Source organism: Electrona antarctica (genome assembly GCF_951216825.1).
Source record: "Electrona antarctica genome assembly, chromosome: 8".
Classification (NCBI taxonomy): domain Eukaryota; kingdom Metazoa; phylum Chordata; class Actinopteri; order Myctophiformes; family Myctophidae; genus Electrona; species Electrona antarctica.
The window spans coordinates 7,034,379-7,106,467 of NC_136789.1; the positions used below are offsets into that span (position 1 = coordinate 7,034,379).

General features: G+C 41.8%; 4 protein-coding genes across 9 annotated transcripts; 1 reads left to right on the forward strand and 3 right to left on the reverse strand.

The window, feature by feature from the left end:
* Positions 1 to 867: 867 nt before the first annotated feature.
* Positions 868 to 10,623, reverse strand: acer3 (alkaline ceramidase 3; the record flags this gene model as incomplete). The annotated part of the gene is made up of 11 exons (XM_079507755.1): positions 868 to 1,864; positions 2,007 to 2,052; positions 2,246 to 2,350; positions 3,162 to 3,263; positions 3,748 to 3,806; positions 4,770 to 4,805; positions 4,920 to 5,001; positions 5,960 to 6,012; positions 6,308 to 6,360; positions 6,609 to 6,719; positions 10,521 to 10,623. 11 exons carry the CDS (start codon positions 10,621 to 10,623, stop codon positions 1,811 to 1,813), a joined length of 804 nt encoding a protein of 267 aa, XP_079363881.1. The 3' UTR covers positions 868 to 1,810.
* A 4,630-nt stretch (positions 10,624 to 15,253) lies between these two features.
* serpinh1a (serpin peptidase inhibitor, clade H (heat shock protein 47), member 1a) lies at positions 15,254 to 21,140 on the reverse strand. 2 transcript variants are annotated; one of them, XM_079507822.1, is made up of 6 exons: positions 20,976 to 21,140; positions 20,748 to 20,832; positions 18,755 to 19,377; positions 18,143 to 18,241; positions 16,990 to 17,222; positions 15,254 to 16,776 (listed from the first exon to the last, which is right to left on the reverse strand). In XM_079507822.1, the coding sequence occupies exons 3-6, from the start codon at positions 19,350 to 19,352 to the stop codon at positions 16,474 to 16,476; spliced, it is 1,233 nt and encodes a 410-aa protein (XP_079363948.1). In that variant the 5' UTR covers positions 19,353 to 19,377; positions 20,748 to 20,832; positions 20,976 to 21,140; the 3' UTR covers positions 15,254 to 16,473. The 2 variants fall into 2 exon arrangements, with proteins under 2 accessions (XP_079363948.1, XP_079363947.1); XM_079507821.1 differs by lacking the exon at positions 20,976 to 21,140 and having other exon boundaries at positions 20,748 to 20,920.
* Positions 21,141 to 24,494: 3,354 nt separating this feature from the next.
* gdpd5a (glycerophosphodiester phosphodiesterase domain containing 5a) lies at positions 24,495 to 55,041 on the forward strand. 5 transcript variants are annotated; one of them, XM_079507219.1, is made up of 16 exons: positions 24,495 to 24,574; positions 38,028 to 38,205; positions 45,080 to 45,183; positions 46,520 to 46,613; positions 46,857 to 46,916; positions 47,012 to 47,110; positions 47,345 to 47,438; positions 48,091 to 48,236; positions 48,947 to 49,029; positions 49,503 to 49,653; positions 49,883 to 50,113; positions 50,681 to 50,826; positions 51,095 to 51,242; positions 51,644 to 51,726; positions 53,190 to 53,302; positions 53,402 to 55,041. In XM_079507219.1, exons 2-16 carry the CDS (start codon positions 38,086 to 38,088, stop codon positions 53,491 to 53,493), a joined length of 1,764 nt encoding a protein of 587 aa, XP_079363345.1. In that variant the 5' UTR covers positions 24,495 to 24,574; positions 38,028 to 38,085; the 3' UTR covers positions 53,494 to 55,041. The 5 variants fall into 5 exon arrangements, with proteins under 5 accessions (XP_079363345.1, XP_079363347.1, XP_079363346.1 ...); XM_079507221.1 differs by lacking the exon at positions 24,495 to 24,574 and adding an exon at positions 24,610 to 25,052 and having other exon boundaries at positions 51,095 to 51,218; XM_079507220.1 differs by lacking the exon at positions 24,495 to 24,574 and adding an exon at positions 24,610 to 25,052 and having other exon boundaries at positions 49,883 to 50,104.
* A 4,981-nt stretch (positions 55,042 to 60,022) lies between these two features.
* On the reverse strand, positions 60,023 to 70,074 carry LOC306927903 (SAM domain-containing protein SAMSN-1-like). Its single transcript, XM_079507788.1, has 13 exons — positions 70,033 to 70,074; positions 69,652 to 69,692; positions 69,417 to 69,488; positions 69,090 to 69,187; positions 65,596 to 65,692; positions 64,728 to 65,113; positions 63,680 to 63,751; positions 63,337 to 63,465; positions 62,113 to 62,230; positions 61,650 to 61,804; positions 61,320 to 61,529; positions 61,029 to 61,167; positions 60,023 to 60,561 (listed from the first exon to the last, which is right to left on the reverse strand). The coding sequence occupies exons 3-13, from the start codon at positions 69,433 to 69,435 to the stop codon at positions 60,368 to 60,370; spliced, it is 1,617 nt and encodes a 538-aa protein (XP_079363914.1). The 5' UTR covers positions 69,436 to 69,488; positions 69,652 to 69,692; positions 70,033 to 70,074; the 3' UTR covers positions 60,023 to 60,367.
* Positions 70,075 to 72,089: the final 2,015 nt, after the last annotated feature.

Sequence of the window (72,089 nt, forward strand, 5' to 3'; positions counted from 1 at the left end):
ATATAGCTCCTTTATCCAAGGCGCTTTACATAGATTGTGCATTACATTCACCCATTCACACACACATTCATACACCGATTGCGGCAGAAGCCATGCAAGGTACCAACCAGCACATCGGGAGCAATTTGGGGTTCAGTGTCTTGCCCAAGGACACTTTTTTTTTTTTTTTTAAGATATTTTTTTTGCGGCTTACGCCTTTTATTGGTTTTTGAAGGGACAGACAGTAGGCTGACAGGAAACGGGAGAGAGATGGGGGAAGACATGCAGTAAAGGCCGTGTCGGGCTCGGGAGTCGAACCCGCGGCACACTGCGACTGGATTACCAGTCGGGTGCCCAGACGGTTACGCCACCGCCTGGGCCGCCCAAGGAGGAGCCGGGATTCGAACCGCCGATCCATGGATCATTGGACGACCGCTCTACCTCCTGAGCCACAGTCGCCCACAGTCATAACTTAACCGTTTCAAAAATACTGAAAATAGTCGATCTGCAATCACAATGAGGCATTGTGTCTATTTTTAAATGTATGTTAAAAAAAGAAGAAATCTTAAATTTGGGCATTTTCTTTTACATTTTTACAAATGTTTTGAAATATTAAATATTAATAAATAACATTCGTAGGAAAAAGGGGGATATTTACTAATAATCTATCAAAATGGGTCCTGTTTGAGAAATGCTGATTTAGAGGGCTGTATTGTAATGGTATTTTACTCAGTCTTAAATGGAAACTGCTCAGTCAATGACAGGAAGGAGCTTAATAAGGAAGGTATACAGTAGTAAAGGCAAAAATAAATAGAAAATGGACAGGTTTTTGCCAAGCGTCTGTGATCTTTATACCACCTGGGTCTGAAAATATTCAAGGACCCCTCTCATACAACCAATGCACTTCACAAAATTAAATTAAAAAATAATTACATTATTTAAAAAAAAGGAAAATCAACATCGCATTTGCATCTGGTGGTCAAATACAATTACAGCCTCAACATGCTTTGATATAACCAGTTTCAGCCAATTCATGTTAATTAAGAGTGTGATCTTGCTAATGAGGGTAACTGTTGGTAACAGTGAGTGAACTACAGTAAGTAGGTAACACAGTATTACTTTGTAGCTGGCTGTGTCCCAGCATTTACTGTACACCAACACATTTAAGTCCTTGAGAAGGATATGGAAACAACTGTGATTCATGCACTGTTCCTTCAGCTGCACTTACAACTTTATACGTTATACAGTATAGTCCTCAACGTTGCCTTGCATCATGGAGCATAGTTAGGGCATGATCTAATCCAAGAATAATAGCATAGCATTGTGATGCCACTGTGCCAGATCGGCTACTTTCACATTTGTTTTTGTCATAACAGACCAAAAGTCCAAAATATGGATGCCAGATTGAAAGTGGTTGACCAATAAAAAGAAGCAGATCGAGTTGTGACTAAATCTCATAACTCCATTACATCCACTGGAACAGGGTTTTCTTGTTCTTGTCATGTCATGAAAATGAACTGTTTTGGACATAAAAGGTTTCTGCCCGAAGGTGACGATGTTTGCATTGTAAATGAATGACCAAATAAAAACATCAATAGCATTACACAGAAAAACAACATCATTATTAATTATGAAAAACAATATAAACTATAAAATCTTCCATTTACTTCCCACTGCTATACTGTCCTTGGCACATCCTCACAGTGCAGAACCGAAGGGTCCTTGGTGTGACACCTTTAGGGTATATGTGGCCTCTGGTTGTGGGTTGAGATCCCTGCAGAGGACTAATGTGCTCCATGGCAGTCATCGTCTCTGAATGGTCCCAATCCCTTCAGCTTGTTTTCTGAGACTCAATGTGCAAAGTCGGCCACACTCCACAGAAAAACTGAACAGATTTTACACATGGCATTAAGTCATGTATTCGATATTTTACCATGATATGTTATAATGCATTTGACCATACTACACAGTTGTATTATAAATGCCACATATAAAACACTACTGCAACTATCCAAAAAATAACATACCTTTAATTTTGGTCTGTGTTTGAGGTAGGTTGATCTGATCTGGATGCTACAAGTTGGTGAACAAAGAAATATGTTTATGTGTGCAAAAGGATCATTACTTTGAAATGTTATATCATTTATCCAGAGAAATGTGCAATAATTGTGTATATTATGTATAACTCTGCAATGCATATCTCTTGAATTGACCTCATCATCCTCCTTTGTTAAAACACAAGCCATGGCCCATGACACTCACTTACCTAAGCAGTATGTGGAGGTAAGACCCAAGGCCTGTGAAGATATGCCACCAGGCATGAAACTGTGTCATTGTTCCAACACCAGGTGGCAGTGCGTGCCTGCTGGCTCTAAGAGACAAGGAATTGTCCAGAGTCAAGTTCTATTACTGTACATCTATCAGATTAGTCTGTCTCCAAGGTAATACTAGTACAGCCAAAGCAACACATTTTTTTTCCCTCTTTGTTTGTTTTATTATTAAGAAATGAGTGTATAGAAGGAAATGCAATGCAGGTGTCCAGCAGGAATCAAAACTGGGATGTTGCAATGATGTTGTTGATGCACTACTAATCGTTCAGCTACGTGCCCCAAGTTAGAATGGAAGAGGGGGGGTTGTGATGTGTTTTAGCTCATGGTTGTTGTTGTTGTTGTAGTAGTGATTTGAGAGTATTGTGTATAGTTCAGGGATATTTATATCACTTGTAGGAGTTAGGGGTATTTAAGTATTTATGGTGTTCATGTATTGTGGGTTGTGAATGTATTGTGTTTAGTTATGTATTAAAGTATTTATTGCATGTTTCAGAAACACCCCCATTTGAATGGTGCAGTCCAGGTCACCTGGGTATAAAAGGCTGCTGCCAGTTAAAATCAGGGGAGTGTAGCGAGTTGAGAGATGCGTATGAAGAGCACCACGTGTTCAATAAATACACCTTCTGGTTGCAACCTACTACTTGGCTCTGTATTGTTTCCAGCCTCAAGTCGGGCATTCTCACAGTTCACAAGCTGTAGCATCAAACACATTTTGCATCAGTACTGCTGCTCACTGTATTATCATAAAAATCTACTTTATTCCAGGGCACCTCCCTTTGGAAACACGGCATTTAGAGGCACAATGGCTTCCGTAGGTGTGTAACCTCAGCTGCACCTTTTTTATGTACTTACCTTAATGAGTCACAGAAGATGTTGTCAATATTCCACAGAAGGAATCCTAACAAGAAGACACATAAGGAGGTGTAACACATTGGCCTGAGCCAGGGGTACACCCTAAGAGTGAAACAAACACACATAGACACACAAAAAAAAAAAAAAAAACACTTTTAATATCTCTTTACCTACAGTATACAGAACTGTATGGAATCAACGGCAGATTTGTACTGTTTCCACTGGCGAAAACATTGTACATTGGTACAATCTTTTTCTACTCAGTCGTCTCATAGGAGGGTTGTAGGACACTTCAGTAATCTGCCTACCAGTTACATCATCGATTTTTATTAACGTGAGAACAATTACTTCCATGCTAACTTAGAAAGCTTGCTATTTCTATTATCTTTGATTTCCCATCGATCGAACTGTCAACAGCCCTCCTCCGAGACAGAGACCGAGTAGACAAAAATGGTACAATATTATGAGCATTGGTGAGGAATATTTATATGAAGATAGGTTAAAAATGGGTGAAGTCATCCTGTAAGGAGCAGTAATTAATTTAATATAACGATGATATAATTAATTTCCTGCTCTAACAACTTACCATGTTACTATGAAGATAGATCGCATCACTAGGCATGCTACCAGTGCGCCATACATGACCTGTAAACAAATTAGGAATGGAATTAAGTGCATTTGATTTTGAAATGGCTTGCACAGTGCACACTTCCACAGGAAATTCATACAAAACCTAATTCCTAACTCAGCTAGTAATTTTGCACAAAGTACAGTCTAGTAAAATACTGTAAAAACACAGAGATTTGAATAGAAGTGGTCCTGGGTGGGGCATGCAAATGAGTACATTATTTCATATAGCAAGAATTTCCCCAAAATTCTTTCCTCTGGTATGGCCACTGTGGTCAGAGTGTGACACAGAATGGATGACAGTTGTGTCTACCTGTATTCCACTATGCAGCATTATGATCAGTAAGCAAAGCCTAAAAGACTAAACAATGGCTGCTTTGTCAGTTGGTCCAGACATGCTGTGAGATTATTTACTATTTACATAATATAAAACACCATAAGAGGTAATATCACGCTTTCATATTAAAAGTCCTATGAAAATGTCCTTCTGGCATAAGCACCGGTATCCCAACTTTATTGTGATAGGTCCCACAATTTAACTACTTAAGACGTATAATTGTATAATAAACGTATAACTGTGTGGTGAAAATAACCAATCTATATCACAATTGTGAGCTTGTACAGTAGATAGGCTATTTTTGCCGTGCCACACCGTGGTACAATAAACTATAAATTAAGGACATAGGCCTAGGACATGTTTGAGCAGTTTCACCCATTATAAGTTAATGTGGTTTATATTACATGTGCATCTGGGTGAAACATAGATGGAAAATGAATATCTTATGAATGCCACTTAAATTATAAGTTATTGTGTGTACTTCTTATGGAATGCTATGTTAAACGTCTACACATAAAATGGAGTTGCTTGTCGTAGTTGTATCACCTAGCACAGTGTTTACACAAGACAGAACTAACGGAGGACATGCTGAACCCTAATAAGCAAACAAAGGCCAATGTCATTCATGCCATTAACTCCCATACCTGGTGAAAGACAGGCTCCTTCCATTGTAAATACACCTACAGAAAAGGTTGATTCTGGTCAAGATGTGGAGAAATACTTTTCCATACACTATAGCATGACAGCTCTTATTATATTGGTATTTGGCAACAAATACACATAGGCCTACTCACCACAGTGACAGAAATACTGAAGATTAACAATAATGCAATAGGAAATAAACTGATGGTGTTCTCCTGCTTGAAGCATTCATATCTGAAACATAAATCAGTTGAATGTTACCTTGTTTTGAAAGGGAAATGGTCCTACACTGAAGCTCAGCCATAGTTACACTAGTAGTACCAATGTAAAAATACATTGATTGATTGATTGATTGAAAATGTTATTAACAGTTTGCAGAATTACAGTACATTTCAAGCACAAACTCAATACAAAGGCTGTTAACTGTGAGTGGACGACCCAATTAAGCATTACACTTGTTTACAACAGGGTCCACCATGTTCAATTCATCAAAACATTTAGAGACGTACAAATAGACACTTCTATATAGACAAAGAACAGTACAGGAATTCATCATAATGGAGGTAAAAAGGGAAAAGAAACATATACAGTGAGGGGAAAAGGGGGGGGGTGGGGGGGGATTCAGATTTTACGGGGGCCAGTTTCGAATTGCAGCCATCCGTAGGTGCCCTTTGAGAGCGGTTTTGAAGGAGTCAAGGGATTCGCATGTCTTAATGACTGTTGGTAGGGCGTTCCACATTTTGGTGGCATAGGAGCGAAAATAATTTAGTCCCTTGTTTGTGCCGAATCTGGGTTGAACATGGTTCGTTGCACTCCCTCTGGTGTTGTGGGTGTGGACTTCGTTAACATTAAGGAAGTATCTACACAGGTACATGGGTATCTTGGTGGAGTATCGAATCTTGTGGACCAGACCCATCGCAAGATGCTGTACTCTGTCGCCGACCCTAAGCCATGCCAGTCTGTCAAAGTGGGCAGGGGTGAGGTGGGTTCGGGGGGTGAGGCCAAGTAGGAGCCTGACCAGTTTGTTTTGGGAGGTCTGGAGCCTAGTTTTAAGGGCCTTTGAGGTGCTGTGGTACCAGGAGGTGCATGCATAGTCATGCACTCATTGTGCTTGAATGGTGTTTTGAGTAGTCTACCCATAGCAAAGTACTAATAAAAACTGATTATAAATCCAAAAGGCTGGACCACTTACAGACAATAGACGAAGACACATGTGCTGTAAATCATTGGCAACTCATCCAGTAACTAGAGGTGAGAACAGACAGAAGCATTAATTACATTCATACAATATAATGCACCTTAGGAAACCTGATTGATTCAACATACAGTAGGCAAATTTTCTTTACAATAGTCCTCACTACAGTTTCCATAACAAATCATTCCCAATGCAATGCTAAGACAATTTAGTCACAGTCACATGCAGCAGCAACAACAACAAAATAACTGCTGAACTGACTCAACAGTCACCCGTGTTCATTATTGTGTATATACAACTTCTTGCTGACAATTGATTTTATTTATAGAAACTTAGTTAGCTCACCTGCATCTCATAGAGCAGGGTCATATGAAAACACCAGGAACCAATGCCAACAGCTACACGGGAGACAAAACAGATAAGAGTCAAAGAGAAAGTAAAGACAAACTCCCCTCTCAAATTTCCACTAACAAGGATAAGATCATAATGCATTATGATGATAACATCTGGTAAGGAAACACTGGATTAACAAGGTTACTGTGGGGGGGGGGATTCATACAGGAGAATCATATTAAATGACATTCCCTGATGGTTCATTCGGTTTCAGCGTACTTTGTGGCTCCATGAGCAAAGACAACAAACTGACCTGCAAGTCCCAGAAAAGAGCAGATGTAGCGGAACTCAAGGCCATCTTGGAATGTCCGGATGGCACCATAGATTGGAGGAAGGATCATAATCAGGTTACTGACGGTGTTCCCTGTTTGAGAAAATGTGATATGCTGCATCAAGAAACAGAGGGATACACAATCTGCACCATGGCTAAACTCTTGTTTCATATGTCCGAGGAGTGGATCGGCCCCTTAAGGGCATCTGTGATCAGGTGACATAATAGAAGGGGTTTTGTGTGTGTGTGTGTGTTATGTGGGTATTATAACAGGAAGGCTATTTGTGTCCTATTGCAGAAATGTAATGACTGCACCAGGTTTGTTGGCTATGATCAAGCTGTATTGTGAAAGAAGTGAGCTTGTAACCTCAATGTCAGTCTAGTCCTGTCAGGATTATGACATTTTACATGACGATTAATTGTCACAGAAATAATAGCGATTAGCGATTAAATTGTGTTTTTCGATAGGTAAAACAAGTACAGCTGTCAAGTTTGCTGTGACCAAAGTTTGTAACCTTCAACTTCTCTCCAGTCACTGGCCAACAGTGCACAACACTGAGCATACAGGTGTGAATGTCCATGTAACCACCTGCCCATTGCCAGTAAATGCCTGTGTTCTTAGACAACGAGCCTGCTTAATGTGGAGTTAAACTAATAAATGCAGATAACTCTCCGCACAATTGACATAAAACTCTATCTTTATCTGCATGTGACTAATAAAAGTCAAGGGTTTTGCTTCAAAAGATGGAGTTATTACAGTAATTGTTTGGACTTTGATTATTTCTGATAGAATTTACTGTATGCCAAGATTACTGGTCTTCTATTTAATGTCTCTGTGACATTAATGTGTTATTATTAGTACATGTCTCTCTTTGACCTCCAGCTCTTTGACCACATGCTGGCCTTCTATTGTTCTCATCTGCTGAGGCACCAACTTTTGAGATAACGCTCAAAGGCCTGCAACACACCAGGGTTAAAAATCATGGTGGCCTCTCCCTTTGTGTCTTCCACACCAGGTTTACTGAACAAAAGCACATGTCTGTCTTTGAACTTACAGTTTACTTTACACAGTCACAGTTTAAATAGCAAACAATCCTCTGCCATCAGTTCATACATGACAGTATCCATTGAACTATGCTTGTGCCTGGTGGTGCAGGAAAGGTTTTTTGTAAGAAAAGGTTAAAAAGAAATAAAAAATCACACCCGTGTGAAGTGGTGCAACTCCGTGTGGGGGTCCCCGGAATGCACGCAGGGTGCCGGCCCGATTCCGGCGAGCCGCCCCGCGTCCGAAACGGTTGAGAAATGACAGAGTTACCGTGTGGGGGTCCCTGTACTGTACTGTACTGTACTGTACTGTACTGTACTGTACTGTACTGTACTGTACTGTACTGTACTGGCACACCCAAAATCACCATATATACAGTTCATATGTGCATGTGTGTTTGTGTGTGTGTTAGGTTGTGCACAGGTGGTGAAAAACAACCATGCTGTTTTCGTGCTCAGACGCACCCAGCCACCCAGGCAGGCAGGCACCCACCCACACACATACTCACTTAAGGAAGTGGTTGCACCACTTAAAAATGATGGACAAGACAATATTCCTTTATCTACTGTAGTCCCTAAATAATATTACATAATTATTAGGGCAGTGGCCAAAGCTTTTGGTGTTTCATCAGAATCAGAATGTCATGTAAAGTACATGTTTTAATCAAAATGTTATTGATTAAGTTAGTTAAGATAGTAGTTAAGTTAGTGTGTTGGTATAGTAGCTTATTACAAGACAAAGGAACTGAATACGGTACAATACCATAGACACTAGTTGTAATGTAGGTCACATGTCTCAAATAGAGGTGAAAGAGTAAACACTCACACTCTCTCTGACCAACTTGGCTTGGGTCCATATTAGATAAACTGTTGCATGCATGATAAAGCAAAACATCTTAGGTGGGGGAAAGTTGTTAAAACAACTAGTCATACACTACAGTCCTAATTTCTATATGCCTACAGGACTCGAACAGTATGTATCCAGACTACAACAATGACTTGGTCATATAGTGGAAGAAAAATGTTTTATCATAAATTAATTACCGTAGTACATTCATCTCGACACACACACTGCATATAAATGGTAAATGGTAAATGGTGCATTTATATAGCGCCTTTATCCAAGGCGCTTTACATAGATTGTGCATTACATTCACCCATTCACACACACATTCATACACCGATGGCGGCGGAAACCATGCAAGGCACCAATCAGCACATTGGGAGCAATTAGGGGTTCAGTGTCTTGCTCAAGGACACTTCGACACTAACTCTGGGGGAGCCCGGGTTCGAACTGGCAACCTTGCGGTTGCCATCCAGCCACTCTACCCCTGAGCCACCGCCGCCCCATATAGGCCTACAATTGTGTGATGGTACATAGTAATAACCATAGCCTAACTTTCAGTCCCTTCAAACGTGTAGGACACTGTTTTTGAGACAGCTATGTGTGTCCCTGGGTCTGTCCGAGCACGAAAGTCCTTGGGTCTGTCCCTGGCTGGCTGGGTCTGTCCGAGCACGAAAATAGCTTTTGGTTGGTTTTCACAACCAAGTGTCACTGTTGCGCAGCTTAACACACACACACACACACACACACACACACAAATTAACTATATGATTTGGGGTGTTACAGTACAGTACACTAGTGAGAGTACAGTACAGTAGAGGGACTCCCACACAGTAACTTCAACGTCATTTCTCAACCATTCCAGACGCGGGGCGGCTCGCCGGAACCGGGTTGTGCCCCTGGGCGCATTCCTGGGGGTCTGGATGTTCCGGGGACCCCCACACGGTAACTCTGTCATTTCTCGACCGTTTCGGACGCGAGTCGGCTCGCCGGCCGCGTTCCTGTGGGTCTGGAACTTCCGGGGACCCCCACACGGAGTTGCACTACTCACGGTGCACCCACTTCACACGGGTGTGCTTTTTAGTTTGACACAGAGCCTTAGACAGAGTTGCGACATTGAGGGGGCAGAAAACAGCCTGGTCGTGGTTCATAATTTCATATACTCACGCGAGCCCATAGACTCCAAATTCCCAATGCATTCCGTAAACTTCCGGTTGTCCCTTTTCTATAGAAGAGCCTGGCCCCATGAGTGAATGGAGTTGTCGTAACTCTGTCTTACTCTATATGGCTCTGGTTTGACATATGCTCAGAACACAACATATAACACATTGGGTTTTTTTTTTTAAATAAATATCTAGTAAAATACTGTTAATGTATCCATCTTAATATAAGGTATCCATTTGTAACTGTCTCCGAGTGCACGAAATTGAACCAATTGCAATGGTACAATTTGATTGTGGTATTTTGTAGTATATAGGCCTATGCTCTTGAAATTAAATGTGAACGAGTTACCGTTACCGTTACAGTGAATGAATCTCGTTCAACGGAGACTTTTAGGACTAGACGGGGACATGACATGATGAGTGCTGTGAGCCTGTGACATTAAGTATTTATAGTATAAGCCACTTATAGTCAGCAGCAGACAACACTGTATCCGCTATGTGTTCAGTTCATTCAATATGTTGCAAATATTAGCCTAAATTGTAGTTGAACACGGTACGCTTGCAAAAATGTGAAGACATCCACTGACAGATACTGTCATGTGCAAACTGTACAGCTGGGTCGTGCAGCTGCTACGTACGCCAAGCAATATGAAATACCATTACAACAAAACAATTATACAGCGTTACAGCCGCAGCTCTCTGTTGACGTTATTCGGCTTCGACCTTCCTTCCGTGCAGACTGCAGAGTGCAGCGCTATCCTCAGCGAAGCCGGTCGCATTTCATACTTTTAGCTCGACTACTCGATCTACGACTTAACCCCGAGTCATTTGCATTTTACTCACAGAATTCTGCGATGTAGAAAGTGACGACATAATTCTCTTCACACCAATCCAGTGTTGAAGTCGGTCGCCCCCAGTATCCCTGCCTGTCTAACGAGGGAGCCATGATGGCAGAACAACGGAGGGGGAGGATGGATCAACTGTATATAACGTATTTAAAGCGCCATCATCACAGCCTCATCACTCCTCCCCTCACCATTATCAGGGAGGGGTGTGTGTTGTGGAATACGAGTGTAGATTAGAATACCAAACGACTCGCCCATTTACCAACTCGCCCACGCGGTCGCCCTGGAATTTCAGAAAGTGAAGATAACTCGCCCCAAGCCATGGCAGAGCCATCTAGAAGAGTTGCGATATAGAGCGTAGCAGTCCCGACTCCCGCCCCCTTTCATATTTATTTAAAGACCTTATAAGCCAACTCGAGTTGTGACAAATCATGACAACAAACACAATATTTTGGACCAAACAAATAATCACAAAGAATACATATTTGTTTATTTTATATGTTTATTGTCATGATGTGTCACAACTCGAGTTGGCTTAATTTGTCCGCAGCTGAAACGTCTTTTAATAAATACTTTTTGAAAAGTCTATGAGGAAAATGAAAAGGGAATTATTTTCCGGGTCTCTCGAGGGGGTGGGACTGCAGCGCTCTATTGAGGGGGCAGGAAACAGCATGGTCACGTGGTTGAAGTGGTTCATGTACTCGCAGCCCATAGACTCATAGAGTATAAAGAAGGATAGAGACTGATCTGGCACGAAGCTCCGCCCCCTCCGCTATTCATGTCAGTGGAAGTTGCTCAGTGGCGTTTTGAAGCACCCGGAAGAGCCTTCTACTTCCGCCTTTTTTTTCGATTTGGGCACCAAAATTTGGTGCCCAAAATGCGGAAGTGCAAACACGCTCAACGTTAAAGCCCAGCTGCACGGGGTTTCCCAATCATACTTCCACGGGTCCGCCTGCAGTCCCTCCTCTTACCACTAGGGCCCAGTGCTTCAACGTTGGAAAGCCTCACTGGCCCCTTGCATAGACTCCAATGCATTCCGTAAACTTCCGGTTGTCCCTATGTGGAGCCTTCAATTAGGGACAAACCAATAGAAGTCTATGAAGAGCCGCCATTGGACTGGCCCCATGAAGTGAACGGAGTTTGCGTAACTCTGTCTATAGAGGGTATGCGCATAGATATAAAGTCTAGATGGCTTAAGGTGGAGTTTCTGACGTCGTTCACCCGGCGGCCATCTTACTTCGGGGCTACAGTACAGTATGTTCAATGGCAGCTCAAACAAAAACACTCGCTCAAATCTTGACGGATTTACAAACGGGTTGGTTTATTACAAACGTTGTCAACATGGCTATGATTCAGGACGCTTATCTGCTTAATTTAGTTTTTTTATATGAACGTTGTATAAAAGCATATAAGTATGCGGACATCTCTGACGTTTATAACAAACCAAACGTGGTTATTTAAAAGTACATGCCCCATAGACACAATGTTATGTGGCCCCGAGGTAAGATGGCCGCCACATAGCAACGTCGCTCTCCATTGGCCAGAGCGTGGGTGAGCCATCTAGCTTTCTTATATATATCTATGGGTATGCGCCTTATGCGCGTGACATCATCATCATGCCACTCAGTAGGAATGCCTACTGAGTGAGAGAAAAGTCCTATCTGATTGCATTAAATAACGTTAAACAATGTTAAACTCACTTTGCCTTGCCTATCCAAAAGCGTGGATATCTCACCCAGAAGCGTGGATATCTCGCCCAGAAGTGTGGATATCTCGCCCCATATTTATTTTACCATAGTTTTCATATTTTACACACCAGTGGCGTATGTACAATAAGGCGAGGACGGACGGCTGCCTGTCCAAATCCATTTCTGCCTGCCCAAAATCCATACACTGAGAAAAAATCACACCCGTGTGAACTCAACTGAGTGGTGCAACTCCCCTCTCCCCATGCCTCTCTCTCTCTGTCTCTCTCTCTCTCTCTCTCTGTAATTAGCAGGCAACAGTGCAACACTATCTCTCTCTCTGTTTCTGGCACAACAGCGCCACTTTTGCCCCTATTGGTACTCTAAACATAGTCACATAGTCACATAGGTTAGGACATAGTCACATAGGTTAGGACGGACATTGCTGTTCCTTGGAGTGGTTGCACCACTCAAAAAGAGAACAAACACCAGAGAACTATTAGTGGGCGCGACCCTCAATCACCCATTGGAATGCAAATGCCTTTCAGCCTTTGTAGCCTACTCGTCTGGCAGGTATATCTAATATCTCTTTGAAAATCTTTAGTGCTTCTGATTGTGCGGGGGGCTGTTCCGACGGATCGATTTTCCGACGGCCGGGTCCGTTGTTACAGGGTGTGTTACAGGGTGTGTGATGTTAAGTCTATACAGTATAGTCTAGACTCTAGACCTATTCAAGGTTGGCACCTTGCCGTTGACCCTAACCCCCACCCATGCATTAACATGTCTGTCTGTCTGTCTGTCTGTCTGTCTGTCTGTCTGTCTGTCTGTCTGTCTGTCTGTCTGTCTGTCTGTCTGTCTGTCTGTCTGTCTGTCTGTCTAAAGTACAATACTTAAGTAAATGTACTTAGTTACTTTCCACCTCTGCTATCTATAGCATTGTGAGTTTGTAGATTATGGGCTATTTTCAGCAAACAACCGAGTATTTCTACTCTACTTTTTTGCTATTCTGCTATGTCAACTTTGAAACCATTTATTTTACACTCGCAAGAGTTAAAGATCTATAAGGGTCCATTTGGTTACCAACTCTCCATCATTTAGCTGGGGACCAGTTGCTAAATGACCCCTCAAGGGTTAATAATCCGGTAAATATCTCCCTCCCTCTCCCTGCTGAAATCTGAAATTATCTTGTATACAGCCCTCTCCCTGCTGAAATCTGAAATGATCTTGTATACAGATTTATTTGATTGTATAGTAGCCTAGTCGACAAGTAAAACAACCCTCTACAAGCAACAGGCTGGTAGAGAGCTAATTTAACTGCACCCTGTCCCTGACCCTGGCTACCCAGATTGGGACCTGTACAGGATACACTGTGATTATTCCCCTGTCCAGGAGGGACGTAACACAAGCACGCCCACACTCGCTGATGGCCTATTCATGCAATATAACAATAATTATGATAATACACTGCTGGTGGACCGAAACTTTGCATGCATACACATGCAGTACGCCAAGGAAGTACCCCCCGGCCCTCCCCCCAAACCAAAAAAAGAAAAGGAAAACATTCCCCAGGATTCCTTGGATCATGACAAAACAGGATCACAGCCCATGCCCATTTCCACTTTACTAAAGTTTCCACCATTTTACTTCAACACATTTTTTGCTACTACTTCTACAGATTGTATTCAAAACTCACACAACTCTGTAGTAGTCATGTGATAAACATCATTCTGATTTTCCATATTCAATTCTGATAGGCTATATGCTATGGCTTCCAAAGGCCCCATTTTCAAAAAAGAATTACAGATCATGAACACAGTGTCATGATTTGATGATTAGGCCAACATTTTGTGTCAAATTTGAATCACACATTCAGGGCTAAACACATTTCTCTTCCACCCATGCCACAAGAAATGTCACTGTTGCAGAAACATGTTTTTCAAATATTTGTGTGTCATGATTGATATAATTATGACCACAACATCCACACCAATGCAACTCGATCCTTGATCCTTCAACATGCAACTACTTATTGCAACCATTATCCGCAATGGCAGTTGCAAGGGGTTGCATTGGTGGAAAGTGTAAGAGAAAACAGCAGAATTCTTAATTTAGCACAATGATTAAGTATTGCATGTGTCCACTAGGTGGCAGTAGTCACTTAAAAAGTCCCTTGATTATAATGTGTGGAAAGAGACAATATTATGATTGTCTTCAGAGCTAGTTTCATCATACTGTTGTCACCTCAGCAATATGATGGTATTTGGAGTAACCTATTGTGCTGGAGGGGCATATGTCATGTATATCACTTTCCATAATATTCCACATTTATACCATTTTGTAATTGCTGAAATCTAGAGCTGTCTGATGGTGAAAATATATAAAACTGACATTTTACTGCCTGCGCAAGTAAAAAATATCTTCATTACTTGTGCAAGCAGAGTGCAAGTACTCCGATCAGCTGGGTATGTATGTATGTATGTATGTATGTATGTATGTATGTCGGTGTCCTTCACCAGCCAATTAGGGACCACCATTCTTGGTGACGTAACTAAGGTACGTTTCAAGTTTGGTATAAGGTCAATAATGCTCTGCTTGCACACAAGTAGGCCATACATAATTGTGTGCAAGGCGCAAGTTGGCATACAGACAGAGTGCATTTCTAGTTTATACTGAAATTGTAAAATGGTAAATGGTGCATTTATATAGCGCCTTTATCCAAGGCGCTTTACATAGATTGTGCATTACATTCACCCATTCACACACACATTCATACACCGATGGCGGCAGAAACCATGCAAGGTACCAACCAGCACATCAGGAGCAATTTGGGGTTCAGTGTCTTGCTCAAGGACACTTCGACACCAACTCTGGGGGAGCCCGGGTTCGAACTGGCGACCTTGCGGTTACCATCCGGAAACTCTACCCCTGAGCCACCACCGCCATCAGTCTTGGTATAGCATATCATCAAAGCAAAAGGAGGTGATTGTGTTAGGCTAAGTCGCTAAGACATTAGCACCAGATATAATGAATGACGGTTCAATTATTTTCATACTTTTATTGTAAAAAGTGGTAACAGTCGTAAACAATTCCTCTAAAAATAATTGTTTGTGGAAAAATATTAGCAACACTGTGTGTAGACTAGAGGAAACAGCTCACAACCTTTTAGTTTCTAGTGCAGCACAGTGATATCACTAACTCAAACAATGCAGACTATATAATTCTGGGAAATATTTTCTTTGTGTGTGAAAATACAGATTACTAAGGTCAGAAAAGTATACAATTTTATGGTGGTATGTGGTGGACAAATACAGTATTTATTTCATGGCTCCACAGAAAGTATGCCATAATATGTGAAGTAAATTATTGTGTCACAGTCTAGAATTCTCTGTAGTTTCAAGTAACGACAAATGTCAAGGTTAAATGAAAAATGAAATGTATTCTGGGAGTTTATACTTAATGTAAGTATTCTTCTACAATGTAGAACAACAACACAATTATTAGTGCAATATGTTACACAGTGAGAGCAAAAACTTCTCCAAGGAAACTTGGTGGTTTTGGAGACTTTGCTCAATCAAACAATGGACAAAATATACAAGAAAATATTTTGAGTTGTGCATTGTGAATTTTCTTTTACAGCAGTAATTTCAGGGAATGTACTCACAGGATATCAAATGTACATTGCTCTCCTTACATTTATCTAGAAATGCACACACACACACACACACACACACACACACACACACACACACACACACACACACACACACACACACACACACACACACACACACACACACACACACACACACACACACACACACACACACACACACACACACACACACACACACACACACACACACACACACACACACACACACACACACACACACACACACACCCCAGGCTTTAAAACTGCGGTACCACAACGGGCTGGGCCCGGCCCGGCCCGGCCCGGCCCAACTCCACGGGCCCATATTTTGTGCCCATGCAGGGCTCTGACACGCACGCACACACGCACACGCGCACACACACACACACACACACACACACACACACACACACGACGGCCACGCTACACCAGGCTTTTCTCGCACGTTTACCCTAAATGCGCGGCCCGCGCGTGCGTTTTTTAAAATAGGACTGGACCTAAATTAAACGCACGCGCGGGGGTAAACGCGCACGTTTTGTGTGCGAAAAGCCTGGTGTAGCGTGACCGTCAGGGAGGGAAGAGCAAACATTTAACTTAGTAATATAAAAGCATGGTTATAATTCGTCTCTCATCTTATCTCCCTTAGGTCGAACCATCCTGCCAAGGAAGAGGATTGTGTTGGTCTTCTGGTCCTTCACTAGAAAAATGAATGGGTGGTCAGCATAGAAGAGCTTGGCGTTTTTCAGCTTATCTGTATTAAAGACACTGGGGTCAATGGGGTTTCCCTCAATGCCCCATTCCATTGCAGAGGCATGAAACACATTAGACAGGTAGAGGTCCTTCTTCCCAGAGATGTTGGAGAAGTCAGCCTTGGTTTTGTCCACTGCCTCCGTCAAACCCAACTCCCCAAAATGTTTCTACACAGAGGGAGACAAGAGAAGGTCCAGTTATGACTATGAGGGTCAGGAGGTTAACTATAAGCTCACAATGCATTGCATGACTATTTTTGGAGGTGAGGGGGATTTTGACATGACCAAAAATAGGGACACATGGGTTAATGTTGTTGACATAGAAATAAACATTCTTAATGTTCTGTAATGTTTTGTAACCTTGGTCCCTTGGTCGCTTACCTGCAGATTGTGGCTCACTTCCATGCTGACTTTGGGCAGGGATACAGCTACAGGGGTCTGTTCCAGCTTGCCCATCCAGGTGTCCAGTTGCTCCTTGGTTAGCATCTTCTCCAGCCTATCTAGAGGCTCCACACTGGTGGACATGATCAACACTGCACTGGACTTCTTATGGGCCAGAGGCATACTCAACACTGACAGCTTATTGGTTGTATCCTCATAGAAGCCATAGAGTCCTGTGATGAACAGAGTGCACGTTGTTAAAAACTAAACATGATATGAATATTGAGACTAGTTGTGTAAGCATTGTGTTAAGGACACAATGCTTACACAACAACCCTTTCAAGGCATTCACTTAGCTCTTCCTTGACCTACCTGTGGATTATATCAGGGACAGTCACAAGGGACTTGACTTTTCTTTCTTTTCTCTCCCTCATGTATATCTGCCTAGTATACTTGCGAATTATACCAGTGTCAGTCTACCTTATGTGGATTATGCCATTGACACGCACCGACTTTTTGCACCTTAATAGAGGATATGCACATGCATAAAGTGAATGGCAAATTGAGTGGCAAAGTGAGTTTAATGCAATCAGGACTTTTCTGTTTGGATGTATGGGCTGTTAAGTCCAGAAAGTAGTTTTTTGCCACTCAGTAGGCGTTCCCGCATAACTTCCGGCATACCCTCTATATCATGTACAACGCACTGACTTTTTTGGTGTGTTTCTCTAGCACCTTAACTAAGTACGGTATATCATGCACAGTATACATCTGCTGCTATGCTCACGCACATTTATATCTTATCTCAAGTACTATGTGTATATCTATAGATATTTTTGTTTCTTGTTTTCTTGTTTGATCAGTACAGTACAGTACAGTACACCATATGGTACAGTACAGACTACAGTACAGTAACGATCACAATACAAGTATAGTTGCACCGCTCAGTTCACACAGGTGTGATATTTCTATGGAAATAACGATACGATGGGAACTGTGCATGAAAACGAATTTCACCCACTTTTCTAACCTTGTAAACCTGTGATGTGATGCTGATTCTGATTCTACAATGTCACAAATATTGACATATCACTTTTGTACCAAATAAAGCCTAAGCCTGGGCCTGGCATAGAGATTGAGTCAGAAAGACCTTTACCTGTACGATGCATCATTTGTACCGACACAGTGTGGCTACGGGATACCAAGAAGCCACGGTTGTCAACCATCTGATGATGGAACTGCTCATCCCAGTGGGCTGCATACATAGAGATTACATAGATTAAAGGTGCAGCAAGTTATTCTCTTTAGTTAAAATACGTGTTTAAATGCATGGCTCTATATACTGATAGTAATCATTCAGTGGAGTAATCATTCACTAACGGAGGTCTCCTCATTCGCTACAGCTTTTTAGTAAACAGAAAAAAAACTTTCAGGTCGAGAGACACATTTTATCCAATCAGGATGAGGATTTGTTTTTACTGGATACAGGATAAACAAGTGAAGTTAGAAGTGAAGACATAAAATGGAACATTTGAAGCAATTCTGATTGCTGAATTTGGCAACCCTTCTGAAAATGTATTTTCTGTTGGTTAAAAAGCTGGAGAGACTAGGTCTAGGAGAACCTGTTTTGATTTTTGAACCCTCACCATAGCAATGATTAGTATCAGAATATAGCTTTAACTTTTTAACAAAAACGTTAAAGTACAACAAGGAGATCATGAAAAGGTCAAGTATAAATGGTTAAAATAAAAGTTCCATATGAACTCACGTTTGAAGAACATTGCATTAATGATCATGGCTCCATCTGTTTTTTCCACATCCTTTGTTATTTCAGGAAGTTTGCCATCTGTGGACTTGGCTGCCCACTGGTTGATGGACTTTACAGCACTTTTCTTGTCTTTGAAGTTAATCTTGAATTGGTCACATTTGTAGTGCTTCTTGCTGCTCTTGATGAAATCATTTTTAAAGGTGATAGAGCTGGGCCCATACAGGCGGTTATTTATCTTCCAGGTGACATTGCGGGTATTGGGATCGCTCACCTCAGCCAGCAGTTCGGCTAAGGCAGAGTGCAGCTGATCATCTTTAACTTTATCAGCGTTCAGCATGGTTTTTACCTGGGAGGCAGTGGAAGCCTTGCCCCCAAGAGCCACCAGACCTAGGGAGGAGGCGACCACCACAGGGGAAATGAGGATGTTCTCCAGGCTCTTGTCCTTAACCATGTTCTGGTAGAGACTAAAAGCCAGATTTGCACTGTTGTCAGCCAGGATGGTGGCATGGTTACTGAGGACTTGGTCGGCTGTGGCAGAGGTCGCAGCAGAGACTCCTGTGGCCATTAGCACCAGTGCCACTAAATTTGTGACCCACATAATTAGCACAGAAATGGATGAAAACCTATGAAGAGATAAAGAGATAATCATCACTTACAAACATTATGAATAATTTCTGATTCTCTAGTACATTATGATGATGTAAGTTCCCAAATCAATTCAAGCACCTCAGCCCCCACGACTTATCCCAGATCAGGATGGCCATGGTTTTTACTCTGCAGTACTTTAGATGATAGACTGATAGAACAGTGTTAGCAATAACAATCAAGGACTCCTGCCACGTAGGCAGCTGCAGGATGCAAAAACATTGGCCAACTGAGCGTATGTGTCATTATTTTGGCAATACTGGAGTTATAACTAAAGAATGAAGAATGAACAAACTCGCTTAGTGCATAATACAACCTAAACCTGGGACCTTGCTATGAACAAATTATAAGTTCCTACTCAGGGCCTTCATAACATTAGCATGTAGCAACAGGCCCACTAAAGTCACGGTCTGAGCAAAAGATGAGATCTGATCTGACCTCAACATGCTTCAAATCAATGTCTTTTGAAGGATAATGTTATCCAGACATATTTTAACCTATGGTATATGCTGACCTGCAATTTCATATGATTTTATATGATATATCATATTATGTTAAGTAGCCTATTTACTGTGTGCAATGAACAATGATGTTCACTCATACTCAATGTACTTTATCATTTCAAACAATTTTAGTAAATTCCATGTCCTTGTAAGGTAAAACTGCTGTCATGTATGAAGTGATGTTCATTCATCTTATTGGACATGGGACTGGCCAACCAGAATTAACACCGTTGAAATAGTTAAGAATAAGTCTTTGTCAACGTTTTGTGTTGCATTTATTCCATGGATAAGCAGGGCAGGAAAACATATTTTATAGTGCATTGTGAATGCATTTTAGTTTGTTCTAGCTTTATTGTCAAGGAGTGTATCCCATCATAATAAAACTAAGGTAGAACTTAAGTAAATGTTGCAAAAGCGAGCTATTGATGGGTGGGTCCTTTATAGATATAATAACTACTGTAAAGGCTACACAATGGCAGTCCTAGCAATGGTTTCAATGTCATTCTACCCATCTATGGGGAATTATAGCCATGCTCTTAATGTCTTCATTCTCATGTCCTGTATAGCCCAAACATTTAGACTCTCGTAGAGGTTTTTTTCGATTCTGACGAATCGATTTTTCGATTCGTCAGAATCGAAAAAAACCTCTACGAGAGTCTAAATGTTTGGGCTATGTCCTGTATTTCCAATCATGTGATGGATTTTCACTGTACTTTAAGTACTTAAGAAACCACACTGCTCAAAAACTAAAATGCAACCTCACTACTGTATACTGTATGCAGAGGCAGATTTTGTGGACCAGAAACTTTCCACCATTAACACAGCTTTGGTCCTTTTGATCTTACCTTTTTAGGCTTGTTCAGTCATTTATCCTATAAGCTGCCCTCGCCCGTTAGCTGAGCTGATAGATGAATAGATCCTTCGTCAAATCTACAGTATAAATACAATAGATTGTTGTAGAAGTAGTAGGAGAGTGTTTGTGTGAGCTGCAGAGATTTCTATGCACAGCAGCAGTGGGCTGACTGGGCCCACCCTAGCCCCTATAGGCCCACCCATGGTATCCAGTTACTTACCAGAGCTATGAAAGCGGAATTCCCCCCTCCAGGTCCTAAAGCCTAGGAGACTTTAGACAATTGGTATTCGGCAATAGAGGCATTATAGGCTCTTTACGGTGCATTCTCAAATGCCACCACATTTTAAGGTAAAGTTCATTATACTGTTTGACTGCCATATTAGTAAGTGTACCCCCACAATCATCCTGTGTATTGGCAGAGATATATTTACATATTTTTTCCTTGGTGTTAAATAATGGTGTTTGTTGTTTTACAGCTTTGTCCCCTCCCCTCCCCTCCCCTCCCCTCCCCCACCCTGCCACGTCTGCAGCTCTGCCTGTCTGAGCTGGTATGTGTCTGTTCTGTTGGTGATCCTATTCAGGGCCCAGCAGCACTGTGACGTTTATAATGTGACTTCACATTATCCATATTGATTTGGTTAAAACTAAAGTACACTAGTAAAACAAACTACTCCTCTTATAGATAGTTGTTTGAAGGGTTGTTGTGCTAGTGGCAACAAAGTTAGTCTGTAAAATGCTTACTAAGCATGCCACAGAGATACACAGCATCCAGAGTTAATGTATGACCTCAGTTACTAAATTAGGTCACATATAAGTCGTTAGAATATAAACGCAATTAAGGAGACAGCAATATGCTCCATTGAAAGACACAAATTAATATTATATGAATATTGTATGAATATGATATTATTTCATAATTCACTCCAAGCCCAATGGCTATGGTATGGTCAGATTGTTTTACATGATTGAATCACGCCTTCTTGAACCATGGCACAAGCCTGTCTTTGAGTAGCCTGAGGGTAAAGATTACTCCTTTTGTTAGGGAGATAAGATTTGATAAGGTTAAATACTGTTTAAAGACAGGTCAGGTGATGAGACAGAGGAGGAGAGCAGAGAGAGGACACAGCTGGCAGGTGAAGGTAGGAAGCCTTGCTAGGCTAAGATGCTACCTGCTTGACGTCATAATCTTCTAATTTTAAGTATTCATCACCTTTTCCACAACAGAAACTCTATGTTTAGGAATTTAGCAGATGCTCTTATACACAGAGTGACAAATAGCAGAGTTAAAAAACGATTACATGCTACAAAGTAACTAGGATAGCAAGTAAACATCAAACCATCTGTCTAAACAACATGCTATCTACTGTAAATAACATGGGGGGGGGGGGGGGGGGGGGGGGGGGGAGGCAGTAGGCCCAGGGGCCCCTGTGAGTAATCCGTCCCTGACATCACCACTATGTATAGTCAGTTCATAGTTTCACACCAATAAGAATTTACTATTTTAATCCAGAAAGTGGTTGTTTAAAATTAATACATAATAAATTAATAAAATGACATGATATCTAGCCAAATCCCTTTGACCTAAATTCATCGTGTATTTGATGCCATAGAAGTCATATAGGCAATAGGTCCTTCCCTGCCACTGTCTTCAGTATAAAACTCCTGTTTATGAAACGGGAAGTTCAAGACATGTTTTCCCATGGTTCCTCCTTGCCTTTTCTGTAAGGTCATGTGTATCCATCCACCCCAGCTTACATCACTGCTCTACATTCTGAATTAGAAACGAACAGGCAGTGGAGCAGCAGGAAGTTAGTAACGGATGCATGTCCTGTCAACACTGTTACCATTATTTCTACAACTCTTTATTGTGCAGCTGTCATCAACAAAACACAACACAACACAACACAACACAACATTATATAAAGACAGTATTTAGTTAAAGATGAAGATTATGGTTATTACAAAGAAGGATAATTAACTACTTTGTAGTTAATTTGATGTCTTTAACTGGTCCTAAGCAAAATAAACGATAGTTTGCTTACTGTTAATTTAGCTTTATGAATAAAACAAATACATTTCATTGATCTATTATTGTGATAGTGTTGTATTAAAAATAAAATAATGGCAATTTCTAAAGTTCTCTGACATAATATTGGCTCATATCATTGTGAGAGTAGTAAAAGTGAGCTAGTTAGAGCAAGCAATGGCACCACCCAGTGGGTGAAATATAGAAATATAGAATTGTAGGTAAGCAATATTGCTGTGACCCTAGAGAGGATGACCATGAGCAATGTTGAATGGAATGGAATCCTTAAGAGAACAGAACCAGAATGCAACATAAAGAATTTATGAGAGGAACTCATTCATTATTTAATCGGCCAATGGTGGCAGAGAGAGGCAAGAGACAGTCAGACAGACAAGCCACAAAGTGCAGGGAAGGAATGAAACACATGACCCTGTCTTGTTTTTCCCTGGCACTTCAGGGGCTAGTCAAATTTCAGCTGGGGCCAATGCCTCTTTGGTCTCCCCCTGGATCCGCCACTGCTGGCTGTAGTCTAAAGAACACCTGTCTGCAATTTGTATTTTGAAAATGTTAAGCTTAACACCAGAAATGACCCCCCCCCCAACTGTTTACTGTACATATACGTTAAACTTTATTGCTGCTAGTGTTGATAATGTCTTGTATTATATTGTATAAACGTGTCTTTAAATGTCTCAACGAATTGAATACACAATGGAAACAAGCCCTTAGGGCTTTTTGTGTTATTAGCACCATTGTATAGCCTACTACAATTACAATTTACAATTTACAATTTAGGCATTTAGCAGACGCTCTTAATCCAGAGCGACTTACATTAAGCAATAACAAAAGCATGGCATACATCACATATATAAAAGTAGTTATCATGAATCATGCGTAGACTAAGAACGTAACAGTGGAGTATCTATGTAAACTATACATACTATACTATATAATATATTATACATGTGTACTATAAAGTGCTATGACTACATAGAGTGCAATTCTAGAGCTGTCTACGTAACAAGCTATAAGTCTGTTTAAAATACTATCTAAGTCTACATAATGTGCTATCTAAGGGGCTAGGCTAGGGCAAGTGCTACGGGCCATGGTGGAGTCTGAAGAGGTGGGTTTTCAGACTACGGCGGAAGATTGGGAGTGAGGCTGCAGTTCTGACTGTACAATCGCACTGTACTATTTGCAAACTGTTAATAAAGTAATCAATCAATCAATCAATCAATCAGCCCCCCCCCCCCCCCCCCCCCCCCACACACACACACACACATACACACACACACAGTGTCAGTAGGTCAAACTGTTTGGTCTGGCTCTCGGTGCAGGCAGCAGCACAACCTCTAGGGGCCGCTAGCGGGCTTTAATATTGTAGTCTTGTTACTTTTTGTTGCAGTCGGTTGCTTTTAGGGCGCTTCAGTGAACATCAACAAACTTCCCTGCCTGGTATTTATCTATGATTTAACAGTTTGCCTATTATGTTTTCAAAGTTAAAAGTCAAAGTTCTCACCAGACCAGAGCATTGAGAAGATGCCCACGCCCCCACGGGCCCCACCCCAGTGTAATCAGTGGTTCTCCTCAAAGTGGGGTGCACATAGCGCGTGGGTCCTCAGCAAAGTTAATAGCATCCATTGATCCAAATCAGTTTAACAACTTTACTTTTATAGGCCTACACTAGGCCCGGGGGCCCTCATGCCCTGCCCTGGCACAAACTATTTTCAGATGGGGGTCCGCGGACCGCGGACAAATTCATATTAATTTGCGGTTCCATGACAGGACATGAAAAGGTTTGACAATGACAACCACTGCTGTAAATCAGCTAGCAAATAAAACATGTAAGGTGCTCACAGGAGTCACAGCGGTGATGTATGCACATCGCCCTCTATCTACGGGAGGCAAAGGTGTCATTTACTCAACAGCTCCACCCACAATGTGTCAGTCTCAAACGGATTAGTTTCTCTTCGTCTATTAAGTATGAAACATGTAGGTGCGTCTAAATTGCACCACAATGTGTTGATATAACTTTAATTCGCCTTTGTATTAACGTTATGACTCGCCGGTCAATAATTTGTACAGTGTAGTGCAGGCTAATGTGTTCCACTGGATTGTACACCGCTCCTGAAACAAACTTTGAAGATTTTTTGGAACTCAGGACTGAAACTGAAGCTGAAAAGGCAATAATATTTCAACGTATATGGGGATATAATCGATTATTTGTGAGCCTTTACGTTTTTAACCTCATCCAGAAGATATATAGTCTTGTTGGTAAGTGATTATATTTTAAGTGTGATGTTTGTGTGCCGCGTAGTTTATCGGATTATCCTCCTCATAATCCCAGAAGCTGTTAGTCGTCACCGTTTTGTTTAGCTGTCGTTTTGAGAGAAGTTGAGTGATCAAAGCAACTATCTCTTGTTAGTAATAATTTAATTTAATAATTTATGGAGGTGTTTTTCCCAAGTGACATTAGCCTTAGTTTGATCCAAAACACAACTGATATTCTTTTCTGAGCACCTCCCATCATCATCATCATCATTCATCATCATCAGATTCATCATCTATTACAGACTATTTGACACTTTAACTTGCTTATTAATTGGGTGCTGTACGGTACTTTAGCCATGATCTTTTTCTCATATTTAATAGTTTAGCTTAGTTAACTGAATGCTTAAAAAAACCAATATATATATATATATATATATATATATATATATATATATATATATATAGTCGTCTGTATTTTACTGCATTTGCAACGGTACATTCAAGTAATCAGGCCTGCCTATATGGGAAAATGTATCTTATGTACTGCCCGTTTCTGGATCTCTGTAAACGTAGGTCTCTAGTATACTTACTTTAGGCTACTGTATCAGAAAAATGGGTGTAGAAAATCACTCACAATAAGAAATAATAACTGTTGGTGACTGACAGGGAAGTGAACTAGGATTAGGTCAGTGGTAGCCCTGAAACATGACTGAACGTCATGAACCATGGCTAGGTCAGTGGTGGCCATTTTCTGGTTCCATCAATCCAGACCCCATTCATTTTTCCAAAATATCTATATAAATTGTTATTTATGTTATTTGATTCTGTGAAATAGAAATTTGAATTAGCCTATATGATAATATACTATATAAATAACCTTTTGTTTTTTCACAGAATCAAATCTTTTGTGGTCATGATTCACCAGGAAATAAAAACGTCTGGGTTTCCGAGGCTACCAGGATCCTGAATGCTTCGATTCTAGACTTAAAATAATTTGATATTGATGAATATTTTTCAAAATCTCCATGGGGAAAATGAATGGCGTCTGGATCGATGGAACCATTCATATATTGTATTAGTTAGGATGTTATCCATGTAGCTTGTCTTCTTACCACCATGTGGCGTGTATTCTTACCACCACCTGTTGGAGAGTGGGTTTGGGAGATAACATCTGAGGCAGTCCCACAGTAGGCCAGACTTAAAACTCTCCAGTGATACCCGATTTGACTGTGTATGTCCTCAGATCCCGGACCCTAACTTTTGGTGATAGATAGGCACATAGCGTTAATGAAAACTCTATTTTTGGATAAATCCTCTGGAAGATCAGGGGTGTTATTTATTCATGCACATATATTTCATGTTTGAATGAATGTTGGAGGGAGTCAGTCTAGACTCCAGAAAGAGGCAAATAAAGGTCTAACTATAGTAGACAGATATAGCAGAGATTTAGACACATACTACATGGGCCAGACCAGAAGTGAGGGACACATAAGGTGGCAAAATCTCTTTGCTACCATTGTTTGTCAAAAGTGTTAAGTGTGAAGAATTGTGAATAATTTGGAAAGAACATCCAATAGAAATCATGGCACAAAATCTTTGCGGCCCTAATTTGGGGGTCCTTGGCATGAAAACGCAGAACCACTGCCATGGAAGTGTGACAGTCAGACAGATGTTTCTACTGGCTTTTGTGTTGCTATAATCTATTTGTTCAGTGATGAGGACAAGGGACCAGTCTTGAGGAAGGTTGCCAGGAAATAGATCCATGCCTCTTTCTTTTGTCCTTAACTGACAGCATTCAGAAGGGGGAAATGCTCATTAATTTACCTCTGCCATCAAAAAGACAAATGAATAGATTCAGGCATTACTCAGCAGAATTGTGCAGAATTTGTGCAAGTCTTACAGATTTCCAATATATTACCATAAGGGAAACTTTGACAGAAAAAGACTTGCTCACCGTATAGAAAATAGAAGTAAAACTCCTTAAACTGAGACTTAAGAAAATATTTTTTCTTTATTTTATCATGCTCATAAAGTGCTCTGTGCTCAAAGTGCAATTAAAAAGCAAACGTTTCGGTCCTATAGGACCTTCGTCAGTGCTATATGCGTCAGTGCTTCAATATATTACCATCCAATTTTATTCCACTCAGCGTGCACTTAATGATGAATTAAATGGAAACCTAAATCCTTGAATTGAATGCATGCTTTGCAATTTGGCCTTCAGATAACTAGATTTTGATGGAAGCCTACATGCATTTTATTTTAAAGTCGTCCGTTAAGGAACTGATCTCCGGCATGAACCTTTGCATGTGTTACACTTTGACTTTTCCAGGTGAAACAACAAGCTGTGGCCAACAGTGGGGGTTGGCAGCTACAGGGATGGCAAAGGCATTAATGGCGGGATAATTGGCAGTGATACTGATCTATAGACAGACAGGGCACAATTAATCTGTTTACTTGTCCTAGCTACCTGCTGTAAATATTTAATATTTAATTTGTTGTGTATTGCAGTTGTATTATATAGAAATTTCACGAAATACCTTTCGTTTATGGGTAGGTTTCCTTCAAAACCTAGCTGCAGAACATTATTTTATGTACTCCCAGGACAGAAAATTCTAGAATTTTCGCTGTCCTGGGCTCTAAGGGTGACGTAGGAAGCCACGCCTATCCCGTATAGATACCTGCGTGGCTACGTCAGCCCTCATTCAACTTTTCTTCTGCTAAGCTGCGAGAACGAACTTTAACATTCCAGTGTGTGCAGGGTAATATATCTCGCAAACTCGGCCGAGAGATTAATTCTTTAGGACCGTGAGATCTCTGGCACACTCTCGAAGCAAACAGAAGGATACTTCTCGAGAAAAAAAAGCCGAACTTCGACACAAGTGAGTTCTAGGCAACTTGTTGCTACGCTAGCTTGTCGAAAAAACAGCTCGCGCCTCTTTTTCTCTCTCGCTAAAGCTAGCGTTTGTTAGCTTAAAGCTATCCATAGTTAGCTTAGCGCTACTAGGCAGATACGCCTGTGGTCTACTATTACACGCCACGAGGAAGATAAACCTGTGGCTGTTAAGCACTCGGACTCCTCTCTCTACAAGCAACCATGTCGCTGACGAGGGAGACCCAGCCCGGGGAAAGACGCCATCGAGGACAGCCGGTGCCCGCCGACTGTCAAGAAGGCCCCAAACAAAAGACGTGCTCCACCTGGGGATGCGGGAACACGATGTCGGGCAAAGACGGGCATGACGAGTGCATGTATTGTCTCGGCCTCACCCACACCCGTGAGTCCATGGAGGAAATCGGTCCCGTTTGCCTCCATTGTGAGAAAATGGACGACGACGTCCTAAACAACAGGCTCGGACGTGTCCAAAGGTATTATGACAACTTTGCCGCCCACGGACTCCGAGAGAGGAGCCCCACTCCTCCCCCGCGACGAGCTCGCATACAAGTCCCGCCAAAGGGGCTTTGGCCCCGCGTCACCGGAGAGGGACAACGAGCTACCCCGAGACAGAGGCTCGACTACTCGGGCAACAGAGCCCCAACCGGAGCCTCTTCTTCAAGAGCAGCACCTGCCGGCGCTAGCCGAGACAGGTACGCTACTTCAGCCTCTGCAACCAGGGCTCACGAGGCCACTGATTACGAGGCTCATGGCGCGAGGCCAAGGGATACCTTCGCACCGCGCCGCTCTTCCCCAGCTCCACGTGCTCGACAACACGTCGTGCAGGCCACCATTGAGTGCCCGCCCAGACATACAGCTAGACGCAGACAGCCTGCCGTTGCACCCAGCTATATGGTGGACCGCCTGGACCCTTCCCCAGACCGCGCAATGTCTCCCGGTGGGGAGCATTGGACTACCAGGGAGGAAGGGGAGCTTCGTGATGACGAGCTCCCTTCCTTCCAGGAGCAACTCCAGGACTACCACGTCCTGGACGAGGCCTACGCGGACGAGCGAGATGGCCATGATGACCTCTCCCCCGGGGACTACGTCAGCACCACTCGTCGCCCCTTCGACGACCTGGATGCCATGGACATACAGGAGCACCAGCAAGCCAGGGCTCCTGTCCCCCCGCCTCCTGTACCCCCCATGGATGACTCCAATATTTACGAGATATACAGGAAGGCTAGTGCACGTTGTAACCACACATGGCCTAAGTCAACTGTCAAGGTACTACCATGGGAAGGCAGGACTGATGAGTCCGCCCCCCCCCCTGCACCTAGAAGACAGAAGCTCCCTATGGCACAGGGCTTCGAGGAGGCCATGATGCACGCCTGGGACGAACCCCTCCTGAAGGTGGATTTTCCCAAGGCCAGCGCCAAGGGGCCCAACGACATACCAGATAAACAAACCCTCGCCATAGACTTCATGCCAGCTATGGACAAGGCTATAGCGGCCTACCTGGCCAACCCTGCAGCTCCTAGAGTGGATCACCACGTAAAGGAACCGCAGCTCCTGTCCAGCAGCGTGAGGGAAGCCTCAAAACTGAACAAGTGGCAGTATGCACACATGTCATTCGTGGCGAAGGCCCTCAATGCAGGAGCACTTCTCCAGGGTTCCATGAAGAGCCTCCTCATTGAGATGGGACAGAAGTCCATTAAAGTCCAGCTAGCGGAACTGCCAGAAGACCTGGCCGAGTTACGCCGCCTGAATCACGAGATGGCCACCCTCCAGAGGGACTCCACTCTCCACAACGCCAAGGCAATGGCATGTTCCATCCTCCAGGAGAGATGGCGTTGGGTCGATCAGACCAGCGCCATCTCCCTGGAGACAAAGAAAGAGTTTGTGGCTGGAAATATCCACCCAGACAGTATGTTTAAGGACGCTCTGGCCAAGATGTCAGAGACCATCCAACAGCTCGAGTCCTCCACCAAGACGATGAAGGCGCTCGAACCGCTGGCCAACCAGGCCGCCCCGGTAGGCCGCCCCAAGGCTAAGAAGGCACCCTGGAAGGCCAAGACCGATGACAAACCCAGGTCCCAGGACCGGAGCGGAGATAGACAGCGACAGCCTGCAGGCCGAGGCAGAGCAGACCGCCGCACCTCTCCGCCGCCCTACAAGGCCAGGAGCGCTCCCAGAGGCCGAGGCCAGGGGAAGCGCAAATGACCTGCCCGGGCCGGGTCATCTTCCCCACCACACTCAGAGTTCAAGGCCAGAGGTGGGGATCACAGATCTCACCTCAGAGCCTGCGCTGAAGCGCTTAAGGGGGCCTGTACACAGTGCTGTGAGCACCGTTGTACAGACCCCGAAAATTGTTATGTGCAATTCACATGTGTATGTTTTTCCACGTTGTTCAATAAAGAAAACAAAAAAACAAAAAACAATAAAACCAACTCTGAAGGGCATAGGCCCAGTGGGAAAGATAACCCACACTGTGACAGCTTTAGCTGTCACAGGCCAAGAGCTCCACGCCAATTTTTTCCAAACTCAATACCGAAAAAATTCACTAGAGGGAGACATTTCACACAAAGTAAGTCTTCCCCTAGGCAGGCCATGCACCACGCTGACAAGCACAGGGAACCCTTTGTCACGTCATCTGTCACAATGGCGGATATCCGGGGCTTCCCCGTGGATAATCCGTACAATTCAGACAGGATACAGGCTACAGTTCGCCTCCAAACCGCCCACTTCCAGGAAAATTATTTTCTCAGAAGCGAGCGGGCAAAAGGCCGCCATTCTGCAAGAGGAAATCAATTCATTAATGCAGAAAGGCGCCATCACAGAGGTGGCCCTCGACCAATCAATGAACGTTTTTTACTCCCGCTATTTCTTGGTAAAGAAAAAGGGGGGCGGACTCCGTCCCATTCTAGACCTGAGGGCATTGAATCGTCACTTAAAAAAGCTGCGATTCAAAATGCTTACTCCACCAGTCCTCCTACGCCTAATTCGCGAAGGGGACTGGTTTACGTCGATAGACCTGCAAGACGCATATTTCCACATTCCGATTTACCCGCCGCACAGAAAATTTCTGCGCTTCGGGTTCAGAGGAAAAGTGTACGAGTACACAGTCCTTCCCTTCGGAATGTCACTGAGTCCCAGAGTCTTCATAAAGTGCACCGCGGCAGCTATCGCTCCGCTCCGACAGCAAGGGATCCGTCTCGCTACATACGTAGACGACTGGATCCTACTTGCAGACTCTCCACGAGAAGCACTGTCGCACACACATCGTGTGCTCAGCCACCTCGACTCGCTTGGGTTTATAATAAACCACGAGAAGAGCATGCTTATGCCAACACAGTCAATAGACTTTATAGGCATAACACTGAACTCAATCTCTTACACGGCCCGCCTGAGCCAAGAGAGAATAGACGCAACACTGCAGTGCGTGGCGTCATTCAAAAGGGGACGCTCGATTCCTTTTCATGCATGCCTCCGGATGGCGGGGTTAATGGCCTCTGCGGTCTATTTAATCCGCCTAGCAAGGCTACATATGAGACCTTTCCAACGATGGATAGGCTCTCTACATGTACCAATGCACCGTCGGCACCAGAAGGTAACAGTAACATCACAATGCATACTAGCCCTTCAATGGTGGTCAGACAGGAAAACCCTCTCAGAGGGCGTCCCCATGGGAAAGCCTCTGATCAGGAAAGTCATCACTACAGACGCCAGCATGACAGGCTGGGGAGCCACGATGGAAGGACTCACAGCCAGAGGTTTATGGTTGGGGCCACTACGTGCCCTTCACATAAATTACTTAGAGCTCATGGCAGTCTTCCTCGCCCTGAAATACTTCGAGCAGCGCATCCTGGGTTGCCATGTCCTAGTCAGGACAGACAACACCACGGCCATGTGCTACATCAACAGACAAGGTGGACTCAGGTCCCCTCGTCTTCATCAACTGGCTCAGAAACTGATCCTGTGGTGCAACACACGCGTCCTCTCAATAGTAGCGTGTCACGTCCCAGGTCTTCTGAACACAGGGGCAGACCTGCTGTCCAGAGGACCTCTCCGCTACTCAGACTGGTCACTACACCCTCATGCAGTGGCCCAGGTCTGGAGCAGGTTTGGGAAATCCAAGGTGGATCTCTTTGCCACAGAGGAGAACACAAAGTGTCCCCTCTTCTTCGCAATCAGGGGACCATCAACGTTGGGGCTAGACGCTCTGTCACACCAATGGCCCAAAACCCTTCTCTACGCCTTTCCCCCGCTATCCCTCATCAGCCCCACTCTGGACAGAGTGAGGACTCAGGGTCTGAAGGTGCTCCTAATAGCCCCGTCGTGGGGGGTCTGGAGGTCGGAAATAACCCCTCTCCTCTACGACCAGCCGTGGAGAATTCCCCTTCGAGCGGATCTCCTCTCTCAAGCGAGGGGGGAGATCTTCCACCCTCACCCCCAGGACCTAGACCTATGGGTCTGGCCCGTCAAAGGGTGATGTTGACTGCCGTGGGTCTACCTCCGAACGTAATCGAAACGATTCAGAAAGGCAGAGCCCAGTCAACAAGGGACCGTTCCGACACAGCCTGGCGCGTCTTCGAGCATTGGTGCTCACGAAGACCAGACCAAACAGTCCCCTACCAGGCCTCAGTGATCGACGTCCTGTCATTCCTGCAGGAGCTCCTAGACAACGGTCTAGGCCTCTCCTCAGTCAAGGTCCATTTGGCGGCAATCTCTGCCTGCCACCCAGGCTTTGATAACCAGACGGTGTGGAAGCACCCGCTGGTAAAACAATTCATGAAGGGTGTACGCAGGGAACATAGGACATGCAGATCCCTCGTTCCCTCGTGGGATTTGTCCCTGGTTCTAAAGGCGCTGGCTACAGCACCCTTTGAACCACTACAAACCGTGAGCCTCAAGCTCCTAACCCTGAAGGTGGCTCTCCTGATCGCACTCACGACAGCAAAAAGGGTCAGCGACCTACATGCGCTCTCGATCTCTCCAGACTGCATGAGGTTCGATGAGGGGTCGACCAAGGTCACCCTAAAGGCAAACCCCGCCTTCATTCCCAAAAATGCTCTCTCAGTGTGTGTGCCAGTGAACCTACAGGCTTTCCATCCCCCGCCGTTCTCCTCTGACGAAGACAGCAGGCTTAATTGCCTCTGCCCAGTCAGAGCTTTACGCATATACGCGGATAGACTGGCTCCCTTCAGACAAGGAAGCCAACTCTTTGTGTCCTGGGGTGCCAGGACCAAAGGAAAGCCCGTCACGAAGGTCACTATCTCTAACTGGATAGTGGAAGCCATCCGTCTGGCCTACACTAGCCAAGGCGTGGATTCCCCTCAAGCCCTGAGGGCCCACTCCACAAGAGGTGTGGCAGCTTCCTGGGCACTCTACAAGGGTGTCTCCATTCAGGAAGTCTGCACAGCAGCAAGCTGGTCTACACCCTCGACTTTCGCCACATACTATAACCTAGATGTGGCAGCGCCTTCGCTAGCGCACGCGGTCTTGGGGGCCGCTGCTCAGTAAGGCATCAGGGCAGCATAGCGCTGCCTCCTGCCCTCCACAAGGACTAGGTTCTGGACCCAAAAGGGTCCGAGCCCCTCCCAAAAGGTTTACCTGGGACCCACTGGAAGTTCAGGTCACGGGAGTTCATAAAGTCCCATAAACGAAAGGTATTTCGTGAAATTTCTATATAATACAACGTTAAAGGTTACTTTAGTAACCACGGTTGTATATATAAATTGAACGAAATACCTTTCGTGGAACGCCCTTCTGTTCTCTAAAGCAGAAGAAAAGTTCCGAATGAGGGCTGACGTAGCCACGCAGGTATCTATACGGGATAGGCGTGGCTTCCTACGTCACCCTTAGAGCCCAGGACAGCGAAAATTCTAGAATTTTCTGTCCTGGGAGTACATAAAATAATGTTCTGCAGCTAGGTTTTGAAGGAAACCTACCCATAAACGAAAGGTATTTCGTTCAATTTATATATACAACCGTGGTTACTAAAGTAACCTTTAACGTTATCACTGACTCACTAGTTACAGGTTAATACTTGTTGTTATGGCATAGAAGCATTATGAAATTAACCCATGCTGATCCACAACTGTATACAGTACATTACAATCTAAAAAAACAACCATGTATGCTCATAAAATGTAATATGCTCCGATAATCGGCCAGCAATCGGTGATCGGCCATATCAGCCGATATTCACTCTGATCGGTAATCTGCATTTACCTTATCTGTGATCGGCAATTTACCCTATCTGGAGAAACTGATCTTTTACACCATTTAAGTGGTATTAATGTCAATCAGATATATAGTATAACATCATTTTGCATTTCTGTGACAGACTTAAACATTCTCCCCTTCCTCCCCACACACAGGAACAGTTTTGATGTGGGTTTTGACATATAATCATTTTGGAAATATTAAAATTTGCAACATTTCACAAGATCAGTATCGGTATCGGACCTATCGGTATTGGCCGATCATGAGAAAAACAATCGGTGATCGGTATTGGTCCCAAAAAACCTGATCGGAGCATCCCTAAATGTAATGATAAATAAATCAATCGAAATCAGTTTATTATAGCTTCAGTTTGTTAAGTGAATCCGATTACATTATTACCATATCAATTGTGGATAGTGATTGAATGAAGGCCTAAAGGGACAATTTATTGAATATGCTCATTTCTCTATGAGAGCAATGAGCATTGAAAAGGAAATGTCAAATAGAAGATTCAGTATTTTGTTTCTCTAGTCTAAACCATCTTCCTCATGCTGAGCTCATAAAATTGTAAAAGCTATATTGCAAATGCATGAAATTACAGGTTTACTTACAGGTTGTTGCCATTAACATCATGCAACAAGTCTAAAAGTTCCACTAGTGGTCCCTAGAGACAGTGCTGCCCTTAAACCAGCCAGACCAAATTAGCTTGAACTAGATAAAGTGCCCCTTGGGGCACAGGTCTCCACCAGGGCAGGTCAGATTGTGGCCTCCTGGTGGCACTATAATAGGCCAATGTGAAAAGGGTGCCATTTCTTCTTACGCCTTGGATGGCAATTGGATGATTTGAGGCATTTTGTTCCAAAAATGTGTTTTGCAAACCTGTTGGTGGCGCTATAACAGGCCAATGTGAAAAGGGTGGGATATATTCCTCAGCCTAGTAGGAAAGTCCATGAAAGATTTCACGTAAATTGCATGCTGCGTTCATGATTTGAGACATTTTGTTCCAAAAATGTGTTTTGCAAAAATCCACCTGTTGGTGGTGCTATAACAGTCCAATGTGAAAAGGGTGGGATATATTCCTCAGCCTAGTAGGAAAGTTTGTGAAAGATTTCACGTAAATTGCACACTGCGTTCATGATTTGAGGCTTTTTGTTCAAAACGGGCCAATCCTGCAAACTTTGAAAGCCAATGTTAACCTTTTAGGATGGAAGATGAAATATCGGACAGCCCCGGCTTGAACACATGACTATAGAGATAGACTTGTGTAACGATTTGCGGGATTTTTGGACAGAATCTGGAGGAGTAATAACAACAAATGTGTTTTTCAAAAGTCGGCCTCCTGGTGGCGCTATAACAGGCCGTTGTGGAAAATTTGGGGCAGAGATTCATTGTTGGCATCCAGGGAGTGTGTGTGCAAAATTTGGCATCGACCGGGTTAACAGTGCCGGAGATTAGCTGTACACAGACGGACACACGGACGGACACACACGGACGGAGTGCAAAACATACTCTCTCCCCATGCCGGCCTGGTGGAGACAACTGTCCATACTTAAAAATACAATTAAGCAGGTTTATTTTGTTTTGTTGTTTAAATGAAGAAAATTCACACTGAAAGTTTTATTCAGCATCTTTAAAGGACAACTTTAGTTTTTTTCAACCAAGGTTCATGTTTTAGGTTGTTATTAGAAGAATTGTAAGAGGTGATGGGTCGCACACTCCAAGACTGCATTTTAGTTTTTATTCTTTATAACATAACTTCATCAGACACTGATGAAGGCTAGATAGCCGAAACGTCTGTCATTTATGATCAGTCTTGGTGTGTGCGACCCATCACCTTTCTTACTATGTTGATTTGAACGGGTAACGCACCATAAGTCAGAGTGCGGTGGTCACAAGAAAATGATGGCTGTTATTAGAGAAAGTAAAAGATGAGTGTTCTTTATTCATTTGCTGCTTTTTTTTTGTTTGAGCGATTTTAGCTATTTTTGACAGGGGGGCGGGGGCATTCGGACTGTCGGACAAACTGTGGCTTTACAAAATGTTGCGGTATTGTTATTTACTATAGTGCTACTAGACCCCAGGAAATTACATCTGGCCACAAAAGATCACGGGATGGACTGAATGTGAAGGGGGATACTACTGCTATACTGTCTGTGTGCCATACTGTGTGTCGTAGGCCCAATATGTCAGTTTGTCACCTCCCCCTTCACATTCAATAGATCCCGTGATCTTTTGTGGTCAGATGTAATTTCCCGGGGTCCAGTTACTTCAGTAGGACTATAGTAAATAATCGCTGCAAAAGTTTGTAAAAAGAAAAGAAATACATATTTAGCTACTTGTTCAAATGCCCCCCCGTCCCCGTCCCCTCTGTAAAAAATAGCTAAAATCGTTAAAACGAAAGAATGCAGCAAATGAAAAGAATATAACGCTTTCTCTAATAACATACTAAAACATGAACCTTGGTTGAAAAAAAAACAAAAATTGTCCCTTAATTTGAGATATTATATCAAACCTGTCAAATCGGTTATAAGAACAGAAATTATATAAAACTGGTCAAACAAATTAGGTCAAAACCTCTTTGAGAAAGAGAATGACTCTTGTTGCCATCTCTACCAAAACAATTCTTTGTGCCAAGACATTTCCTAAAGACACTAAGGCAACGAACATTTTTCTCTCGAAGTTAAAAGCAAGTGTGAGAGCAGCATGCTGTGCCTGTCGGCTTTTGAAAGGCATGTTGCCAAGTGCACAAATCCATGGATATCTAATGGTTTTCAATGACAGTAAATCATACTAGTCCACTTGCCAGAATGTGAACCCAGGCATGTTGAGTACACCAAAGTTTTGTTATAAATGTTGAGTATGGGTCCCCAGAATGTAGAAACTGCCGGATGCTAACTTGCGTATGTAGAGCAATTTTCATAATTGGCATAATATGTGACCACACCATTAACAACCTATAAGGGGGGGAATCTAAATTTCATCATGCTTTAATAGCATGTGACGTGTCAAACTAGGGGGTTTTCATTATGCTAAATCCATTCCAAGCATTAGTTTTGCACAAAAAACACTCATTGGGCTAAAACGTCCATAGCCGTCATCACAAATGTGATGTCAGAACATTTGGGCAAGTGGCTATGGCTGTTTTTAGCCCAATGAGTGTTTTTGTTTTGCAAAATTAATGCTTGGAATGGATTCAGCATCATGAAAACCCCCTAGTTTGACACGTCACATGCTACATAAAGCATTATGACATTTTGAATGTTTCTCAAAGTGGGGTCCACGGATCATACAGCATTATGTTTATCTAATTGAAAAGTGTGCTGTCAGGTTTTGCACACAATCAATTTGAATACAATTACTATTGGCACATGATTCATATTGTAGTAGTGGTTTCTGTTTATGACTATGAAATGGGTCTGAATGATTTTCATTAGAAAGTTGTTCCAATGGCATCTAAATGTACACATGTGGTTGTAAGTAGTATGCTTGTCACTGTTGTGAGGATGAGGGGGTACTTGGAAAAATAAAATCTCCCCTCCAAGGGGTACAAAAGTTTGAGAAGCCCTGAGTTAAAGCACCATGCTCGAGGAATAACCATGACTAATGTTATTAATTCAAAAAAGATACCACATGGCAATGCACAAGTCAAGCCGTCTTCCACATGTATACTTTTTTAAATATTTAACTTTAACTTTGTAATGGAACTGAAAGGCAGGGGAAGCAGGCTGAAACATACCTTTCTTTGGATTCATACTTTATGAGACCCACATGATTAGATTCTTTATTTTTCATTAAATGCATCTGATAAGAGTTTGAATTGCCTGTATGTATGAAATGTGCTGTACAAATAAACTTGTCTTGCCTCACCTTGCCTTGCCTAGGGTTCCCTATTGTGAGTGGGATGTTAACAGACTGGTGGCGCGTTGAGGCTGTAGGAGCATGGTGAAACACCAACCCTTGCAGCAGGTCTATGAGAAGCAGGTGTGTGTGTCCTTTGTCACTGGGATCTATGGTTGCCGCTGGAAACGCTACCAACGTTCCCATGAAGACAGCTCTTTGGTAAGAAAGTAATTGTTACAACCAAATGCATACATGCACATGACATGTACAATAAGAATGAGTGTTTGTGTCGTCCTCATGGCAGGTGTGGGAAATACTTCAGGATTATTGAGCTAGAAAACTGCTTTTTTGGAGATCTATCTGCCAATCTGTAATCAATTAGGGTGACCGCAGTACTTATTTATAAATTATTAGGTGCCAGAGCTCTCGTGTGTGCGAACATGCACGCGCAAAATTCGTTTTTTTTTTACCTTTTTTTTAAACACAACCAACGGCCAGTAACCCGCCCACCCGTCAGAACACAATAGAGTAGGCATATAGATGTTCTGATGAATTGAAAATTGAGGACACTGATGTAAACAAGTCTTAGTGCTTTTTCTGGTTTTATCCTTGTAGCAGTCAGATTTTGTATTGACCTGTACTTTCATTTGAACTGTACCCATTCTACAAACTGTGAATACAATTCAATTTCCAATCAATCAGTCAATATAACAGCATTTGCAGCAGCAGTTTCCACAGGGACGCGCCAGCCGTAAGAACACACTACAGTAGGCATTTGCAGTTCAGTTGGCACAGCGGCCCACCTGATAATACTACAGTATAACATTAGATACTGTATAAAATAAAGTAGAACAAGTTATAGGGACCCACTGCACTGGCCCATCATCAGAACAGTACGCAATGCTAATAAATACCTGTGTGTTGTTGTTGTCCTCCTTCCTCCTCCTCCTTCTCCTCTGATGACAACTCGATAACCTCATCAATGCTACTAATAGTCCGGCAGCCGAGGTGGACGGGTGGGAAATTTGGTATGTAGTCTTTTTTTATTGGCCTAAAATATTGTCTATGTATACATTCATGAATCCACTTGCTGACCGGCTGTCACTATTGGGCAATTTTTTTATAGGGGTTTCTTGTGACCCTACCATTAACATCCCCTATCGCAGGCAAAAATGTAAAACATGTCAAACTTTCCTTTTGCTTTAAGTAGCATGTGACACGTCAAACGAAGGGGTTTTCATGATTCTGAATCCATTCCAAGCATTAGTTTTGCACAAAATGCACTCCTTGGGCTAAAAACGTCATGACAAATGTGATGAGGTCAGCACATTTTAGGCACATTTGGGCAAGTGGCTATGGCTGCTTTTAGCCCAAGGAGTGTATTTTGTGCAAAACTAATGCATGGAATGGATTCAGAATAATGAAAACCCCCTAGTTTGACGTGTCACATGCTACTTAAAGCAAAAGGAAAGTTTTTGCCTGCCATAGGATGTTAATGGTAGGGTCACAAGTAACCCCTATAAAAATATGCCCAATAGTGACAGCCGGTCAGCAAGTGGATTCATGAATAGTATATATTATATAGACAATATTTTAGGCCAATAAAAGAGTCAAAAGACTATACCAAATGTCCCACTTTAAACAAAAGAAGCCTGTCGGCTGCCGGACTATACTACATAATTCTGTACTAGTCGTTTTTTGTTTTTTTTGTTGTTTGGGTTGTTGTGCTCTGAAAATAGCAGATCTACAAGCTTAGCAACCAAGTGTGAAATCTGCCATTTCAACGCCACCAAGGCCCGCAAAAATGCATTTTGTCGACAAAAAACAACTGTAGATTTAGTCGACTAAAATCGTATGATATTTAGTCGACTAAAATCGTATGATATTTAGTCGACTAAAACACTAAAACAGTTCAGATGACTAAAATATGTCTAAAACGAGATAAAGTTGTATTCCAAAGACTATGACTAAAATCAAAATTTTAATCAACACTGAAACCATCTAAGCTTTTTATTCTCAAACACCCTACTACAGCAGGCAGCTCGTGGTGGTGTCAGTGGACACATGGGCAGCCAGAACTGGCCCACCAGCATTGGCCCTGGCCCGGAAAATACCTTTTGATGATCTGAAAAACTAAATATATTTTCTTTTCTTTTGTCGTTTAACAACATCACGCTGACAGTCCATATGCTTTAATGTCTAAATTGAGCCCCACTTGATTAATTGTATTGAATCAATGCCAGGCACAGACAATCACGAGCCAGGCAGTGGGGAGCACTGACCGCCTCATAGTGCAATCACATGTGTGTTTTATAAGGAGTTGGCACAGTCTCTAGTATGGCTCCACCAATCACATGAGCAACATTTCTTCATAAATCAATTCATTGAATTAGATATTAATTATGTACTGGTCTGCCATCTAATGACAGAAGAAAATGTCCAGAGGCCAATTTACATACTTGTCTGACACCTGTCCTATACTGTCAAAGTTAAGACTGAGCTGTTCCTTGGAGACCCGTTCACGTTCATCATACTTTTAGGATTATTATGAGTGAATCTGTGCAATATCTGTTGGCAAACTGCCATGGACTTTACCACTGTGGAGAAACGGATTGAGAACTTTGTAAATGACTGATGTTGCTATACCAGGGGATCCCTCTCGTTTGGACTGTAGTGTACAATGTTTTGAGTAGTGTTCAAAACATTGTACTGTACTGCCCAAGATGATCTGCTTGTTCTGAAACAAAAATAATAAAAACAGATTGAGCTGTTCAATAGAAAACCAAATCACTGCTTCCAAAGTGAAATACGGCTGATTTAAATGAAACCCTTAAAGTTGTAACCCATCCTGAACCCCAAAGAATTATTTTGACTTGACCATACAGTATACTCTGGGAAAGAATCTGGGGTCTAAACATTGCCACTGACCATCTCTTACAGAGCTACACCGTAAAAAGCCAGAGTCAGTGTGGTGTTGAGATCCTTTGCTCAGAGCCATTTCAGCCAGACACCCAGCTGTGTTTGACACAAACTGTGAGCCCAGAGCCAAAACTAGATCAGTCCTGTTAGTACAAAGAGTGGGCCAACCATAAATTAGTCCATTTACGGGATGTGTGAACTGGGAATGATGTGCTTACCAAGGGGAAAAATATCCAAGCACAAAGCTGTCTCTCCCCTTCTTTCCCTATTTACAAAGCATTATGTAGTTGGCCACTAGTAATCATGTACTGAAATGTTGTTTGTTTGGACCCAAGTGGACCCAAGTTCTATTTGTCATAACTTGCCCTGAAGTGTTAAGAAACATGATGTATAAATTTATGTGCAGAGCAATTGAGTCAGAAAATGACATCATTACTGCTGTGACCCTGTATTCAGTTTGTATAGATTCTCTTCCAAATTAGACACTGAAAACCTGTTTTTTTTATTTATTGTCTCCACCAGGCCGAAGGCATGGGGAGAGAGTATGTTTTGCACTCCGTCCGTGTGTGTGTGTGTGTGTGTATCCGTCCGTCCGTCCCTCCGTCCTTCCGTCTGTGAACAGCTAATCTCCGGCACCGTTAACCCGGGCGAACGGCCTGTTATAGTGCCACCAGTAGGCCGATTTGTGCAAAACAAGTTTTTGGACGGTACACCTACAGATTTTGTCCAAACATCACGCAAATTGGTACACAGTCTCTCTAGAGCCATTCAACGAAACGGGTCTTTCAGATTTCTCAGACTCCATCCTGATTGGCTAAGATTGGCCTCAAAGTTCGCGGGAGTGCTCAGTTTCAAACAAAATGCTGCAAATCATGAACACATCATGTGATTTCCGTGGAATTGTGCACGCACATTCCCACTAGGCCGAGGAAGAAATGCCACATGAACATTTTCAACTCAGCCTCATAGTGGCGCTATAACTGGCCGAAAAGTGTTTTTACCTCTAACTGCACGGATCTGTGGATAACTTTGTATGCCAACTCCCTAGAGGCCAAGGAAAAACCTTTGCCTGTAATTTTTCACATCTGCTCTTTATAGTGCCGACATATGTAAAACACATTTTCTAATATTACTCCTTCAGATTTTATCCAAATTTCACGCAAATCGATACACATGCTCTTCATAGTCATGTGATCAAGACGGGTTTGTTTGATTTCTCATAATCCACCCTCATTGGCTACAATTGGCTTCTAAACTTTTCAGGAGTAGCCCGTTTTGTACAAATCGCCACAACTACTCAACGCAGCGTCCGATTGTGGTGAAACTGTGCATGCATATTCCCACTAGGCTTTGGAAGAAATGCCACTTGACAGTTTTCAAGTCAGCCTCATGGTGGCGCTACAACAGGCCAAGCCGCGTCACACACACACACACACACGTTTATATTGCTCCTAAACATTTTGCCAAACATCACACACACACTCCTATCCTCCTGGTGGAGACCTGTGCCCAGAAGGGCACTTTTTCTAGTTTTTCTACTGTACTGTATGTGATTTATACTGTTTTGTATGTTTTTTATTCATCTGTAATATGGATCTCCCTGGGTGAAATAAAGCATTGATTGATTGATTGATTGATTGATTGATTAAGCAGCCTACTGACTCATCCCGTTATTGAGGACAATATTCCTTTCTTTCTGAACTGGTCGTGTTTACGCTCAGTGCTTCCCTGTTCTTGTTGACAAGGAGCAGACTATTCGAACAGTTAGTCAGGCCTCCATGCAGCTCATGGGTTTTTGTAAGGATGGGCAACTGTGGTGGTGCTGCTGGGTGCTATAGCTATTCAATTTGGGGATAACATTTTCAGAAATGTGATACCAATTTAATATTTAGGCAAGTGATTTTCTTTGGTTAAAATAAGTGTTATATAGCAAAATATGCTGATAGTAATCATTGCTATAGAGCAGTGGTTTTCAACATTTTTCATATTCGGGGTCCATTATTTATTCGTCATTTGAGCCACGGACCACCATTTGATGACATTTACCTCAAAGATTTTGTCCACAATTCCATGCTGTGTTGATGTAGTACCATAGGAAAGGAAAACCATGCCTGCAGTTTAGATTAAGTTATCTGTCTGTCTGTTTGGCAAAATAAGGGAGTTAGGGTTTGTGATGGTTCAACTTCATGTTGAAGTCGGCATGCTGACTAATGTTCAATTGATGTTCTGCTGCGCAAATCCTCACTCCCAACCAGCGGTGTCAGCACTGAGCGCAGTGTTGTGGAGTGAAGAAATGCACTATTTGCCAACTTTTTTATTTTAGTTGTATTTTCAATTGAACACGTGAGTCACTCAACCCTGTACACATAATGTCTCTGACTGACTGACTGACTGACTGACTGACTAGTCATTCAGTGATTAAAGATTTTGCAGCATTGGTTGTTTGGCTAGTTGGACTAACACTGCTATTTATACTACAATGTGTTGGCTTGCAGCGAGCCCACATTGTTTCTTCAGGAACAATAATTTCTAGTTAGTAACATGATCTTAATTAATAGTTAGATACATTCTCAGATACGTTTCTCAGCATGCCCCGTGATTTCAGTTGAGTGAGGTGAGATTCACGATGTCACTCTAGCCAGTTGCCTCATACGTAGATTCACCAGACCTTTTCTAAACCATTTAAAAACACCCCCTATTTGTTGTCATAGAGATTATAGTATTTGTAAACAGCCTTATTTGTTGTCATAGAGAGTATAGTATTTGTAATCACAGTATGTCCTCAATCCATCATTATGTTCAGTAGCTTCATTAATTACACGTTCGCAGCGTGGTATCCGGAGACCCCCTGGAGTCATTGAGGGGGTTCCAGGGAACCACTTTTTGAGGGGATATTATGGAACCCCCTCAGCTAAATGAATGATAGTTAGGAACGAAATAGGCCATTATGGGTGTAACCTGTAAGGTTCAATTTACTTCCATTTGTACCCTCTCAGAGTAAAATTAACACATTTATTCCAAGTAGATTGGGGTCCCAGAGATAAATGTACTGTATGTTTATTAATATAGCACATTTTTTCAAAGTGATTTACAATGTGCATTACATTCACCCATTCACACACACATAAGAATGGTGTAGGAAACCATGTCGGCACAGACCTGCTCATCTGGAGCAGCTAGGACTAGCAGTTAAATGTCTTGCTCAAGGACACTATCACAAAGCCAGGAATTTAACCGGGAACTCTACCTCCAGAGCCACTGCCGCTCCAGATAAAGATAGTATCAAATGTTACTGTTTTCGATGATGTCTACAGCCTCACCAAGTTTATTTTCTAAATTCTTTACAATACCTCCCTTTTACGAAACCTATCTGCTATGAGCAGTCCTTCGTTCATTATCGTCCTGCCTCTAATATTAGCCTGAGGTGTGGTTAGCTGAGGCGTGGTGTGGTGCAAAGCTGATCAGAGCTCAACAGAGATTTGAGCCTCTCACTGGTTCCCACCTTCCCATGTGGCGTTAACCTCTAATCCTGTTAATTACTGAAGGCAAAGTATCCGTGTACAGTGCACACTCTCTCCTCAAAACCTTTGCCCCACATGTCATGTCAGAGGACAGATGAGGGGTTAAAAGGCTTAGTTAATGAGCAAAGCGAAGAGAAACTCTTAAGTCATCTATTTGAGATACCAATAGTGTCAACACTTGTAGCGAAAATTTACATTGGATGTTACTGTGTACATTAGTGCAAATACAGTGCAAGAGAATGTATGTATATTCGAGCAGGGTGACATTTGTGGAATAATTTTCTCATTATGAGAATTTGAGCACCGTCAGCTCAAGTCACTGGGGGTCACACCATAATGTGTGTTAATCCACCATTGTCCTGTACCCTCCTCTGTTGGACATTGGTCGTCATTCACTGTGTGGTTTCCGTTGCATGTGGCTGTGTTAGCGGACGGAGGAATTAATTCCCGCTTTTTGGATCAATCAAATATTTCTACTGTACAGTAATGCCCTACAAAGCCAAAGAGCCTATTGTGTCCCAAAATATAGTTAGTGCACTTTCGCTTTGTAGTTGTCCAGAAGAAACTGCTCATTCATTGTGAGTGCTTAAAGTCAGGTAAAAAGCTAAATGCCCATTGCCTAGCATGTACAAATTGTGTGTTTTGCTCTACAGTGGGAGTGTGCATGGTTCTCTATCCTGTGCAGCTCTTTCCTCCTGCTGCTGTTCTGGGTCTACTTCTGGTTGGTGGCCCAAAACGATTACAATGAGTTCAACTGGTAAGTCAGTCATCTAACTACAAATTAAAGGAGATGGGGATTTCTTCTTGTAAATGAAATTAGAAAACATTGAGTGTGAATTCATCTCACATATACTGTATCCTATGATAATTAAGCAAAAGTCTGTCTGTCCGATAGCCCACTGCTCCTCACTGGCTTGCAGTTGATTTGTGTGCCACACATTTATGTGCCACACATATATGGGAGTCCCAGGGAATGCTTCCCCCCAGGGAATGCTTCCCAGACCACTTGCCTAATAATAATATTAATTTTGTGCCCAACCCAACTTCCCAACATCATCCGTTAACAATTCCCTCCCGATCAATAATGGGATCTATTACATCCCAAAATTATTATTAACAAAAACAACTCGCTGTGAGCTTGTATTTTTGCAATTTATCTAAAACGATACAGATGCTTTCCCGGTTTTAACAGGTTATAGGGACGCAACTTTCATGTATTTGTTGTTGTAGGGCTAATGTTCAATTAGCAGACATAAAACTGAGCAGTCTTCCACGTGTCTCTGAAATGCCATGGAGGTTAAGCTGAAAAATTCACTCTAGTTGTGAAAACTACACCCCATACTTTCTGGTCTTTAGTCACTAACCTTGGTGGCTTTGTTTGCTTTGTCTACGCCAAAATAGTGGTCTGTACTTCAGATAATATGACGCTGTCGGGCAGAAACTATGTATCTCCATATTTAAACCTTTTACGCCTTTTTTTTCCTTCTCATAAATTAATGCCGTACTTCTAATACATGGCACAACTATAATGAAAAGGTTCTACAAGCTCAGGTGGTTAAGTGTGTCTGTGGGTTTTATAAATATTGAAAACAAAATGGGGGCTCACAGCAGATACAGTACCCTTACAGTTTGGCTCAGCACCAAGACACGGAGGTCTTGGAGTAATGTTTTCTTTGAATGTTTTATAAATATTGAACCAATATAAGTCATTAATAAAAGTAATTAATTAAAGCTTGTGACTAAATAATAACTACATTGGACTCCTGGAACACAGGTTCTTTTTTCCATTTCCTGAAAAGTAGCCGTCTTGGACATTCAAGGTTTTCACCTGACAGCAACTATATGATGCTGATGATGGCATGATGAGGTTGATGCAGTGACGTTCATAGACAATATGGGCATGACGGCCCCTTGCTTGTCACTAGACTACATCATGAGATTTGTAGGAACAGTGGAACACGTCAACAATTAACTGAAATGCACATTAACAGCATGTATGTCCCTTTAAATCAGGCCTCATTGTTGAGATAAAACTAGCATCTCATGATATATTGTTTTAGCATTCATCAAATCATCCCTGTCTGATATTGCAGGTCATTGTACAACCGGTCTGGAGAATGGAGGGATGAGACTGTCCCCATCGTTGTGTCCACCGCTGTTGGATTCAGTTACATTACATTCTTAATGGTAGGTGGGTTTTCGTTCTCCTAAATGTGTGTGTGTGTGTGTGTGTGTGTGTGTGTGTGTGTGTGTGTGTGTGTGTGTGTGTGTGTGTGTGTGTGTGTGTGTGTGTGTGTGTGTGTGTGTGTGTGTGTGTGTGTGTGTGTGTGTGTGTGTGTGTGTGTGTGTGTGTGTGTGTGTGTGTGTGTGTGTGTGTGTGTTTTTTTAAATGGATAACATAAGCTATTCTGTTTGTTCTTAACATTGCAGATTTTAGCACTTTTTCATATTTCACTGGGGCAGCAGCTAAACCTCTATTGGGTTCACAAGGTACATTCAATCATATTTCCCTTCTATGCTTTGATATTGCTCCGCAAAACAATTCTGATATCAGGTAACAAGGCATTTGTGTCTTGCCACTTCAGATTGGAGTGCTGGCCACTCTGCTAACCACTATCTCAGGTGTGGTGTCCATCGATGATATTTGGGGTGATGAGTGGGACATCGTCCTTATATCTCTACAGGTTGGTCTTTAAACACTAAATAATTTCCTGTAAGAATTTGACTGTGTATAATAATCATTAAACAAACTATGCTGGACTTATAACGTGTATGTGTATCTGCCAGGATACACAGTTTTTCCATTGTTGTAGGTGCCAGCATGGGAAGACCCATGCTTGTTAAACTTGAATTTCTCACATTTCCTAATTACTATTTTCCTCTTTCAATTCATGTGTTTGTCTGTGTTTTATGTGCAGTTCACTGCACCTTTCCTGCACATAGGAGCCCTAGTAGCTGTCACAGCTATGGGCTGGTTGGTGGCTGGATATGTGGCCCATAAGAGGAGCTCCAGTAAGTCTATTTCAATTCTATTTCAAACCAATGGGTCAGTCCCTTGGCAGCACCTTTTTTTTTAAATGTTTTTTTTTTGCGGCTTTCGCCTTTATTTTATATTTTTTATAGAGGGACAGACAGTAGGCTGACAGGAAATGGGGGAGTGACATGCAGTAAGGGCCGTCGGGATTGGGGGTCGAACCCGCGGCACACTGCCAGCCAAGGTGCCTGGACCGCTGAGCCACGGCCCAGGCCGGCAGCACCTTTAATGCACTAGTACTAGGTCATTATTCAACTTTCAGGGTATGATGCAGACCTGATTCAGAACAGGGCAATGTTGCCATTAAAAACACTGAAAACTAGTCTGAAAAGAAGGACGGGCGTGCCACTTGAAGCAAGGGTGAAGCTCGCTTCTGCTGACTCAACGCAGTCCAAGTTGCATGCTGATAGGGATCGGTTTTGATCTGTTATTGTTAACATGATATGCAAAATGTCATAGTCAGCATCGGACACGAAAGATCCCTGACGAAGCATTGAAATATGATGAGCTGGGAGGAAGAATGCATTGGCAACCAAACCTAATAACTGTCTAATATATCCCCAAAACTGGGTTACATAATATAACTCCGTTTTTGTGTGGATCTAACTGTGAGGTCCTCCTCCCTGTTAGATTTTCAAGTGGCTGTGGTGCTGGTCTACATAGCCATCCTCCTAGTGGTCTGTTTAGCACCGCTCACCTTCAACTGCCCCTGCATCATGGAACATGACAGCCTCAAACCTCAGCCTGAGGTCATTGGAAGACGGGGAGCACCTATGGTGAGATCTGACTCCCTGTTTTGTTTTAAAATGTTGAAATAAATGGGGAAACTGGCATCAAAACAACATGGTTCTATAGATGGCCTTATAAGAAGTACTTGTTGTGGAGTTAAAATGGTGTATTCTGCATAACTTGATGTACAGTATATGTATAAATATGCCATCAGACCAGCCACATAAGACCACTGTATTAGGAATTTAGGATTTTAGACTAGAAAGTAAACGCACCGAACTGCTGCTTCACAGCCAGCCAGCCAGATAAGCAAATACTGTTCCACTTCACTACATGTACTGTAGACAAACAAACACTCTCTCTGTCTCTCTCTCTCCCCCCGCTCTCCCCCTCTCTCTGTCTGACACTCTCTCTCTCTCTCTCTCTCTCTCTCTCTCTCTTCTTTTTATATGAATATGATTATATATGTAGACCAAAGGTTTGTGGTTTTAAAAGCTGACAGATTCAATACAAAATACTTTTCAGTACACCCACCATCTTTATGTATTTGTAGGATTAACATGTATGTTGGGTAGTACAGACCAGTGCATTTGTGATTAACCATCTACTACTATTTTTAATGCTCATTTCTATTGCTATCATTTCACCTTAACGGTGGTGTATGTGTTTTTTTCCCTTTTTAATAAGTATTAATGTAGCTCTAATATGTCTCACCTCACCTGTGACTTCCACTCTCGTCTCTGTATGTCTGCTGCAGCTGGCTCCAGAGAATACTGTCTTGTCTTTCAACAGAGCTCTACAGCAGGGGGCAAGCTCCCTCGAGGCAGATGTCGCTATCAGGTTATTAACTATACATATCAGGTTATTAACTATACATAAATAATATAATAATCTTGTAATATTTAACACTTAGTTGAGTTTGTACTCGAATGACTTCACATTATGTCTTGGTGTTCGGTCACAAAGAAAGTCATAATGTTCTTAACATTAAGTTGACTATCCAAACCACCTCACAAAATGCACATAGATAGAATAAAGTTGGATGGTCTTTGCTTTGATATAAGTACACAAACGTTTTCCATTTTCCATTGTTTCATGTTGTTTGTGTTTATGCATATGTTGGTTTTAAATGGACCCCAGAAAGAATAGCTGCTACTTCTAGTAGCTACTAATGGTGATCCAAATATACAAATAAGTAAACACATTATAGGTCAATTAATTCCTTCTTACATTATATTACTCGATAAAAGGAGAAAATACTTAACAACAAGTGAGATACCTAATGTTGTAATAAGTTTGTTCCCTTCTCCCAGTGTGGATGGGGTTCCCTTCTTGATGCGGGACCGTACCTTGAGGAGAACCACTGATGTCACAAAGGTCTTTCCAGCCAGGCAGTATGACGACGCTTCGCTCTTCAACTGGACTGAGATACGGTCTCTAAATGCGGGCCAGTGGTTTTTGAAGGTATTTGAACTTGCCTCACCTTTCCCCTATTACAAATAGTATGACAGCACTTCATCATTATCTAGTTGCTGAAGGGGCCCTTAGCCCTTTCATGTCTTCGTCTCCTTTTCCATGGCTCTGTCTGTGAGTCTGTCTTTTCTCCCATCCATCCACACACATACGCACACACGCACGCACACACACATACACACACTCCTGTCTCACAGTCCATTTCCCTTCCTGCCTTCAGAGTGACCCCTACTGGACAGTCCGTTCCCTGACACAGAGGGATCGAAACAAAATAGGGAACCAAACGGTATGCAGTCTGGTGGAGATGCTGCGTGTGGCATCCAGGGCCAACCGCTCGGCTCTTCTCACCATCCGCAGTCCCCCCCCTGAGCACCCGCGCCAGCGCAACTGGTTCATGGACACACTGTGGGCCGTCCAGAGGGCAGGCATCTCCCCGAAGAGGGTGAGAACTGTAGGTCTCTCCAATGATGCATTCACATCCTTTAATTCAGTGGTTCTCAAATTGGGTCCTTGATGGGGTTCCAGGGAGTCGCCCCAGCTACTTTAGCTAATTTAGTTCAAATCAGTTTAATTTCTTTAATCGGTTATTTGAAAATAGCCGATCTACAAGCTCACCATTGAAAACATTTTCTGAATAATTTGAACATTTTGGATCATGGGGGTCCCTGGCAAAAACATGTTTTCAGATGGGGGTCAATTTGGGGGTCCTTGACAAGAACCTATTTGAAACCACTGCTTTAATTGACCACATTCTCACTGCATTTTGCTTTTACTTGAATCTCGGTATGTGGAACGAGGGTCCCCCTCCCAACCTCCTGAGTTTAAAGTAAGAGCAAAATTAATATGGCCAATAAATATATATATATATATATATATATATATATATATATATATATATATATATATATATATTTTTTTTTAAAACATTTCCATTGCTTTATAATTTGTTCAGTTTTATGGTTCAATTACTAAAAAAAACATGCCCTTTTAAAGAGTAACAGTGCATATTATCTCCTAGACAACTTGGAATCCTGACACGGATAGGGGGAGAGTCCGTGGGCTGCAGCAGACCAGCAATGACAAGCTGTCAATGGAGGAGATAAAACAGAGGGGCATCACTAGCCTCACCCTTCACTACAGCAAAACCAGCCACAAAGACATAGAGTAAGCACCAACACCAGCTGTTAGGTGTCATTGTCGTCTTCTACTTCAATGTGAAAAAGGAAGAAGGGGAAAAAATGATGTATGATGTAAGCGGGTGCTTGTGTGTTGTAGCTTTATCATAGTAAGAATGCATGGGTTCGGGTTGATCACTGTTTTTGAAGCTACACATGGGTACAGAGTTGGTTAGGTGCACAAACTACAATGCTATTATTATACATGCTGATGGGACAGTCATGATGTTACACTGCATTTATTTTTCTTCCCTCAGGGCGTATCTGGCCAATAATGTGAGCGTGACTGTGTACCCAGTGAATGAACCCTGGCTCTACTCCATTCTGTGGTGCAGTGGGGTGCCTTCCGTCTCCTCCGATGCCCCTCAAGTCCTCCGAAAGGTGCCTTACCCCATCTGGCTCATGGTAAACAGTGCCTCCCTCTTTCTTTTCCTCTGACACTGCCGTAATAAAGACAAGGGCACACAGAAAGACAGCGTACAGTACAGCAGGAGAGAGGACAGAGAGTGACGAGGGCACAGCGAGACTCGAGGGCAAGGGCACAGAAAGATGTGAGGCAGCCCAGCGGCAGGCTGGAGCGCAGCGTGGTGCTGAAGGAGTGCAACGGGACACTGGAACACAGTCACACACAATTCACAGCATGGGACAAGGACACACAACTCGGGCTAGAAAGCAGCTGTCCCACATCCTCATTCATAGTCTGTAGTGCCTTGTGCTGGGCTCACGAGTACAGGATGTGGGAATAGTGTCCTCTAGTGGTGTGCATGGTAATACTCAACCTTTCTCTTTCCCTCTCTATGTTGCAGAGCCAGCAAGCATACAAGTATATCTGGATTGCATCAGACCTCGTCTCCATCGCCATAGTCCTAGTAATATCCGCTTTTAAAAAGTAAGTCGTAGTTTTGTTGGGACAGTGAGTGTTGATGTTTGCAGACATAAATATGCACATTGCACAATGCACATATATGGCGTATATCCAATTAATAGCACAGTTTTGTTTTGTCTAGTTGTTCTACAAGCTATGTAACTGTTTGTGTGAGACTAGATTCACAATTGATTCATAATTAAATGAGAAATCAATTTATACAGTACCATTTTCACCTGTAAAAACAGGAACAGAACTCACCCTGAGGTACAAACTAAAACCTGTAAAACGACGAGTGAACCTCATATTCATGTTCTCTCAATTTAGTGATGGTAAGAAAACACCATTTCATTTTAGGTAGGCTATAATGCGCATAAGCCACATACAGTATGCGACAACTGCAGCTCTGGTCTTGTTATAGAAAAGAGAGAGCTTCTTCTTTGCCGCCCACCATATTGGAGATTCAGTCACAGGCTTGTTCAAGGGGCTGACTCATTCCAAATTGTATAACGTTTAGGATGATTGCACAGAAATGTGGTTCTTAAAATAAATTATTTGGTCTAGATGAATGTGATTAATTAAATAATAAGTTAGACATAGCTTTTCACACATTGTGTCTAGTGTCTACTCCATCGTAGTGGATGCTATTTTTATAGGTATTCTCCAAATTTGCAATGCCATAAGTTGGATTTGCTGAAAGCCTGACCTTGCAGCACAATGTGTTTTATAGGTATTTTTGGCCGTACCACATAATACCAAAGACGTATGGAGTCTGCTGTCTCTCTATATTGACTGTCATGCTTTGCGGTTTCTCTCTCACTACCCCACATTTCTCTTTCTTGACCTTACTGCCTTTTGTCCTCTCGTTTCTAATTTTCTTTCTATTTTTTTGTTGCTCCATCGTACGCTCTCACTCTCATCCTCTCTCTCGCTGTCTCTCTCTCTCTCTTTCTCTCACGCCCTTCTCCCCTTTCATCCTACTTTGTCCTCTGCTCTGCCTGATCTGCATGCAACCTCTTTCTGCTGCCCCTGGCATCTGTCAGCTATCATATGATCAGGTAACTGGTGGGACTGGCCTTGGCCTTGGTTTGCTGCCTCCTTGTTCGTCCTCCTTGTGCTCATTCTGCCCGAACGCCCCAGTGTCAACGTGCACAGTTCCCTCATATGTTTTATTTTGGTGACCATTCTTTTTGGCACTGGGTCACCGTCACACTGTGTTGTGTATTCCAGCCATGGTAGTTTTCAGAATCTGGCGATCTTTGTGTTTGTTTGTTTGTACACATAGTACACTCGTAAAAATAGTACACTCTTAGGATACAAATAGTGTACAAATAGAACACTCTTACTCCTAAGAGTGTACATATAGAATTAAATGAAAACTGAGAGTGTGTGTGTGTGTGTGTGTGTGTGTGTGTGTGTGTGTGTGTGTGCGTGTGTGTGTGTGTGTGTGTGTGTGTGTGCGCGTGTGCGTGCGTGCGTGCTGACAGGTGGAAAATGAGCAACATGCAGAGCTACAACCCGGAGCAGATCATGCTGAGCACGGTGGTGCGCAGGTCCAGCCGCGATATCAATATTATGAAGGAAAAGCTCATATTCTCAGGTGTGAACGAAGAGACGTTTTGTGGAATACCATTGTTTTCTATTAAATAAACGTTTTGAGTGTTAATGAATTGTCCTTTTCTATTTGCCTTCGTCACAGAAATTGACAACGGGCAGTGTCAAGAGTGTGAAGAGCTGTCTCTCTATCCAGGGAATGGTTATGCTACTTACCACTGCAGCCTCAGCCACTGAATCTACAGTAGCACTAGTCTGGAAAATATATATAAACTAGTCCTTACCCGTTCTGAATATCTGAACAGCAAATGATGTTCGCCAGATGGGGCAGTAGAGAGTACTCTCTACTGCCCCATCTGGCGGAGTCAGGTTAATATAAGGAAGTGTAGGCTACAGACAGACAGAGTGACAGACATTTTTCGGTGCTTTGATAGATAGATAGATAGATAGATAGATAGATAGATAATATAAATGAAGGTACATCAAATCAAGTAAAGTCTATAGACCAGATGAAATCCTGAATGTTAATTTAACTCAGAAAGTGAACAAATCTGTCACATTTGTACACTTTGGATAACACTCAGGATTTTTCTGTGCAAGGTTTGGTTTTTGCCACATGCAAATTGTAGCTAATGCTAAACGGAATAGGAGTAATTGTGCGCATCCACAACATCATCCATCAAATCGGTCTACTTCTACAGATCTCTGTATGCGTGTATGTCTGTCCTTTGCATATCTCAAGAACCAAGACCAAGTCAGACCAGGCTAAATATTGCAAGAATACACTAACCCTTTAGCCTACTTTGCTATTGTTTTTTAAATGAGGACAAGTGTGCCCTACTGTGTGTGTGTGTGTGTGTGTGTGTGTGTGTGTACAGTATATACTGCTTATACGGTATAAGTTGTTTTACATATATTTCCCCTCTGAGAGGAATTTCATGATATGGACTTGTTTGATAAATATTATTTTATGGTTGCATTTATTCTCTTGAGAAATGCCATGAACTGTGTGAAAACAGATTTGTTGAGTAGTCTCCTATTGTCTTGAATTATGGTTTCATGGTTTTTATATTTGATAGTCATGATGACATTGTGTTCCACATTCCAGTCTTGTGTATTTCTGCCTCTTCTGCCTCTTCTCTGTTTATGCCACTTTTACTTAAGTACTGTACTTAAAAAATCTGTATCTGTACCTTATTTGAGTACCATTTGGATTTTTGGATACACTACATTTCAAAGGCAAATATTGTACTTTTGGACTCTACAACATTTCTAGGAAGGGAAAAAGTACATTTGAATTAATAGCTTCTAATTCAAATATAGTGAAAATAGCCAATCTACAAGCTCACATGAGGCTGTAGACGTGCTATTTTCCCTTGATATTTTTCAAAACTTTCTGAAAACGTATACATATTTTTGTATGTATAAATTTCTATACAGCAGTGGGTTGATATTAAAAAGAAAATGCACTTTGTAATTTATACTTTTGAAGCTCAGCCAATTTTAAACAACAACTTTGTTGCTACTAGCTAGCTGAGTAATATTTGAGCAGGAGTTTCTATAGCCTACTTTGGCTTAAGTATGTTGTCCACCATTGGGTTAGCTATACTACAACTTTCACGTGGCTGCCTTTTAGTACAGCACAAGAATCATGAGGATATTTAAAGGTGTGTCATTTAGTTAAATAATAAAGTACAATTTAGAAGTCCTATTTTAGTAGCCTACTGAGAAAGTTTGAAATAAAACTGGTATATCCTTTCGAATAGGTGTGGGCTTGTTTGTTATTTGTTCAATAAAAAGAAAAGCATAAACATAAAATTCTCAATCAAATTAAATTACTATTTCTATGCATTTGATGTACCTTGTCGACCTTGCTTTATGTAAATCGCTCTGGATTAAGAGTCCTAAATGCCTAAATTGATTTTTTTATTTGGCATGCAGTACAAATTACATTTACATTGGCTACCTTTTATTCCCTATTTTGTTGTGCTACAGTATGTGGGAAAACATTTGAATAAATTCTTGTTCAGGGTTTTTTCTTTATGATTTCTATACTACCTGCATATCAAGTCTCAGATTCTTCAAGTTCTTATAGCATGCTGCTCGTACCCGGGCAAGAATGAATAGGCATGTGTTTTGGTCAGAGAAAGGAAGTAGTCCGGGAGCGGAAGGCTGATTTTTGGCTAAACGTGCATGGTTTCGTCAGTAAAGGTTTTTTTTCTCAACTGATTCTTGTAGCTTGGGGTCACCTCTTAAGAATTCAAGAGGGTGCACAGTGATATCCCTTGGGCATTTTTCTCTATACACAGATTTAATGTTTGTCTTTGGTTCAATGTTTGTTTTGTAAACGCCATTGACAATGAAGAGAACATTTATCATAATTTGTCATAATGTGCCTCATTTCGTCATATTGTCTCTTTATTGTTAATGGTATTTAATGTTTGTGTTTCCACCATTTGTTTTATATCACCATTACATCACCTAATCAACATGAGTTAGACTTTAATATATTAGCGCCCCTCACTTCACACAGGTGTGATTTTTTGTTATTAACCCCTTAATGCCCTAAACACTAAAAATCCACCCAAAATAGAGTTGTATGGCATTTCATGCAAAATACTTGGTCTAAATGCATCAAATTAGCTTTCTACAGTGTTTATGAAAGTGGATATATGCACAACGTATTGCCGAAAATCCCCAAATTCCATAAACTATCTCTTTTGAGATTGTATGCACAATAATTATGTCAAATGTATCAAATTTGCTTTCTACAATCTGCATTAGTGAAACTATAGCATATGTCTTTTCAGGTGGTTGCACATTAACCCTTTCAGGCCATCTATCTTGAGCATCTTGCGCCAAACATTTCCCACAAAACTAGAATTATGAGATTTCATGCAATGATACTAAAAGGGGCATTCCACTCATTTTCAACATTTTACTATGTCATTAATATACCTTAGAGCTGTTGTGTGGAAATAACAAAAAAGTACCCCCATTCTGTGTTTCCTAGAACTGTAAGTATGAAGAATTTTTTTTTCAGATCTCCAGTTCTAGGAAACACAGAATGGGGGGACTTTTTAAGTTATTTCCACACAACAGCTCTAAGGTATATTAATGACATAGTAAAATGTTGAAAATGAGTGGAATGCCAATACCAATAAAATGTACTATTTAATAAAATAAAGATGTATTCATACATACAGTATGGTCATGTTCAATGTTTTGAATTGACAGAGTACTTTAACCCCATTAAATAATACAGGTCTATAGAACACAAATATTATTCCACAGAAATTAATAAAGCTGAATAATGTAGCATTTTGTAAATCGTTAAATTATTACAGCTATATGAATATGGTCACTTCATTGCTGTAGGCTACAGATTACAACCACAATTCATACATGTGTAACTCTTTTCCTGCTATGCATGCCTTGATGATTTTGTTATATACTGTATAGGCCTACAGTATAGGTTCACTATTAGCTGAAAGTGGGCTTTCTGGTGTCCTGTCAGATGTTTTTGCCAAGATGTTGAATGGGAAAGAAGTTCCTTCAGAATGTGCGTGCATGCCCTGCAGTTGATGGCTGAGCTAGTGCTACATAGTGATCGCAGATGGACCAGAGGCAGAGGACCTATAAGAGCCTTGAGTCATATTGCAATATAGCTGATGTCATACATCTAGTCTGAACATGAGATGACTGACTTCTCCATCTGATGTTATGGCTTCTACTCCCTGAAAAGCTATACCTCCACATGTTCAAAGGTATTTTTATGTGACACCACCCATTGCTGGAGCATGGTCGGTGGACCAACCAGTTCATATAACCTTCATGAGGTACGGCCACAGTGTAGGATGGATTATTTGAATAACCTTGAAGCCTCTTGCTTCAAGGTTATTCCTGAAGACCTTGGCCCTGAGTTGTCTTGCTCCAAGATTGAGATTGAAGAGAGAAGAGGAGGATAGGGATACTGCAAAGTCTTCCCCCATGTCTGATTTCCACACTCCTCATCTTTAGGCCTTCCAAATGCCATTTGGACCTTCAGGTCCTGTTCCGTTAAGGAAACTGGAGGAAACTAGACTACTATTCTGGGAGAAAAGAACGTAGGTAGCTGCTCTACCACCAACACATCAAACATGAATTGAGAATGTTAAGAGCCCACTTTTAAGCAGCGTTGTGGCAAAATGTCGATGGCATCTTCCACCAGCATGGGACCCAGTTTGGATGGAAAAAGACAGATCTATCAGGCCACTGAGAAGACAGATCTATCAGGCCACTGAGCCCTACCAATCACCCCAGATGACATTCGTGCAATTAAAAAGTGTGCATGGCTGTAAGTAAGTGAAAACCTGTGTGTGGTTGCATGCACATAATGTTCTGTTGATGTTTTAGTGTAGAATGTTAACGATAAGCCTGAAAGAGTTAATTCATAGAAAAGGGGATGTGGTGGACATGACCACTTCCAAATAACAATTTATTAATTGTATTTTATGGTATTTTGCTGTTTTGCATGAAGGGGTTAATATCTAAAAATGCCCTGTTCTGAAATAAAATATACATGTACATATCCACATTCATGAATAAACATAGAAAGCAAATTTGATGCATTTATAGAAAACCAAAGATATATGTTATGGGATTTGGGGGTTTTCGGGCATGAAGGGCTTAATATGCATGAATTAATAATGCATTCATCATCAATCAATACATTGTGCATAGGCCTATACACATTCATAAACACTGTAGAAAGCAAAAACTGATGCATTTAGAAGTATTTTGCATGAAATAGCCTACCATAAAACATTTTTTGGGTGGATTTTTATTGTTTATGGCTTTAAGGGGTTAAGTGATATCTTAAGAGGTGACTCTAAGCTAAGGTGCTATATGTACCAACCCATATAGGGTGCATATTGCATAAAAACTATGCTAATATAGGCACCATTACAAATCTAACAGGAATTTATTTTATGACTATATCTTCAATAAATCTGCTACATTGGTTGTAAGTTGTAATGTAACCAATGACATTAATTATAATCCACTTGTTTACTCTCACTCAAGTTGACTCAACTCTGAGACTGAAATTAAAAGAGGTCTACAGTGGACTGTGCAGCCAATCAGCTTTACAACCACAGCTGTCATGATGATGAAAACGTGACGAATGCATTACAGGCAAAAAGGTAAGAACCGAATGTTCAATTTCAATGTTTCAGTGTACAATTTGGTTAATAAGTAGGCTATACTGGGAAAGGTAATTTGTTCTTTGATCATTTAGCATAAAAAGTATTCAACAGGCTCAAAGTAACCTCGCGTCACAGACTATAGGCTCTAATGAACATATTTACGGTATGACATAATGTTAGGCCTGAAAGCCTGGCATTAAAAGTTACAGCTCATTTCGAATTTTCCTTGCAAAGCTAATGCTAATATTAGCTGCCAAGACATTTTATATTGGTGTGACGGTGTCTTATGCATATTTTGATTAAAGGACCAATCAGTAATGTAAACAAATCACGGTCAGGACCTGGAAACCAAGACTAGTCACATCTGATTTCAACCAACATAAATTCTGCCCACTAGACGGAATGTCCCTGAGAGTAGGCCTACAGCCCAGAATAAGTTGTATTATTTATTTCTGGGGAAAATAACGTATTAAAAATAGATATAAATTGTGGATCATGTTAAATTCAGGGGCTGAAAGTTGGAGTACCATTAAAAACCTATAGGCTAAGGCAAACAATATCTAATTTGAATTATGCTTAAGAAGCACATAATGTGTCAATGTGTTTTCATGATTCTGAATCCATTCCAAGCATTAGTTTTGCACGAAAAACACTCATTGGGCTACAAACGGCCATATGATCCACAATTTATATAATACTCTATTTGTAATATGTTATTTGGATGAACCTAAGGATCATAAAAAAACCTTGAACGATTACTTTTGCAATTTATTTTGGGTCAGGCTCTTTTTTAGCTTGGCCTAATATGGTCTGTGATCTGGCCTAGTCCTGAACCATAGAGTAGGCCTAAGACAGAGTTACGACAACTCTGTTCACTTCATGGAGCCAGTCCAATGGCGGCTCTTCTACATAGCGAACAGTGACAAAGTCCTGGACCGGAAGTTGGCAGAATGCACTGGACTCAGGCAACAGCCCAGCTTTAATGATCTTAAATCCCTTTATTTTAGAACGTTTTTTAGTAATAGTACAACATAAACATTACAGAGATTTAGTTGTCACTGTACAATACTTTAAAACAGTTGTCATGTTGCACACATGCCTAAAATAGATATTATTTGCTCCGCCCTAGTTGAAAACAATGTATTTCAAACTCCAGCTTGTCACTGTCAAGGCTGCATGAACAGCGCTCGAGCACTCAGTTTTCTGCCCCCTAAATGTCGTAACTGTCTTACTCTATGGCTCTGTCCTGAACGTCCTGAACATCACCGGAGGACATCATCATAACATCATCATGACGTCATTTGGCTTGCTGCGATGTTGTATCTCCCCACCTGTTCTCTGACTGACAACACTGAACCCCTCCTATGTCCAGCTTTTAGTGTGTGTGCTAACACACACTCTTGGACTTTATCCTAACACAAACATTAAATGCCATTGACAATGAATGGACAATTTTGAGTGTTTGTGTAAACACAAACCTTGCGTAACGTAAACATTGAAGACGAAGGTGAGGACGCAAATTCTGATTGGCCGAAATGAGATGATGTATGATGTTGTACGATGATAAGAATGCCCCTCACTTCACATGGGTGTGATTTTTTTAATGTATATATGTTGTAATGTATACAATACATAACAGAAAAATATACAATTGCCTTAAGTAAATGAGTTAACATTTCTGAGTTTCTGTTCTGAAGACACACATTCACTCACTTTGCTGTAGTATCCTGCTGAAAACCAAATCAGTGAAGGTACAATTTAAGGAGCAATGGGATTAAAGGCTTAGAATAGGGTCTTTACCCTACATCGTTAGCGATCTCACTGGTGCAGGAAATAAGCTGTCTGCCTCCAGTGTACAAGTTGCATGTAAAACAGCAGCTGTGTCCAACAAGGGCAATGCAATGTCTTGAAATAATTGATTGTTATCAAGTTGCTCTTGTCTCAGCCAGGGCAAATTGGGTAGAAGGAAAGTGGAATTCTGTGTCTTCTTTGCCATTATCAGAGCAGTCAGATGGTACGTGGCAGCCAGAGTCTCTTGAGTGGTTGTTCGTGTTGGCCTTGATGGGCTCAGTAGGGCTGTCTGGCTTCAGTTTAGTCACATTCTCCCATGGACATCCAGCTATAATGCACAAAAGTAAAGTTGGGCCAGTCAGTCGTGCATACTATATTGCAGTGACATAGATGAATCATGTTGAGCTATTACTCCTTGGTATTAAGAATGACCTGCCTATATCTGTTGCAGATGTCCTTGTGCATCCCCTCATCCCGCACTATTCTCAGACTCTCTGGCATTATCCTGTTATCCCTAACCTTTTTATCTGTGGCCCCTATACCACAAAACTTCCTTCATCCCTTCACAACCTTATCTTATCTGCTTGAGATGTAAAACCTGTGGTCTCGGATACTCGTGCATCTTACTCAGAGATTCTTGCTACAACACGCAGAGCAGAATGTCCATCACACTGCAAAACCCTGAGTTTTAGTTGAACTGAAAGTGCAAAAATAGCTATTTACGCTCTCAGAGTTAAACTAACGCTCAAGATTTTGCTGCATTCATGGCGGTGTCCTAGGATCATCTTTACTCACATCGTAGTGCACGGAGGGACTCGACAGCCGTTGGCATGCATTGCATGTGCTCTAGATGCGTCACATTCATCTCTCTCAGCAGCCTCATCAGGTCATCTACTGTTTGGTAACGACTCAGCTTTACAGCGGAGGCACACCTCTGCCAAACCAAGAGAAGCAACACTTGATAATGATATGCACAGTCAACCCAAAAGTAACTGAGATTTTACCTGATAAATCGAGTGTGGTTTTGCCATTGGATGTTCAAACATAATATGTATCTGTGTCTAAGTAGCAATACAAATATAATACCTGTAAACCTGGGTGCTCTAATGGTTCCTGATGCGCTTTTGCGGTAGATATCTGGCTCATTCTATGCATTCGCATGTTCTTACATGGATCAGATCCTTTGTCTCCCAAAACATCCACATAGATGAATTTGAAGTTTCCTATTTTGTTGTTCAGCATGCCTGTCCATATTCCCATCGGGGGCTTGGCTATTATGTTAATAATGTCTCCCACCTGAATAAATAATAGAATCTTTGTTTAATATAGTGTCCATATAGCTTACAGCTACTAAGCATAACCCTAACACACTATATATTGATAGCTCAATCCAATTCGGTATTCAAACTTGTTTACCTTGAGTGTAAGGGATTCTGTGTCATATGGACTAGGTACAAAGTCTGTGTGGACTCGTGCTCTTCCACAAAACTGTTGTGTTGTAAACGTGACGTCTTCCATCAGCCTTAGGCTGCTTCTGTTACTGGTGCAGCCTGACCCACTGGTGACTCCACCTGGGGAGTAGCGCACAAACAATACGGTTCAGTGAAGGGTGAATGACTGAGTTTGTTGACTTCTGCCCCATTCTGTGTGGATTGTTCAGGTCAATAAGAATATAACGAGTCTATGTAAACAGTAAAATGAGCCCTGTGAGTAACATAAAAAAAAATCAGTAAACACATTAAATGGTGAAGACAGATTAAATAATAAAGACTGAAGGTGATCCCCAAAGTACTTCATATGGAATGGATGGAAGGATTGCATAACTCGCAGTGCAAGGATGTGGAAGGCACATGTTGGCTCTGTGCCAAACCGTGCTTACTTGAGGAGCTTTGTCCACTGCTGAGACTGTAAAGGCTTTCCATGGAGTTACTGCTTCTTCTATGTCCTTCAGTAAATGAACGTCCACAACTGTTGATGGCTTTCTCTGTCTCTTCACTCTGTGCAGTGGAAAAAAGTAATAATCTGCCATGCAGCAAAATCCCAGCAAAAGTGTAAAAGTGTACCCAAATTAGGTTAATTTGTTTTGTTTTTTTTTAAACATAAATGAACACTGGGGATTATACTACCGGTATTCAAAATCTTCTTCCTCTGTCACAACCTATCTCCATCATCTACCACATGCATGGACGAGGAACAAAAGGAACAAGCAAGCCAACCAGAAACCTGTGTCAGGGCCCCTAGGCTTATGCACTGCCACTGTTTTTGTGTGATGAAACGACTCAGTATCCTAGTTGATGCAAGGGCACAGAGATCCTCTGTCAAGCAAAGACTTTAATCCAGCAAGAGTTGCCTTGCTTTTTATAGCCAAGACCTAGAAGAGTGTGGTCTACATAATCCCCCTATACCTGCTCTCAGCTTTGGAGTTGTTTCTGTAAAGGGACTTTCACTTTCTGGAATGCACCTATACATCTGTATCTCAACCTGCAAGTTCTATTACTTTTAGGATGAAATAACTGGGCATATGAGAACTCTGATGAAATGTGATGCAGATGGGGCATGCGCTGGATCCATCTATTGCACATACTATGAAAAGAAATAGAGTTTAAAAAAAGTAAATTAATTCCAGTATTATGCTCTCAGTGTCACTATCTAGGACAATTGTAGCAAATAGTCGTGAGTCGTGACACACAGACACTTAATGTTATTTACTGTTGCTACTGAAATATCTCTTGAGTACTGGTCTGTCATCCTGGATTATCCCTTTGGTGCAGTGTGTTTTTCTATGTCAACAGTAGTGTGCTTCAAGGAAGAGAAAGAACATCCGCACACTAGTTTGTAGAGCTCCGAGACTTACTTTATTTAGAGGCAACAAATTGCAACTTTTCGACCTACTAGGTCTTCATCAGACTCCTTGATGTTTGCCTTGATGCCTGACATCCAGCACCTGGCCTAAATATAGGCATTGAGTTGTACACACAATCTTCTCTGTGAACAGTAGTGTGCTCCATTTTTGCAATAGAACATGCCCCAGCCCACAGGTTGAGATTCGCTGCATTACATGATTTGTGTACAGCGCATGACACCAGATGAGTCTGATTCTCACCAGTTCTTTTGGCACGACCTCTACATGGTTCATGTCTGCTCTGGTGCACGTCATTTGTGTCATCATCATCATCTCCTTCCCTAAAAATACACTTGATTTGATGGGGTGACCTCTCTCCATTTGCAATCCCTGTGAAACAACATTTTATATGTATGCTGCCCTCTTGGCAGCAGCAAACCACTGGCACACAAGAATACAATACTATGTTATTATATTATATTATACAGTATGTCAAAATACAGGCCTTGTGATTTGTGAATGCACATTCCAGAATGCTGTCATATGTTTGAGAGGACTATATGTTCCTAATACATCAACAGAGTGCAAGGGATGTTTTTCTTACCAGAGGCCTTCCGTTATCCTGCGGTTCCATGAGAGAGTAGTGGTGTTTCAGTGCATCAAATCTGGGTGACCACTGAGGACATTGAGAGATTAATTGTGTGTTGTACTGTGACAGATGGGTACATTATCGGTTTACAACCATGTTTATATTTATCGCATAGCAACAAAACACAAATGTCTCGTCTGTGTTCAGTTATCTGATGTCACGTGTGCTATGAAAGTTGGTTAGTTAGCATATATATATATATATATATATATATATATACACATATATATATATATATATATATATATATACACATATACTTATATTATGGATATATCATAATCATTCCAGCCTCTATATTATCCCATATCGATCATAAACTTGTCTCTTCACTGATCAGAAGTTCAGAACAATTATCATTGTATAAGATAATAAACTGTACAAGCATCATTAAAGGCAAAGCTGCATAAAACCAATGAACCATTCTTTACTAGTGGGCCATTAGATTCATTTTAGCGGTCATTCAGGGGTTCCTACAGAACATGTGCTACATTAACTCTTGGCTCATTTGCCAGCGTTGACCATCTGACCGTTAGTGAACCTTGGCCCAACTATCCGCCTGTTACCCACTTCATTGTTGAGAACCCCTTTTAATACTCTAGGCAGTAGGCACTGATACTATTATAGACCTAATACTGTGAGATGAAATCGTTTTTGAAAAGGGATTTTGTGGACACTTTCTCAGTATCCATTTGACAGGAAAGTGGTTAAAATCTTTGAAAACTAAAACTAAAACTTGTAGTGTGTGTGTGTGTGTGTGTGTGTGTGTGTGTGTGTGTGTGTGTGTGTGTTGGGGGGGGGGGACAACAAAAAACATCCAGTGGTGGCTATGGAAAGAAATGTTGGAACTACATTCAGGTTTTTTACTCTAAGGAACGGTCAGCGACTGACATTTTTGGGTCAAAAAAATAAAAGTCGTATTCTGTCTACGGATAGTAGAGGTTTTTCCTGTACGTGTTTTCTTTGTCTTTTGCAACACAGGATGATGATTAGCATAGCTTACTGTAGATTTTGAGAAGTCTAGATCTGTGATGGAGCGAAGTGTTGGTGAGAGGTCACACTGTTTGGCATCCAGTTCGTGTACCAAGCTTTCAAAATGATCCCATTTTGTGGTCCGTGGACCAAGGGTGAAGTCATAGTCACAGACCCACGGCTCATTTGGAGGCAGATGACACGTGTGGTATGGTGAATTCTGGGGGCATTCTGAAGGACTCCAGTGATACTGCACATGTTCAGGATTCCATCCTAGCTGTTCTACGTCAGTGAGTCGACTGAGTTCTTTATCCTGCTGTTGCTTGTGTGCCAGGGGACTGTTGGGTGGCTTCTCTGCAGATCTACCCAGCCCCATGCAAGTTAAGGACGAGGGCTTGTCTTCACTGAACACAGCATCTGCCAAGTGACATGAAAATGAGCATGAATGAATATTGAGTCATGGATATATTATCCAATTTACCACTTTAACCCCAGGATCCGCATTGTCGGGGAAGCTTTCGCTGAAAATAGCTGATCAGCGTTCGTTCTGAGCTTGTCAATCGGCTATTTTCAGAAAAAGCTTTCCCCACAATAATCATAATGGAATAATAAGCCCTGAGGGACTGTGCTCAACCATATGGGTTTAATGTGGTTAAGCCCTATATACTTTGTCGCATGACGAATAGCGAGAATAGCTCATCTGAACATCTTTGAAAATCTTTGCCTTTATTAAAATGACATGACCAAAATAGAGTCTTCAGGTATGAAGTGGTTAAAGGACCATACATACTGTACCGGTGTCTGTGTCAATAGCAGCTTCAGCCATATGATACGATATGATCATCCCTGGTACAGTATACACCACAGGCCCTTGAGAAACATCATGCTCAGTAACTCACCATTATTCTCCCATACGCTGTTCGTATTCCCTCTTTTCTTGACATGCACCAGCCTCTGAAGCCTCTTCAGCGTCCCTCGGGGTGTTGTCTCAGCGCTCTGGAACAGGGCAAAGTTATGTTACATGTACTGGAGTGCTCTGCACACATTAAGCTGTCTGCCAAGCTCTGAGACACTATTAAAAGTCAAAGTGAGAGGTGTGCAAGTTCTTTTCATTCTCACTTTCTGTCCTTCACGTTTGTATGAATCAGCAGTTGTTGAGTCATAACATCTAATCTTATTAATACAGTTTATATTATGCATCTCATAAATATACTATACCGTATGTAGGTAGGTAGTTGTTTATTTTGGTCATAAAAAAGGAACATTAAATGTAGTAATTTCATATTTTTTCACAACAAATGGATTTGACCAATTTTGTAGAGTAGACTGAAGGCAATGACTTATTTTGCCTTTCCTTTTCACAACAAAGGGAAACTTAAAGAAAAAACGAGGGAGAAAAAAAAGAAAAGAAACTAGAAAAAGTGCCCTTCTGGGCACAGGTCTCCACCAGGAGGATAGGAGTGTGTGTGTGTGATGTTTGGCAAAATGTTTAGGAGCCATTTGCGTGAAATTTGGATAAAATCTGAAGGAGTAATATTAGAAAATGTGTTTTACACTAGTCACCAGTCGGCCTCCTGGTGGCGCTATAAAGAGCAGATGTGAAAAATTCCAGGCAGAGGTTTTTCCTTGGCCTCTAGGGAGTTGGCATACAAAGTTATCCACAGATCCGTGCAGTTAGAGGTAAAAACACTTTTCGGCCAGTTATAGCGCCACCATGAGGCTGAGTTGAAAATGTTCATGTGGCATTTCTTCCTCGGCCTAGTGGGAATGTGCGTGCACAATTTCACGGAAATCACACGATGTGTTCATGATTTGCAGCATTTTGTTTGAAACTGAGCACTCCTGCGAACGTTGGAAGCCAATCTTAGCCAATCAGGATGGAGTCTGAGAAATCTGGAAGACCCGTTTCGTTGAATGGCTCTAGAGAGACTGTGTACCAATTTGCGTGATGTTTGGACAAAATCTGTAGGTGTACTGTCCAAAAACTTGTTTTGTACAAAGCGGCCTCCTGGTGGCGCTATAACAGGCCGTTCTGGAAATTCATCATTGGCATCCAGGGAGTGTGTGTGCAAAATTTGGCATCGACCGGGTTAACGGTGCCGGAGATTAGCTGTTCACAGACGGAAGGACGGACGGACACACACACGGACACACACACACACACACACGGACACACGGACGGACGGACGGAGTGCAAAACATACTCTCTCCCCATGCCTTCGGCCTGGTGGAGACAAAAAACAAATAAAAGAAGAGAAAACGAACAGAAATAAGACAAATGTGATCACTCAGAATTGCTCAGGAAAAAACGACAGTAATATATTGAGTAAGTGATGTTATACGGTTATAGCGTTACTTTATCATAATCAATTATTCTTCATAAGATATGATTAATAGTTTTACTACGGTAATTCATATTAATGTATTATGTTCTATGTTCTAATCTATATGTTGATATTATATATAAATGTGCGCGTGCGTGTGTGCGTGCGTGTGCGCACGCCTTTGTTACCTATTAATTTTCCTGCACCCCATAGTCAAGAGTCAAACACAGTAACCTAAAGTAATGAATGGTATTTCATATAGCCTACAAGTAATTTCATCTAGTTTTGTCTAATGCTGAATTCAACATTCTGGTACATTCTGGGAATGTGGCCAGGTTGAATGCAAAGTCTGCAGAGGGGCGACTGCCGCTTTCCCCACTGCATTGCGGGGTCGAGCCAGCAAAAAGTGAATAAGTTCGCTGGTTTGAGACAAAGCGTTGTAGGTGGGAAAACAAACATCAAGATTAAGCCATCACATGGCCTATTTCGTACGTAAAATGTGTAAATCCAAATCTGCCAGAGATGTGCATCGAGTGTCTGCACTCCTCCGGCCTGCATGTCGGTGTCTGCTCCCCAGCCTGGTGCTGCTTGGATCCCCTCGCTCCACCGGAGCTCTCACTGGAGCACAACCTGCTTATTTACGAGGGTGTTACTCTTAACCTTGGACATACTTACGCAATGTTCACACTGAGAAGCGTCTACACTGCTGGTGTGAAACCTTTTTGTTGACCCATTTGTAAGCAGAAATCGACCAGACCGCTACTAGTATTGCACCTAGCACCTTGATTGCTCTTCCCCACCCAGTCATGATTGTCTGATCCCCATTAGGTGCCTCTTTGTTGTTGTGGCCTATAGACCAACATTTCACTGCCAGCAGGCCGAAACGTCAATAAATTAAAAAGAGCTTCATACAAAGCCAGAGCAACACTTGTTTCTTGCCTGGCGGATAAACGGATATTTTTGTCCAAGTGCCCATACAACAAAGATATCTGTGTCCACACACAAACACAGAAACGCATTGATCACAGGAGAAAATCACTGCAGTAGCAGGTTTCAATTGATGAATGCTGGATAGCCGAAACGGTTGTCCCTGTTCAAAAATGAAATAAATGTTTTGAACTGCAGTCTTGGTGTGTGCGACCCACTACCGTTATTTATTTGATATGTTTTGAACGAGTAACGCACCTAAAGTCAGAGCGCAGTGGTCACATGAAGAGTAACTGAATGATTGTTAACATTTGTTTTTGTTGACAGTTGTTTTTAAATATATTTGATTTGACTTTATCCAATTCTACGTGGAGAAGCGTAACTAGGTAATAATGCATTCTATTAGTAGAAGTATGTAATACCACTCTTTCTCTTTTACAGGAGGAATGCAGGATGGAAGCAAAACTGCCATTTTCCTCACGTGCAAATCCGCGTGCACACATAGGTCCAGGTACTTCAGGGGTCAAGCCTGCGAGACACTGACCGGCCATGTGGGTAAGGGATTACTTGTGTTCTGCCATCTGCACTGCATTACAAACAATTAGAACAAGCTGAAACTACAGTTATTTACTCTGTATGTTACACAGCCGTAAAGGTCCGAAGTAATGGAAATCTGACTGATAGGTGATAGCATTAAGTGTCACCAAAATGACAAGCCATTGAAATATAAAGATCTAAAGACAGTGGTTCCACTGATTGAGTTGATATTTTGGGTACTGAGTGAAGCCTTAGCCATTTTACAATAAAGTGTTGGTTTGCCCTTTACTGATATGTGGCTTGCACACGTTTGCCCTCCCACCAAACGTTTTGTGTTATTAACTTTTCTGCGCCTAAATGCTGAAATGTGACTTTTTGTCCACCTAGCAGTGAAATACCAAGTCAGGCTTCTTTTGGTTGCTTGTTAGTATGAGTTATATGAGAACACTGACCCTCCTGTCTTTTTGATAAGTAGGTAGATTCAACACATCTAGGAACCAAACAAACAGATAGCTAAAGGCCAACCCCAAAAAGAGCAGTGCATTAGCTGAAAATGCATAGAGCTGACAAAAGGAAGGTGACCGTTGTGTGCTTATAGATTTTACCTGAGTTGGCAGGTCTTTTTTTCCACTTTCATAGTTCAGTTCCTCCGCTCTGTTGTTCCTCACTAACATGGAGCTCTGCCAAGGACTGTCACACATCTCTGAAGAGTTATTTTACATGTGTTAACCGTTAGTTAACTGATAAATGGCCCATTTCTATATTTCAGTTCATGCACAAGAATGTGATATAGTGCTTTTCAGCTACTATAGAATGTACAGCGTATTGGCATCAATATCACAATCAAAAGTTATCTTTCACACTTTCAAAAAGTATAAATCAGGCTTAATAGCACCCATTTAGTCTTTGCTCATGTAGACATGTTTTCCTACCTGTGGTCTGAGCAGTCATTTGATGAGTGGAGTCGCTAGATATCCAGAATGTGTCATTCCTGTCTTTGTTGTCTGTAACAGACAGAGAAGACCATGACAAGGTGTAGAATTTTAACTCCATGCAAAATGACCCAATCGGAAAATACACAACCCCTTTAGCTCTTTAACATTACAAACAGGATGTTTGGATAGAACCAACTTAGATACATTTTAAATACAATGAATTGAAACCAACCGAATGTTTCTCTGGCAGATTTTGATAGCGGTATGTGTGACCTACAAAGACAAAGAGTATTATTCCAAAGTTTCTTTTCTTTTTTATGAAAGTAGATCAATGTAAATTATATGACAAATGAGTTTATTCTGTGGACCAGGTGGAAATAGAACGCCTAGATTGCTACTGTTTTAACTGTCATTCAAACTTCAACATGAATGTCCAATAAATGAACGGCTGTCTTGGTCTTGGGTACGATCATTAGCTGAGACTCAAGCCATGCATCTTGGTTTCATATATGAATGTATGCTATTCTCCCATTCTAAATAATAAGCATCTAAATAAGCCTTGCACTTAACCACTGTATTTTGACACCTATTTACAAAAATGTGCTGCATCTACCTTCTGTACTTCCATTTCAATTTTGGCGAGTGAGTCTTAGGTGCCTCCTGTAGGAAACCAGTAAATGAATCAGCTGTTAGTTTCTTCACATTAATTTCAAGTTACAACCTTTGTCTGAATTCTGAAGTGGGATGTAGGCCTACTGTACGGATGATAGATAATGGATGGATTTATCGTTTAACACCTAACAAAAACAGGTTTAGTCTTTCATGTCCTAAGAAGAAGTGGTTAACACCATGGAGGCCCGGGGCGGAGTTCTCCGTCAAGTTCAAGGTCATGGTCAAGTGCCCAAGCCGGAGATTGATAAATAGGACGGAGATTAATGATAACAAAACCGTTCGCATCGCTCTAGAGCCTAGGAGCGCTTGTTGCCCAAAAAGTGACACGTCATCGAAAATGTTCCCTGCCTGTTTAGCGGACGAAAACGAAAATCTTAAAACGATCATAACTCCCGATCTAAATCATCCCGTCTAATTCTGAAAAAAAGATCCTGTGTTTGACGGCCTTCCGCGGTCCAGTCGCTAGTTGCGATAGATTTATTCTTGTCTCCCGTTGTCGATCGACTCTAGAGTGGTGTGGCTATTGTTAGCTGCAGTGCTACACGGACATGCACAGCAACTTCCGGTGCGCCGGTAAAAGTGGTCCGGGGGCTATAAATGATGGGCACATGGAGTAAATGGATTAAATAGTTCCGGGCTACTAAGGTGTTAACCAATTTAACCCCCAGCGTCATATTCTGGGGTGAACATTATATTAGCCACAAATAGCAGTTCTACAAGCTCACAATGCTCGGCTATATCCGGCTGAAGAGATTTGGTGTAAACGGAAAAAGTGGTCTAAGTACAGTTGTAACTCAAGTCCAGTTCTCCAAGACTACAGTTTAAATGGTTAAATGAAATTAAGCCAGAAAACGCTTACCAATCTATGGATACACGGATCAGAGCCCCCCAGCCCTGACTTATGCCTCAGGAGAGAAGACCTGTACTGGCAATGTGGAATGGCTTCATGGATGCTCTTGCTGTATGCTGGTTCATACATGCTGTCTGTAGAACTCTCCTAGGCAAGAAAAAGAAAATGCTGACCTGGATTTACTGTATATTCATTTATTTAGGATTAGATCCTGACCTAAACCCGCGATTACAGATATTTTGTCCAAAATAAAATTTCTAAGCAATTTGAAAAACTTTGATAAAATGTTCTATTTAAGAACATTTTGCTAGAATTTATTTTACCTACTCTCTATAAAAGGAATTGTCAACAATAGCCGATCTACAAGCTCATAACGCTTCACAACGTGTTTTGAAAACTGAACATTTTCACCAAGAATGACATGCCCAAATATAGGGACATATCAATCTGGATATATCAGCTGTCTATAACGGTATCATCCAAAAAGTCAGATAATGACCAACATATCGGCCACACCAATATATAATATTGGTCAAACTCTAATTAGGATCTCTAATTATTGAAGTTACTGTATGCTTGTGTCATATAATTAGTATGTAATTCGGACCATTCAAACCATTTCAAAGTCTAATAAAATTATATCCAATACACCAGTGGTTCCCAAACTGTGGTGCCTCTTGTGGTGCGCGAGCGCCTTCTAGGGGGTGCGCGACATGAAAAGGCTAATGGTGGTGCTATAGTTTTATTTTAAATATATTAACATATTATGCCCATATAGGGCAAGTATATACAGAATATGGCCTATGCTGCATATATGCCATATTCAGGTTCATATATTATGTGCATATATGTGGATAAATAGGAAATATATGTCTCTATAGCTTATTCAATTTATATTTCCATGTGGGGGGGTGCGTCAGCTAGGTCGGGCACTAACAGGGGGTGCATGGCCAAAAAGGTTGGGGAACCGCTGCAATACACGATTACACGTTTTATTTGTCAAGGTCATAAAGTTTGGCCTCTGCCACAAAATAGTCATACTGTAGGAGAGAGTTATGCTTTCCACCACAAAGCTACAGTATGTGGTGTAACCCTCTCTCTCTCTCTCTCTCTCTATTTGGACATTCAATAACACTGAAGGTTAAAAA

Coding starts and splice junctions, on each gene's coding strand:
- serpinh1a (XM_079507822.1), bottom strand. CDS start 19,352: ATGTGGGTCACAAATTTAGTGGCACTGGTGCTAATGGCCACAGGAGTC. Junction 18,242..18,754: donor TAATGCAATGTTCTTCAAAC/GTGAGTTCATAT, acceptor CTATGTATGCAG/CCCACTGGGATGAGCAGTTC. Junction 17,223..18,142: donor ACAAATGATGCATCGTACAG/GTAAAGGTCTTT, acceptor TGTTCATCACAG/GACTCTATGGCTTCTATGAG.
- LOC306927903 (XM_079507788.1), bottom strand. Junction 65,693..69,089: donor AAAAAGACCTGCCAACTCAG/GTAAAATCTATA, acceptor GCCCTGTTCCAG/AGCGCTGAGACAACACCCCG. Junction 65,114..65,595: donor CAGCGTATGGGAGAATAATG/GTGAGTTACTGA, acceptor GTCACTTGGCAG/ATGCTGTGTTCAGTGAAGAC.
- gdpd5a (XM_079507219.1), top strand. CDS start 38,086: ATGGTGAAACACCAACCCTTGCAGCAGGTCTATGAGAAGCAGGTGTGT. Junction 46,614..46,856: donor GTTACATTACATTCTTAATG/GTAGGTGGGTTT, acceptor TTAACATTGCAG/ATTTTAGCACTTTTTCATAT. Junction 51,727..53,189: donor GTAATATCCGCTTTTAAAAA/GTAAGTCGTAGT, acceptor GCGTGCTGACAG/GTGGAAAATGAGCAACATGC.